This window comes from Rana temporaria, chromosome 12 (assembly GCF_905171775.1).
Source record: "Rana temporaria chromosome 12, aRanTem1.1, whole genome shotgun sequence".
NCBI lineage: Eukaryota > Metazoa > Chordata > Amphibia > Anura > Ranidae > Rana > Rana temporaria.
Window position 1 is genome coordinate 1,288,096 of NC_053500.1, and position 72,089 is coordinate 1,360,184.

The 72,089-nt window shown below is 50.5% G+C and overlaps 1 protein-coding gene and 1 non-coding gene across 2 annotated transcripts; one reads left to right on the plus strand and one right to left on the minus strand.

Annotated features, from left to right (window-relative positions):
* The first annotated feature begins 11,485 nt into the window (after positions 1–11,485).
* TRNAE-UUC lies at positions 11,486–11,557 on the plus strand. The gene has a single exon. It is a non-coding gene; the product is annotated as a tRNA-Glu (tRNA).
* Positions 11,558–24,700: 13,143 nt separating this feature from the next.
* Positions 24,701–57,915, minus strand: GNA13 (G protein subunit alpha 13). Its single transcript, XM_040331473.1, has 4 exons — positions 57,588–57,915; positions 40,549–40,775; positions 28,857–28,907; positions 24,701–26,028 (listed from the first exon to the last, which is right to left on the minus strand). The coding sequence occupies exons 1-4, from the start codon at positions 57,868–57,870 to the stop codon at positions 25,456–25,458; spliced, it is 1,134 nt and encodes a 377-aa protein (XP_040187407.1). The 5' UTR covers positions 57,871–57,915; the 3' UTR covers positions 24,701–25,455.
* Positions 57,916–72,089: the final 14,174 nt, after the last annotated feature.

Sequence of the window (72,089 nt, forward strand, 5' to 3'; positions counted from 1 at the left end):
ATCAGCCCTCCCTTTTTGACGCTTCTGAATCACCAACTATCAATGAAGTTGGTCAAACAAGACGATTGGCTGTTCCTAGAAGAAGACTCAACAAAAAGTCTGAGGAACCCTCCCAGGGACCAGGTACGGCTGTACCAACACAGGTCCCTACACTGGTGGCGGCTGCCACTCCAGTAACCGGAGGGTCTTCCCATCAGCCCTCCCTTTTCGACGCTTCTGAATCACCAACTATCAATGAAGTTGGTCAAACAAGACGATTGGCTGTTCCTAGAAGAAGACTCAACAAAATGTCTGAGGAACCCTCCCAAGGACCAGGCACAGATTTACCTACACAGGTCCCTACACTGGTGGCGGCGGACACTCCAGTAACCGGAGGGTCTTCCCATCAGCCCTCCATTGTTGATTTTGGAGCTTCTGAATCACCAACTACCAATGTAGTTGGTCAAACAAGACAATTGGCTGTTCCTAGAAGAAGACTCAACAAAATGTCTGAGGAACCCTCCCAGGGACCAGGTACGGCTGTACCAACACAGGTCCCTACACTGGTGGCGGCTGCCACTCCAGTAACCGAAGGGTCTTCCCATCAGCCCTCCCTTTTCGTTTTTGATGCTTCTAAATCACTAACTATCAATGTTGTTGGTCAAAGACCATTGGCTGTTCCTAGAAGAAGACTCAACAAAAAGTCTAAGAAACCATGCCAGGGACCAGGTACAGCTGTACCAACACAGGTCCCTACACTGGTGGCGGCTGCCACTCCAGTAACCGGAGGGTCTTCCCATCAGCCCTCCCTTTTCGACGCTTCTGAATCACCAACTATCAATGAAGTTGGTCAAACAAGACAATTGGCTGTTCCTAGAAGAAGACTCAACAAAAAGTCTGAGGAACCCTCCCAGGGACCAGGTACGGCTGTACCAACACAGGTCCCTACACTGGTGGCGGCTGCCACTCCAGTAACCGAAGGGTCTTCCCATCAGCCCTCCCTTTTCGTTTTTGATGCTTCTGAATCACCAACTATCAATGTTGTTGGTCAAAGACCATTGGCTGTTCCTAGAAGAAGACTCAACAAAATGTCTGAGGAACCCTCCCAGGGACCAGGTACGGCTGTACCAACACAGGTCCCTACACTGGTGGCGGCTGCCACTCCAGTAACCGGAGGGTCTTCCCATCAGCCCTCCCTTTTCGACGCTTCTGAATCACCAACTATCAATGAAGTTGGTCAAACAAGACGATTGGCTGTTCCTAGAAGAAGACTCAACAAAAAGTCTGAGGAACCCTCCCAGGGACCAGGTACGGCTGTACCAACACAGGTCCCTACACTGGTGGCGGCTGCCACTCCAGTAACCGGAGGGTCTTCCCATCAGCCCTCCCTTTTTGACGCTTCTGAATCACCAACTATCAATGAAGTTGGTCAAACAAGACGATTGGCTGTTCCTAGAAGAAGACTCAACAAAATGTCTGAGGAACCCTCCCAGGGACCAGGTACGGCTGTACCAACACAGGTCCCTACACTGGTGGCGGCTGCCACTCCAGTAACCGAAGGGTCTTCCCATCAGCCCTCCCTTTTCGTTTTTGATGCTTCCAAATCACCAACTATCAATGTTGTTGGTCAAAGACCATTGGCTGTTCCTAGAAGAAGACTCAACAAAAAGTCTGAGGAACCCTCCAAGGGACCAGGTACGGCTGTACCAACACAGGTCCCTACACTGGTGGCGGCTGCCACTCCAGTAACCGGAGGGTCTTCCCATCAGCCCTCCCTTTTCGACGCTTCTGAATCACCAACTATCAATGAAGTTGGTCAAACAAGACGATTGGCTGTTCCTAGAAGAAGACTCAACAAAATGTCTGAGGAACCCTCCCAAGGACCAGGCACAGATTTACCTACACAGGTCCCTACACTGGTGGCGGCGGACACTCCAGTAACCGGAGGGTCTTCCCATCAGCCCTCCATTGTTGATTTTGGAGCTTCTGAATCACCAACTACCAATGTAGTTGGTCAAACAAGACAATTGGCTGTTCCTAGAAGAAGACTCAACAAAATGTCTGAGGAACCCTCCCAGGGACCAGGTACGGCTGTACCAACACAGGTCCCTACACTGGTGGCGGCTGCCACTCCAGTAACCGAAGGGTCTTCCCATCAGCCCTCCCTTTTCGTTTTTGATGCTTCTAAATCACTAACTATCAATGTTGTTGGTCAAAGACCATTGGCTGTTCCTAGAAGAAGACTCAACAAAAAGTCTAAGAAACCATGCCAGGGACCAGGTACAGCTGTACCAACACAGGTCCCTACACTGGTGGCGGCTGCCACTCCAGTAACCGGAGGGTCTTCCCATCAGCCCTCCCTTTTCGACACTTCTGAATCACCAACTATCAATGAAGTTGGTCAAACAAGACAATTGGCTGTTCCTAGAAGAAGACTCAACAAAAAGTCTGAGGAACCCTCCCAGGGACCAGGTACGGCTGTACCAACACAGGTCCCTACACTGGTGGCGGCTGCCACTCCAGTAACCGAAGGGTCTTCCCATCAGCCCTCCCTTTTCGTTTTTGATGCTTCTGAATCACCAACTATCAATGTTGTTGGTCAAAGACCATTGGCTGTTCCTAGAAGAAGACTCAACAAAAAGTCTGAGGAACCCTCCCAGGGACCAGGTACGGCTGTACCAACACAGGTCCCTACACTGGTGGCGGCTGCCACTCCAGTAACCGGAGGGTCTTCCCATCAGCCCTCCCTTTTCGACGCTTCTGAATCACCAACTATCAATAAAGTTGGTCAAACAAGACGATTGGCTGTTCCTAGAAGAAGACTCAACAAAAAGTCTGAGGAACCCTCCCAGGGACCAGGTACGGCTGTACCAACACAGGTCCCTACACTGGTGGCGGCTGCCACTCCAGTAACCGGAGGGTCTTCCCATCAGCCCTCCCTTTTCGACGCTTCTGAATCACCAACTATCAATGAAGTTGGTCAAACAAGACGATTGGCTGTTCCTAGAAGAAGACTCAACAAAAAGTCTGAGGAACCCTCCCAGGGACCAGGTACGGCTGTACCAACACAGGTCCCTACACTGGTGGCGGCTGCCACTCCAGTAACCGGAGGGTCTTCCCATCAGCCCTCCCTTTTCGACGCTTCTGAATCACCAACTATCAATGAAGTTGGTCAAACAAGACGATTGGCTGTTCCTAGAAGAAGACTCAACAAAATGTCTGAGGAACCCTCCCAGGGACCAGGTACGGCTGTACCAACACAGGTCCCTACACTGGTGGCGGCTGCCACTCCAGTAACCGAAGGGTCTTCCCATCAGCCCTCCCTTTTCGTTTTTGATGCTTCCAAATCACCAACTATCAATGTTGTTGGTCAAAGACCATTGGCTGTTCCTAGAAGAAGACTCAACAAAAAGTCTGAGGAACCCTCCAAGGGACCAGGTACGGCTGTACCAACACAGGTCCCTACACTGGTGGCGGCTGCCACTCCAGTAACCGGAGGGTCTTCCCATCAGCCCTCCCTTTTCAACGCTTCTGAATCACCAACTATCAATGAAGTTGGTCAAACAAGACGATTGGCTGTTCCTAGAAGAAGACCCAACAAAATGTCTGAGGAACCCTCCCAAGGACCAGGCACGGATTTACCAACACAGGTCCCTACACTGGTGGCGGCAGACACTCCAGTAACCGGAGGGTCTTCCCATCAGCCCTCCATTGTTGATTTTGGAGCTTCTGAATCACCAACTACCAATGTAGTTGGTCAAACAAGACGATTGGCTGTTCCTAGAAGAAGACTCAACAAAATGTCTGAGAAACCCTCCCAGGGACCAGGTACGGCTGTACCAACACAGGTCCCTACACTGGTGGCGGCTGCCACTCCAGTAACCGAAGGGTCTTCCCATCAGCCCTCCCTTTTTGACGCTTCTGAATCACCAACTATCAATGAAGTTGGTCAAACAAGACGATTGGCTGTTCCTAGAAGAAGACTCAACAAAAAGTCTGAGGAACCCTCCCAGGGACCAGGTACGGCTGTACCAACACAGGTCCCTACACTGGTGGCGGCTGCTACTCCAGTAACCGGAGGGTCTTCCCATCAGCCCTCCCTTTTCAACGCTTCTGAATCACCAACTATCAATGAAGTTGGTCAAACAAGACGATTGGCTGTTCCTAGAAGAAGACTCAACAAAAAGTCTGAGGAACCCTCCCAGGGACCAGGTACGGCTGTACCAACACAGGTCCCTACACTGGTGGCGGCTGCCACTCCAGTAACCGGAGGGTCTTCCCATCAGCCCTCCCTTTTCGAGGCTTCTGAATCACCAACTATCAATGAAGTTGGTCAAACAAGACGATTGGCTGTTCCTAGAAGAAGACTCAACAAAATGTCTGAGGAACCCTCCCAAGGACCAGGCACAGATTTACCAACACACGTCCCTACACTGGTGGCGGCGGACACTCCAGTAACCGGAGCGTCTTCCCATCAGCCCTCCATTGTTGATTTTGGAGCTTCTGAATCACCAACTACCAATGTAGTTGGTCAAACAAGACAATTGGCTGTTCCTAGAAGAAGACTCAACAAAATGTCTGAGGAACCCTCCCAGGGACCAGGTACGGCTGTACCAACACAGGTCCCTACACTGGTGGCGACTGCCACTCCAGTAACCGAAGGGTCTTCCCATCAGCCCTCCCTTTTTGACGATTCTGAATCACCAACTATCAATAAAGTTGGTCAAACAAGACGATTGGCTGTTCCTAGAAGAAGACTCAACAAAAAGTCTGAGGAACCCTCCCAGGGACCAGGTACGGCTGTACCAACACAGGTCCCTACACTGGTGGCGGCTGCCACTCCAGTAACCGGAGGGTCTTCCCATCAGCCCTCCCTTTTCGTTTTTGATGCTTCTAAATCACCAACTATCAATGTTGTTGGTCAAACAAGACAATTGGCTGTTCCTAGAAGAAGACTCAACAAAATGTCTGAGGAACCCTCCCAGGGACCAGGTACGGCTGTACCAACACAGGTCCCTACACTGGTGGCGACTGCCACTCCAGTAACCGAAGGGTCTTCCCATCAGCCCTCCCTTTTTGACGATTCTGAATCACCAACTATCAATAAAGTTGGTCAAACAAGACGATTGGCTGTTCCTAGAAGAAGACTCAACAAAAAGTCTGAGGAACCCTCCCAGGGACCAGGTACGGCTGTACCAACACAGGTCCCTACACTGGTGGCGGCTGCCACTCCAGTAACCGGAGGGTCTTCCCATCAGCCCTCCCTTTTCGTTTTTGATGCTTCTAAATCACCAACTATCAATGTTGTTGGTCAAAGACCATTGGCTGTTCCTAGAAGAAGACTCAACAAAAAGTCTGAGGAACCCTCCAAGGGACCAGGTACGGCTGTACCAACACAGGTCCCTACACTGGTGGCGGCTGCCACTCCAGTAACCGGAGGGTCTTCCCATCAGCCCTCCCTTTTCAACGCTTCTGAATCACCAACTATCAATGAAGTTGGTCAAACAAGACGATTGGCTGTTCCTAGAAGAAGACCCAACAAAATGTCTGAGGAACCCTCCCAAGGACCAGGCACGGATTTACCAACACAGGTCCCTACACTGGTGGCGGCAGACACTCCAGTAACCGAAGGGTCTTCCCATCAGCCCTCCCTTTTCGACGCTTCTGAATCACCAACTATCAATGAAGTTGGTCAAACAAGACGATTGGCTGTTCCTAGAAGAAGACTCAACAAAATGTCTGAGGAACCCTCCCAGGGACCAGGTACGGCTGTACCAACACAGGTCCCTACACTGGTGGCGGCTGCCACTCCAGTAACCGAAGGGTCTTCCCATCAGCCCTCCCTTTTTGACGCTTCTGAATCACCAACTATCAATGAAGTTGTTCAAACAAGACGATTGGCTGTTCCTAGAAGAAGACTCAACAAAATGTCTGAGGAACCCTCCCAAGGACCAGGCACAGATTTACCAACACAGGTCTCTACACTGGTGGCGGCGGACACTCCAGTAACCGGAGGGTCTTCCCATCAGCCCTCCATTGTTGATTTTCAAGCTTCTAAATCACCAACTACCAATGTAGTTGGCCAAACAAGATGATTGGCTGTTCCTAGAAGAAGACTCAACAAAATGTCTGAGGAACCCTCCCAGGGACCAGGTACGGCTGTACCAACACAGGTCCCTACACTGGTGGTGGCTGCCACTCCAGTAACCGAAGGGTCTTCCCATCAGCCCTCCCTTTTTGACGCTTCTGAATCACCAACTATCAATAAAGTTGGTCAAACAAGACGATTGGCTGTTCCTAGAAGAAGACTCAACAAAAAGTCTGAGGAACCCTCCCAGGGACCAGGTACGGCTGTACCAACACAGGTCCCTACACTGGTGGCGGCTGCCACTCCAGAAACCGGAGGATCTTCCCATTAGCCCTCCATTTACGTTTTTGGAACTTCTGAATCACCAACTATAACTGTAGTTGGTCAAACAAGACGATTGGCTGTTCCTAGAAGAAGACTCAACAAAGAGTCTGAGGAACCTTCTCACGGACCAGGTACGGTTGTACCAACACAGGTCCCTACACTGGTGGCGGCTGCCACTCCAGTAACCGGAGGGTCTTCCCATCAGCCCTCCCTTTTCGTTTTTGGAGCTTCTGAATCACTAACTGAGGTCAAACCTGCAAAAAAAAGACGAATGGATGTTCCTAGAAGTAGATTCAACATAAAGTATAAAGAACTCTCCCGGGGACAAGGTACGGCTGTACCAACACAGGTCCCTACACTAGTGGTGGCTGCCACTCCAGTAACCGGTGGGTCTTCCCATCAGCCCTCCATTGTTGTTTTTGGAGTTTCTGAATCACCAACTATCAATGTAGTTTGTCAAACAAGAGGATTGGCTGTTCCTAGAAAAAGACTCAACATAAAGTCTGAGGAACCCTCACAGGGACCAAGTACGGCTGTACCAACACAGGTCCCTACACTAGTGGCGGCTGCCACTCCAGTAACCGAAGGGTCTTCCCATCAGCCCTCCCTTTTTGATGCTTCTGAATCACCAACTATAAATGTTGTTGGTCAAAGACCATTGGCTGTTCCTAGAAGAAGACTCAGCAAAAAGTCTGAGGAACCCTCCCAGGGACCAGGTACGGCTGTACCAACACAGGTCCCTACACTGGTGGCGGCTGCCACTCCAGTAACCGGAGGGTCTTCCCATCAGCCCTCCCTTTTCGATGCTTCTGAATCACCAACTATCAATGAAGTTGGTCAAACAAGACGATTGGCTGTTCCTAGAAGAAGACTCAACAAAAAGTCTGAGGAACCCTCCCAGGGACCAGGTACGGCTGTACCAACACAGGTCCCTACACTGGTGGCGGCTGCCACTCCAGTAACCGGAGGGTCTTCCCATCAGCCCTCCCTTTTCGTTTTTGATGCTTCTAAATCACCAACTATCAATGTTGTTGGTCAAACAAGACAATTGGCTGTTCCTAGAAGAAGACTCAACAAAATGTCTGAGGAACCCTCCCAGGGACCAGGTACGGCTGTACCAACACAGGTCCCTACACTGGTGGCGACTGCCACTCCAGTAACCGAAGGGTCTTCCCATCAGCCCTCCCTTTTTGACGATTCTGAATCACCAACTATCAATAAAGTTGGTCAAACAAGACGATTGGCTGTTCCTAGAAGAAGACTCAACAAAAAGTCTGAGGAACCCTCCCAGGGACCAGGTACGGCTGTACCAACACAGGTCCCTACACTGGTGGCGGCTGCCACTCCAGTAACCGGAGGGTCTTCCCATCAGCCCTCCCTTTTCGTTTTTGATGCTTCTAAATCACCAACTATCAATGTTGTTGGTCAAAGACCATTGGCTGTTCCTAGAAGAAGACTCAACAAAAAGTCTGAGGAACCCTCCCAGGGACCAGGTACGGCTGTACCAACACAGGTCCCTACACTGGTGGCGGCTGCCACTCCAGTAACCGGAGGGTCTTCCCATCAGCCCTCCCTTTTCAACGCTTCTGAATCACCAACTATCAATGAAGTTGGTCAAACAAGACGATTGGCTGTTCCTAGAAGAAGACTCAACAAAATGTCTGAGGAACCCTCCCAAGGACCAGGCACGGATTTACCAACACAGGTCCCTACACTGGTGGCGGCGGACACTCCAGTAACCGAAGGGTCTTCCCATCAGCCCTCCCTTTTCGACGCTTCTGAATCACCAACTATCAATGAAGTTGGTCAAACAAGACGATTGGCTGTTCCTAGAAGAAGACTCAACAAAATGTCTGAGGAACCCTCCCAGGGACCAGGTACGGCTGTACCAACACAGGTCCCTACACTGGTGGCGGCTGCCACTCCAGTAACCGAAGGGTCTTCCCATCAGCCCTCCCTTTTTGACGCTTCTGAATCACCAACTATCAATGAAGTTGTTCAAACAAGACGATTGGCTGTTCCTAGAAGAAGACTCAACAAAATGTCTGAGGAACCCTCCCAAGGACCAGGCACAGATTTACCAACACAGGTCTCTACACTGGTGGCGGCGGACACTCCAGTAACCGGAGGGTCTTCCCATCAGCCCTCCATTGTTGATTTTCAAGCTTCTAAATCACCAACTACCAATGTAGTTGGCCAAACAAGATGATTGGCTGTTCCTAGAAGAAGACTCAACAAAATGTCTGAGGAACCCTCCCAGGGACCAGGTACGGCTGTACCAACACAGGTCCCTACACTGGTGGTGGCTGCCACTCCAGTAACCGAAGGGTCTTCCCATCAGCCCTCCCTTTTTGACGCTTCTGAATCACCAACTATCAATAAAGTTGGTCAAACAAGACGATTGGCTGTTCCTAGAAGAAGACTCAACAAAAAGTCTGAGGAACCCTCCCAGGGACCAGGTACGGCTGTACCAACACAGGTCCCTACACTGGTGGCGGCTGCCACTCCAGAAACCGGAGGATCTTCCCATTAGCCCTCCATTTACGTTTTTGGAACTTCTGAATCACCAACTATAACTGTAGTTGGTCAAACAAGACGATTGGCTGTTCCTAGAAGAAGACTCAACAAAGAGTCTGAGGAACCTTCTCACGGACCAGGTACGGTTGTACCAACACAGGTCCCTACACTGGTGGCGGCTGCCACTCCAGTAACCGGAGGGTCTTCCCATCAGCCCTCCCTTTTCGTTTTTGGAGCTTCTGAATCACTAACTGAGGTCAAACCTGCAAAAAAAAAGACGAATGGATGTTCCTAGAAGTAGATTCAACATAAAGTATAAAGAACTCTCCCGGGGACAAGGTACGGCTGTACCAACACAGGTCCCTACACTAGTGGTGGCTGCCACTCCAGTAACCGGTGGGTCTTCCCATCAGCCCTCCATTGTTGTTTTTGGAGTTTCTGAATCACCAACTATCAATGTAGTTTGTCAAACAAGAGGATTGGCTGTTCCTAGAAAAAGACTCAACATAAAGTCTGAGGAACCCTCACAGGGACCAAGTACGGCTGTACCAACACAGGTCCCTACACTAGTGGCGGCTGCCACTCCAGTAACCAGAGGATCTTCCCATCAGCCCTCCATTTTCATTTTTGGAGCTTCTGAATCACTAACTGAGGCCAAACCTGCAAAAATAAGACGAATGGATGTTCCTAAAAGTACGAATGTACCAAAATAGGTTATTAAATGGAGAGCCTTCTAATCAGTCCCCCCCAGGGGCCCGATATGACTGTAACAACACAGGACCCTACACTGGTGGCGGTTGCCACTGCAGCAACCGAAGAGTCTTCCCAGGAACCAGATAAGGCCGTACCAAGACAGATCTCTGCATCAACGATTCATCTACTGCGCTCACCTAAAAGGTATTTCCAATTTTTCAGCCACAATTTTTACGCCTTCTTTATATTTGTTACGTGTTCCCATTCACATAGCAAAGCTTTAAGAAGAATATAAAATATGCTGCTCACCATTAAAGGAGGAACCCCATGGAAAAAATTCATGAATAAATAAAAATAAACATGGCCACCCAAAATCCAGACCCTTACTGAGCATGCATCCTGGCAGGCCAGGAAAGGGGGGGAGGGGGGTGAGCATGCACCGCCCTCTTCTCCGCACCCATACCAGGTCACATGCCCTCGACATGGGGGGTGCCTAGTCAGGGGGGAGGGGGGTCCCCCTTTGCAAGGACACTCCCCATGTTGGGGGCATGTGGTCTAGTATGGCTCAGTGGAGGGGGGTGCACGCTCATCCCCCCCTTTCCTAGTCTGCCAGGCTGCATGCTCGGTTGGGGTTCTGGTATCAGATTTGGGGGTGCCATGTATTTTTGTTGTTTTTCCCACGCGATTCCTTCCTTAAAGGTGAGCAGAAAACATTATAATCTTTATGAAGTTTTACTCTGTGATGAGAACATGTAAGAGATATAAAGTAGGTGTCGTCCCAATATGGCTGCAAACGTGGAAATACCTTTTAGGTGAGCGTCAAAGAATTAGCGCTGGTGCCCCATTCAAACGGTCACCCTTCAGACGCCCAACAAAACCAGCAGAGGCCGGCCAGCAGACCTGGGCGCGGTAGGTGGAGCTGGTAGCGGCTCCACAGACAATGATGATGGACCATCAGGACATCCACCATACTGGGAATAGACTCTCTAGCAACTATGAAGAGCCAGGCTTCCACATTCTAGTGAGTTGTCCTGTCCCCGTCTGTCTCACACTCATGGCGAGTTCTCTTACATAAGACAGAGCTTATCCATAGAGACACTATACAGAGCAGAGGACATGGATTTCTCCCACTCCACACAAAGGACACCAGGAAAACACCAACTTCCCTTTATAGGTGGAGTTCTGCTTTAAGATCGGGCAACACAGAGGCTTAGTGGTTAGCACTTCTGCCTTGCAGCACCACGGTCCTTGGTTCATAGCCTGACCAGGGCACTGTCTGCATGGAGTCTGCATGTTCTCCCTGTGCTTGTGTGGGTTTCCTCCTACAGCCCAAAGACATGCTGGTAGGTTAAATGGCTCCATTCAGTGGTCCCAAGATGGCTGCTTCTCCTCCTAAGAGCTTTGAGTGGAGATCACTGATTTACCCCGCTCAGCGGGGGCGGGCCTCAGAAAACAGAGGCCTCATATGGGCAACACAGAGGCTTAGTGGTTAGCACTTCTGCCTTGCAGCACCACGGTCCTTGGTTCATATCCTGACCAGGACACTGTCTGCATGGAGTCTGCATGTTCTCCCTGTGCTTGTGTGGGTTTCCTCCTACAGCCCAAAGACATGCTGGTAGGTTAAATGGCTCCATTCGGTGGCCCAAGATGACTGCTTCTCCTCCTAAGAGCTTTGAGTGGAGATCACTGATTTACCCCGCTCAGCGGGGGCGGGCCTCAGAAAACAGAGGCCTCATATGGGCAACACAGAGGCTTAGTGGTGAGCCTTGCAGCACTGGGGTCCATGGTTCAAATCCTGACCAGGACACTATCTGCATGGAGTTTGCGTGTTCTCCCTGTGCTTGCGTGGGTTTCCTCCGGGTACTCCGGTTTCCTCCCACACTACGGTTGGTGGTGCAGTGGTAAGCACAGCTGCTTTTCAAGCAGAAGACTCGGGTTCGATTCCCGGCCAACTAAATCTCACAAGATGGCTGCCTCACCTGGTAAGTGTCACCCCTCCCCCTTTCCCATTATATCTGTATATACAATGTTCTCTCTATAGTACTGTGCAAAAGATTTATTCAGGTGTGATCCCTCCCTATCTATGTCCTGATCGGAGATCACTATGAACCTACCATAGGAGTCATGTGATCCCTTCCTATCTATGTCCTGATCGGAGATCACTATGAACCTACCATAGGAATCATGTGATCCCTTCCTATCTATGTCCTGATCGGAGATCACTATGAACCTACCATAGGAGTCATGTGATCCCTTCCTATCTATGTCCTGATCGGAGATCACTATGAACCTACCATAGGAGTCATGTGATCCCTTCCTGTCTATGTCCTGATCGGAGATCACTATGAACCTACCATAGGAGTCATGTGATCCCTTCCTATCCATGTCCCGATCGGAGATCACTATGAACCTACCATAGGAGTCATGTGATCCCTTCCTATCTATGACCCGATCGGAGATCACTATGAACCTACCATATGAGTCATGTGATCCCTTTCTATCTATGTCCTGATCGGAGATCACTATGAACCTACCATAGGAGTCATGTGATCCCTTCCTATCTATGTCCTGATCGGAGATCACTATGAACCTACCATAGGAGTCATGTGATCCCTTCCTATCTATGTCCTGATCGGAGATCACTATGAACCTACCATAGGAGTCATGTGATCCCTTCCTGTCTATGTCCTGATCGGAGATCACTATGAACCTACCATAGGAGTCATGTGATCCCTTCCTGTCTATGTCCTGATCGGAGATCACTATGAACCTTCCATAGGAGTCATGTGATCCCTTCCTATCTATGTCCCGATCGGAGATCACTATGAACCTACCATAGGAGTCATGTGATCCCTTTCTATCTATGTCCTGATCGGAGATCACTATGAACCTACCATAGGAGTCATGTGATCCCTTCCTATCTATGTCCTGATCGGAGATCACTATGAACCTACCATAGGAGTCATGTGATCCCTTCCTATCTATGTCCTGATCGGAGATCACTATGAACCTATCATAGGAGTCATGTGATTATCATATTTATGGACGCACTAAAATGGCTAATTGGGCCCCAATTTGGACATTTTCACTTAGGGGTGTCCTGACTTTTGTTGCCAGTGGTTTAGACATTAATGGCTGTGTTTTGAGTTATTTGTAATACAAGCTGTACCCTCCCTCCCCCCCTGAACACTCACTACACAACATTGTAGATACAAAGTGTAATTTCTTCAGTGTTGTCACATGAAAAGATTTATAAAAATGTGAGTGGCGTACTTACTTTTGTGAGAGAGAGAGAGAGAGAGAGGGTCCAACCCACTACTAGCAAGGGGGAGCTAATAAAGGGGGTCCAACCCACTACTAGCAAGGGGGAGCTAATAAAGGGGGTCCAACCCGCTACTAGCAAGGAGGAGCTAATAAAGGGGGTCCAACCCGCTACTAGCAAGGAGGAGCTAATAAAGGGGGTCCAACCCGCTACTAGCAAGGAGGAGCTAATAAAGGGGGTCTAACCCACTACTAGCAAGGAGGACCTAATAAAGGGGGTCCAACCCACTACTAGCAAGGGGGACCTAATAAAGGGGGTCCTAATAAAGAGGGTCCAACCCGCTACTAGCAAGGAGGAGCTAATAAAGGGGGTCCAACCCACTACTAGCAAGGGGGACCTAATAAAGGGGATCCAACCCGCTACTAGTAAGGGGGAGCTAATATAAAGGGGGTCCAACCCGCTACTGGCAAGGGGGATCTAATAAAGGGGGTCCAACCCACTACTAGCAAGGGGGACCTAATAAAGGGGGTCCAACCCGCTACTAGCAAGGGGGGCCTAATAAAGGGGGCAATGTCCACCCAATGTTCCGCTTTATGAGCCGCCTTTTTACCACCCATTCTATGGCAGATCAGCCTTTCCATCAGTTCTTCGCACATCTATGAGAACGCGGTGAGGAAACAGACAACACACGGCAGACTTTAAACGGGTTTATTTAAGGTCAGTAACTTTTAGATTTTTACATGGCAAAATATTGAAAAGCAAAAAAAAAAAAAACAACAAAACAAAAACTATATGTACATAATGTACAGCCAAGTTACAAAAAGCTTTTTTTTTATTTTTTTTTCGTATTAGTTTTCTAACAATACAGAGTAAGCCAGAATGATTGTTTTCTACCAAGGTTCAATTCTTAGAAATAACTTATTGCTACTGATGGATCGAAAAATAAAATGTACAACACAAAAAAGGAGGAAAAAAAAAAAAAAAGGTGATATTTTCGGACTTGGTTGTAAAAAGGTACAAGGCTGGAAAGAGTCCGATATGATACAAAGTGAATACAAAACTGCTTGTTAGCTATAGCTATGGAGGGTGTTACAAAATATATATATATCTTCAGAAAAGACGGGCTATTATACAAAGAGTTTCAACAAATGTGTCGCTTCTTTTCTTATAAAAATAAAATCATTAAACCACAAAGCCCGGGTGTAATGCCTACTGGTGTGTCCCGGACGAGCCCGGGTGTGTCCCGGACGAACCCCCATGTGTCCCGGACGAGCCCCCATGTGTCCCGGACGAGCCCCCATCTCTGCCCGGCAGTAACGCCATTGTGGGCAACAACGAGCAACCACACCATCCTTTTATTTTATGCTGTGCTGGGAAAAAGGCACCTAGAAAAGGCCGAACGAAGCTCTGCCTTTATTAGTGAAGATACAGAAAAGGGGTCCTAGAAGGTGACCCCGGGTCGGACTTTAGAGGCATAGTAAACAAGAAGGAATGAAGAAAAACAATATTATTTATTAAGACAAAATTACATACATGGTATACAAAAAGAGCATAGAAAAATGAATTAAAAAACATATATATTATGAGCCCTTATGCATCAACACGTTTCGCTGTTAAGCTTCGTCAGGACAAATATTATTGTTTTTCCTCATTGTTTACTATGGCCCTGATTCACAACCGAGATACAACGGCGTATCCGAGTTGCGCCGTCGTATCTATGCGCCCGATTCTTAGAATCAGTTACGCATAGATATCCATTAGATCTGACAGGCGTAAGTCTCTTACGCCGTCAGATCTTAACTGCATTTTTTTTTTGACCGTTAGGTGGCGCTTCCGTTGAATTCCGCGTCGAGTATGCAAATTAGCTAGATACGCGAATTCCCGAATGTACGCGCGGCCGACGCAGTAAAGTTACGACGTTTATGTTAGCCTTTTCCCGGCGTAAAGTTGCCCCCGCTATATGAGGCGCAGCCAATGTTAAGTATGGCCGTCGTTCCCGCGTCCAAATTTGAAAAAATTACGTCGTTTGCGCAAGTCTTCCGTGAATGGGGCTGGACGTCATTTGCGTTCACGTCGAAACCAATGACGTCCTTGCGACGTACTTTGGAGCAATGCACCCTGGGAAATTCCACAGACGTTCCGAAAAAACGTCAATCACGTTGGGTCACAGTAGTTTTGCATAAAACACGCCCCCCTGATCCAAATTTGAATTAGGCGGGCTTACGCCGGCCGGTTTACGCTATGCCGCCGCAACTTACGGAGCAAGTGCTTTGAGAATACAGCACGTGCCCGTGTAAGTTGCGGAGGCGTAACGTAAATCAGATACGTTACGCCCGCACAATTTTACACGGCTCTACGTGAATCTGCCCCTATATCTCTAAAGTCCGACCCTGGGTCGCCTTCTGGGACCCCTTTTCTGTATCGTCACTAATTATTTACGGATGTGGCAATGTGAGTGCGTTTTCTCTTTTATCTCTGCCTTTATTGTTCTCTATATAAAAAAATTGGATAAAATCTGAAGCTCCTTTGACCTCAAACACAGTGGCAATGAGGAAAGGGACCTACAGAGAGAGTGGCTTTATGAAGAGGCACGTGTGCGTCTATGAAAAGAAGTGGAATCGCACTAGATGAACGTCACCGGAGCCCACGAGCAGAAGGCGGAATCATTTGTAGCAAGAGAACATCCTGCATCGCAAACACATTCTTCACCCAGAAGCGCACTTCTCACTTTGGGTGGAGACCTCCTTTACATTAAAAGGTTATGTGAACCTCTTCAGCACCGGTTCCAGGTCTTTAGGCTCCATTCACACTTGTCAAGTCGCATCCCATTCCATGGCACCCAAGTCGCAATAACGTTGTAAAAGGTGCCTGCGCTACTTTTGTAGATCCATGGAGAGTGAAGTCGGATCAAAGTCGCACTAGAAATCATGCGACTTTGGAGACGCAGTGATGCAAATGGAGCGTTAAAGGATCAGGTTCCTGAGAAGACTCCAGCAGTGAATGGATTAAGGCAGCGAGTGTGAAATTCAGCAGGTAAGGGTTGTCGTGTGACTACCAAAATCTTCAAACAACGTAACAGGATTCCTCTCCAATGTCTTCTGACGGAGACGAAACCTTCCGTCTATTCCTTACACCATGCTGTAGACCAGAGGTTCTCAAGTACCCCCCCTAACAGGTCATGTTTGCAGGTTTTCCTTGATCTTGCACAGGTGCGTTAAATCGGGGAGTCAATTAGGTAGATTCAGAAAGAGTTAGGCCGGCTTATCAGTAGATAAGCCGACCCAACTCAGAATCTACGCCGATTTATGTTTAAGCGTATGCTCAGAGATACGCTTAAACATATCTTGCGCCGTCCTATCTTAGATTGCAATATTTCGGATGGCGCTTCCATTGCGGTCGGCGTAGAATATGTAAATGAGTTGATACGCCGATTCACGAACGTACGCGAGCCCGCCGCAGTACTTTTACGCCGTTTACGTAAGAGATAGGCCGCGTAAAGTTAGAGCTAGGCCCTAGTGGAATAGTAATGTCAAGTATGGCCGCCGTTCCCGCGTCGAAATTCGAATTTTTTACGTTGTTTGCGTAAGTTGTCCGTGAATCGGGATTTAGGTTGTTTACATCCACGTCAAAATCAATAGGCCCGTGCGGCGTACTTAGCCGCAATGCACACTGGCAGAATTTAGGTGCCCGGTGCATGCGCAGTAATAAAAAAAAAAAAAAAAAAAAAAAAACGGAAAAACCGTGAGGTCAAGCGCCATTAACATAAAACACGCCCCCCTCAAACACATTTGAATTAGGCGCCCTTACGCCCGCCGATTTAGGCTACGCCGACGTAACTTAGCAGGCAAGTACATTGTGAATCATGTACTTGCCTCGCTAACTTACGGCGGCGTAGCTTAAATTCCTTAAGCTACGCCGCCGCAAAGTTGCGGCAATGTACGTGAATCTACCCATATGTCTTGGTATATTGGACAGCTTTTTAATCTAAAGCCTCGTACACACGATCGGATTTTGACAACAAAATGTGTGATGGCAAAGTTTTGTCGGATAATCCGACCGTTTGTACGCTCCATCGGACAATTGTTGTCGGAATTTGTGACAACCAATGTGGGATAGCATGCTTTAAACATTTTCCAACAACAAATGTATTTGGTCGGATTTTCTGATCGTCCATCGGGGAAAAAATCCAACGTACAAACACGCATTTTCCGAACCATTGCCAACCATAAGACGATTTTAGCAGAAGTTGCCCAAAGGATGGCGCTAAAGAGCTGAAAAACCACATATAGTTTTGTGGATGTTGGCCAACAATGTCTGTATGCAGAACAAGTTCACGGCCAACGCCCTTCGCACAAAATACAACGGATTTGTCCGATAGAAATCCGATCGTGTGTACGAGGCTTGAGAGAAATTCTCAAATCATGGCCTGTTGGGGGTACTTGAGGACGAGGTTGCTGTAGATCCCGACTCACCTCCGCCCCACCTCCATACAGTGTCTGAAAACACCTTTACCTTTCCGTGTGCAATGCCTGTATAACACTCACCAAATACAAGGTTATTTTTGGTGGGTTGGATTGGGCTGGTTCCTGGAAGCCATAAATGCCATCACTACATGAACACCTAGATCAGTGATGGGGAACCTCGGCACCCCAAGTGTTTTGGAACTACATTTCCCATGATGCCCAACTACACTGCAGAGTGCATGAGCATCATGGGAAATGTAGTCCCAAAACATGTGGGGTGCCGAGGTTCCCCATCACTGATCTAGATAGAGCAATAGGTTTCATGTCAGAGTGACGTGTTCATCACGTGTAACCTCAGCGGGAGGATTGGGAAGACAGCGAGCGCTCTTTACTCCATTGTCTGTTCCACAACCAGAATCTCGTTTTGCCTCGGCACAGAGGAGGTACAACATAAATCAGACGCACCTCTTGGCTTGAAGTGAATCTGTTAGAAGACCAGCCATATAACAGAAGCACTAAACTTACCTGTCCGGCCAGCCGCATCTTGAAATGCTGCATCAGGTAATCCTCACCTCCAGGTTGGTATGTGCGCCCGATCCTCATCACTATAAGAAGTGGCCAGGCGAACCGCTGCATAGAGCGCAGGGGAGGGTATTTAATCCACCTGCAGCAGCTGGAGAGCGGTGGCTTTACTGGACAGAGGTAGGTATAGTGCTTCTGGTATAGGGCTGGTCTTTTGTTTTGGGGGGGGGGCAACAACCTGACTGTAAATAAGGTTCTCTGCTCTGTCCAAGTGTTTCAAAGTATGTGCTGGGGTCCCCTGACCTCTTAGGATGAAGGTGGAGATGTGGATGAATGCCATGCATGATGCGATTTGCAGGGGGGCATTTACTAAACCTGGTGCACTTTGAATCTGCAGCAGCTGAGCATAGTAACTTCCGCTTGTTCTATGAAGCTTTGACAATAAAGCTGGAAGCTAAACAGTCATCATGCAGAGCTGCTCCAGATTCTGTGTGCACCACTTTTAGTAAATCTTGCCCCCCCCCCCCCAGATGCTAAACATGGACAGGTTGCTACAAGCACACATCCTATAGCAGAGGTCTCCAAACTAGGATCAGCCACATAGGGCACCATTCCTCCCACTGACTTCAACAATGGGGCACCAATACAAAAGGATAGGCACTGCTCCACCTCCTACTGACCACCAAACCCTGAGGCCATGTTTATAACTAACCCCCCCCCCCCCCGGCCTACAAGAATGAGGAACCCCCCCACACAGTGTCTTCAGTATGAAGAATTGGGGTCACCACATCCACCATAAACACTGCACAGGATAAACCACCTCATACTGCTGGTGCCTAACGGAGGCGATTTAATATACAGTGGAACCTCGGATTGCGAGTAACACGATTAACGAGCGTTTCGCAGCATGAGCACTGCATTTTGAAAAATCCTAACTGTTTGCGATTCAGGCCCAAGCGGTGTGCAGTACCGCGTTTGGCCTGAGGTGGGGCCAGAGCCGATCGGTGCCATTCAGAAATGCTTGGAAAGACTACGTTCCCGAGGTCAGCTAAGCCGTCCTCGAACTTTGCCGTCCATTTCCGAGGCTCTCCAGCGCCCCCCTGCCTCTGACCACATGCGGTATTGCATTCCATTGAAGTCAATACAGAACAAATTATTTTCATTTCCATTGACTTCAATGAGGAAACTCGCTTTGATATGAGAGTACTTTGGACTACAAGCATTCTCCAGGAACGGATTATCCTCATAAGCCGAGGTTCCACTGTAGAGTAGACCAACAATGTGTATACAAATAAAATCTGCACAGAACACTACTCTCCTCCCGCTCCTGAAATGTAGAAAGTGGCAGACGACGGGGTAAGGAGACGCTCAGATACGAAAAAGCCACAAGAATGTGGAAATGTTCAAACTACAGCAGAACACAACGAGGGGGGGGTGACCCGGATCAGAGCCTGCAGAGCTTCATAGAGCCAATCCAAATGGGTCACAAAGAGAAGACGTGAGGACAGGAAAAACTCAGATCACTCAGTGTCCTCTTCTGGACGGGGCGAGTGAAGAAAAGCGCCAAAAACTCCAGACGCCGTGGGCTGATTTACTAAAAAATCTGGAAACCAATCAGCTTCTTCAATGCAGCTTTGACAATAAAACCTGAAAGCCGATTGGTTTCCATGCAGTTGCACCAGATTTTGCACTCTTATGAGACAAGAAGAAGTGCAATCACCAGAAACCACAAAAACACCCACCAAACAGTCCGTGAACCACGTGGCACAACGGATACAAAACATAAACCCTATACAAAAAAAAAAAAAAGAACCTCTAATGTGCAACTAAACCGGATCCTACAGAAGATTCACATTTCATCCAACGACGTAAAAAACACACAAAGTGAGAAAAAAAGACGGGAAACTTGGCAAGAATGGCGTCTCACACAGCCAGTCATAGAAGAGACTGCGAATAGTCCCTGAAATCAGAAACGGTGGTCCGTGATCTGCCCTGAAGGGGGTAGAACAAATACAGTATATACACAAGGACAGGCTACCGCTGACCGGACCCATCAGATGAATACCGGCAGGTGGTGGATCGAATTGGCACTTTTATGCTGGTGATTTGGGGGGGGGGGGGCACTGGTTACTCAGAGCCAGGAACAGGCAGAGCCAATAGAATCCCAGCCCTGGGCTAAACGACCTTATCACAGGGGGGCCGCTACCCCAATGTTGTCGTCTATTGCCATCATTCTCCGGAGGCTTCCTCTGAGCCCTTAGCAAGGCCACTGAATAAAGATCAACCTTTTAAAAGAACCATTTAAAGTCATTGTAACCTATTACAACCACTTTAACCTACAGGCGAGTCTAGATTTAAGCTTACCTCCGGTAGCAGCAATGACGTCACTCCCACGGATGCCACCACCAACGCCATGATCGCTGTTAGAAGCAGCACGCTCAGTGCACCTGTGCCCGAGGTCTATGGCGCTTGTGCACTAAACGTGCCGCTTCTAAACACCGATCATGACGTTGGTGGCGGCATCCATGGGAATGACATCATCACTGCTCCGGCCAGTCACAGCGATACCCGGAAGTCACTCCGGGTACCATGGCGGCGACAGAGGAGGTGACCGAGGACCGCTGCGGGGGCTTCGATCTCAGGTAAGTAATTCATAATGAGTTACTAGGCTATGCACACTAGCTCATTATGCCTTTGTCTTGTTTATTCATTTATTTTTTTAGAGAGGGTTTACTTCCTCTTTAAACATGACTGGTGAAAAAAGGTACAGCCCAGCCAACCAACTCAAGGGGGATCAATATAAACTGATCCTGCGAGGGGTCCATGAAATAAGAACGCAATTGTATGAGCGGAGCGGTTATTCCACAAAGCAGGATCTTTCCTCTGCGGGAGAACTCGGCACCCAACCTCACTCCTTGGGCTGGTCCAATAGCATTCCCCCCCCCCCCCCATCAAGACCCCTGGGATTCCTCTCAGAACCGATCCGATTCCACTTCTTAATCTGGATTCCCCCCCACCAGACTCTGTGGCTCTGCCTGCTGGTCATTACAAGACTTGGCATGAGGAACTACAGCAGCCAGCAGGGGGCACACCCAGAAGTGCTGGGAGCTTTCTATATATAAAAAAAATATAGGGTCCCAATACCACTTTTAGGACCGAGTACAAGTACCGATACTTTTTCTCATGTACTCGCCGATACTGATCATTTATTTTTAATGCCATGTGACAGTTTGACTGATGGGCACTGATAGGTGGGACTGATAGATGGCACTCATAGGTGGCTGGCACTGATAGGCAGCATTTATGGGCACTGAAATGCAGCAATAAATGACATGAGAAAATGCTATGCTGCAGCGCCCATCTTGGTACACCCTGCACTCGGCAGACATCTTGTTACACCCAGCCCATGTAGTTCGGGCTGGGTGTAACAAGATGTCAGCTGCTGGCTTACGGTGGCCAAGTGCAGGGTGTGTCAAGATGACAGCAACCGCTCCGCCTGATCCGATTACCGACGCCAGACCCGCCCTCTGAATCCGTTCACCCACTGAGGTGGCCCGATCCGCCTGATGCCACCCACCCTCTCCGCCCAGAGTCCACGGACCAAGTATCGAGTCAGGCATCGGGAGTACAAGTACTCGCACAAATGCTTGGTATCGGTCCCGATACTAGTATTGGCATCGGGACAACCGATCACTTAGGGGGATACAGTCAGCCTCCAGTCTGCTAATCTAAATGCAAGGTCAGCTCCATCATTAGGATAAAGCAGCATCTGTATAAATAACGCCCTTTCATACAGGAGGACCACTGAGGCGGCCAACGACAGGTCCATGGTCACGGAAAAGGCCTGCTCTCCTCTATGGGACAGATATAAACAGACTGCCTGCCCATTTACATCCAATTCACCAGACGGACAGGGATAAGACTACCCCCCCATCCATCTGTTTTTAGCAGGTAGGATCGGATGTCGGCACGTGTGAACAGACACATGCCCCTTTACATCCGACCTCCACACAGAGGGCAATTGATGATCCGATCGGTCCTCCGGTGTGAAAGATCCCCGATAGTCCTCGCTTTGTATATCCTGTGATAATCATCTGTCTGGACCTCAGGGTGTGTCCCCCTGTGTAGGGCATAGTACAGGAGGCCGGTGTGAGGAACCACAATGCTCAGGTCAAGGTGCGTGGGTTGGGTGCACAGGCTCTCCATGATGATCTCCCCCTCCCCCCAGGCATGTAAACACACAACAAGCTTTATTGATACCAGGTCAGGAAGGCATTCAAATGTGTGTGAAATGTGTCAGAGCAATGGGCTGACCCCATAGGAGGTGAGTGAAGGAGGGTGGGATCCTATATAACAGCAGTATACAGGCTCTCTTCACTCAACGACCAGGTCGGTAAACAAAGAGCCACAGGCAATTAATATTTTACGCATTCTTAACTATTGTATATAAAATAAAAAGGTCTAAAAACACACAAATCTCCAGCTCAATAAAAGGTTGTTTTAATTTGCATAAGTGCAGAGCAAAGGACAATTCTGTACAATACAATGCTGTATAGTGGGGTTGTTGGGGTGAGGGGGAGCTGGTTGTAGGTCAGAGTGGTCATTAAACGAGGAGTATTGGAATAGGAAGCCATAGATGGGCCTTCCTATGATTGAGCCTATTGGGAGACGCAAGGTCTGACGTAGAAGAGAATGTTTGTCTGGCCTAATCTGACATCAATAAAGTTTGTTGTGGTTGAGTTCATGGATTTGTATGGTAGGCGGGTGGGATGAAGGAGAACCTTTGGCAGTAGAGAAGGTCGGCTCAGCCAGCAGGAGGAGAGGTAGGTAGTCCCTGTGTATTTTTCGGGAAGGACAGTGTGTGAGAAGGCACTAGTACTGGCCGGGTCTGACATAAGACACTCAGGATAATCTATTAAAGCGTCAGGAGACATGGAAAGCTGACCATGCCGAGCGTGTGGGCCGATGCTGAGATCAGAGAAGAAGACGGGCCAGAGATGTCCTCAGATATTACATGACACCACCCTCGGTACTCGCAGGTCCTTCCTCTGTTACTGAGCCAAGAACACAATGAGGAGGTTTAACAGCCGCAGACCTAAAGATTGGAGAAAGACGAGGAGAGAGGCGGCTCCATCCCTTGACCACTCCCCCTACAATTCATCATTCCCTGGTGACACGCCCCTAACATGGAAATTAAACCTGAACTCCGGCATGGTATACTACCAATATTCATCATCCTTCTCTGGAGGAACAACCAGACTTGGTGCAGAGTGTGGTTCTTCCTTCCATACTTGTGTCTTCACTGCCCCTTTAAGATCCCTTTCATACCAAGGGGTCTGATCATGTGCATCTCAGACAGACCAGATCAGACCCTCCCATCACCCCTATGGACTGGCGGGTGTAAAAAGGCCCACTTAAACCTACCTACCTCCAATCCAAAAAAAAGGAAGGTGATCTGTTCTCTGTCTAGGGTTGGGTGCTCAGCCTGTGGCCCTTCAGCTGTTGTGAAACTACAAGTCCAATGAGGCATTGCAAGGATTACAGTTACAAGCATGACTCCCAAAGATAGGAGGCATGATGGGACTTGTAGTTCCACAACAGCTGGAGAAAAAACAGTTAGACCTCCCCATAGGCCAGAGGCTCTCAACTCCTGTCCTCAGGGCCCAACAGGCCAGGTTTGCAAGATGACTGAAACACACCACAGGCGATCTCATTTGCTGCTCAGTGACCGCAGCATTCTAGTCTGCATCTCCCCGAAGAAAACCCTAAATCCTGGCCTGTTATTGGGTCCTGAGGACAGGAGTTCAGAACCACTGCTCTAGGGGGGGATCTAAAAACCCACCCTGCTCTATAGACCGGAGGGTGTAAATGGGCGTCAGTTCACACCCACGGCAAATGTTGGCTGTGCCATGCTCTCAAACTGTCTAACAAATGTGTTCCGTCAGATTATCCGATTGAAATAAAATCCAAAAGTACAAACACGCATGCTCAGAAGTAATGCTCACCATAGCACAACATTAGCAGAAGTTGCCAAAAGGGTGGCGCTAAAGAGCAGAAAAACATGTTTTGTGTATGTTGGCTGAAAAATTTCTGCCGTCTGTATGCAGAACAAGTTCACGGCCAACGCCCTTCGAACAGAATTCCGATCGTGTGTATGAGGCTTTTGGAGTAAGCCTTGGTTCACACCGGTGCGGCTTCAAAATCGTGGTACTTCAGCACGATTTCAAAGCCACACATCAGCGTGATTTGCACTGCCGATTTCATCGCAACGTCATTTAAAATAGAAGTCTATGCAAGTTGCAATGAAGAGGGGAGGGGGGGGGGAGAAAAAAAAAAAAAGTGCGGGACCCTTTCATAATGACGGCGATATGAACAGTTCCATTGCCGACATTTGGGTGCGACTCGTCGTGCGATTTGGCGTTTCCAAATGACAAGTTCTGGTGTGAATGTGGACTACATCTCCCATCATGCAATGGGTGTACTCAATGAGTGAGGGTGGGATTACGTGTGTGTGAAGTCATGGCGTCTCCTGACCCTGTGGTGGGCGGGACAGACCTGGAGACATCTGCTCTGCCAATCATATGCAGCCATGTTAGTGGGCGGGGTCAGACCAGGAAGTCCGGGTCCTCCAGGGGAGGTTACAATGGCGGGGGAATAACAGTCACATTGAAATAATTAACTCTGAATTCATTAATGAAAGGCTTCCTCAGTGGAAACACAAACCCCCCCCTTTGCACTGCCGACACCAAACGTCTGGCCGGAGTTGAGCTTTAATGCGGTGATGTCTGAATACAAAGTCCGGGTTGGTCCGGGTTCAGCACTATGAAGGAGGCTCCTACCAGCAGGCAACGGTGAGAAGTTAGAAAAGGCTTTAATTAAATAAAAAACATACTGCATCTGATAAATCATCATTGGCCTTCCCATCAGTGACATCAGCCTCCAGTTCCCATGAACGCCGCCCCAAAGTATTCTAGAGCCAATCAGAAAATAGCGTTCTAAGGAACTTGCAGCCAACATCACCACACTGTAATTTTTTTTTTAAAGGCCTAAAATTTTGAAGCCGTTGGTGGTGTTAGTATAAAACTAGAGAAGGCGCTCCCCTGGGAACCTCTACTATACCTTCAGTAATATAAAAACAAAGTGTAAAAAGTCGCTGCTCCTCCTACAAAAAAAATAAAAAAAAAAAAAAAAAAAAAAGGGGAAAAAAATAAATTGTGCTTCTTTCCTGCGTTGCTAGTTTTTAAAAAAAAACACAAAAAAGTAGAAGTCGCAGCAAGCGATCCTATGTCCTCACAGTGGGAATCCGCATCGGCAGCAAACGCGCTACTGCGGCAGAAGCGTCGGGATCCTCCGGGTAAGGCGAGGGCGGAGCCGCGTACAACACGAATCTGCCAGGCCGCCGCCCACCCCCGGTTGGGATGCTCCAGCAAAAAAAAAAAAAAAAAGAAGGCTTCAGTTGGCGAAGATTTATGGCAACTATCCAAAAATTGGAAGATCAGCAGAAGTCCAAGAGCTGACAATCGTCTCTCTTCCTCTTACAAAAAACCTCAAAAAAAAAAAAACATAAAATCTGATAAAAACATGATAAAAGAGTTCAAGTTCGGCGATCACTGCAGCATGAGCTGCTTGAGGTTGTCGTGGAGGATTGTATCTTTGACGTCGCGGAAGACCAGGCGGATGTTCTCGGTGTTGATGGCCGTGGTGAAGTGGTGGTAGAGCGGCTTCTGCTGCTGGTCTCGGCGCTTGTTGCGGAAACAATCCACCAGGTACTTCTGGACGTCGGAGAGGCAATGGGGTTCCCCCTCAAACTCGGGGAAGTAGTCCTTTATGCTGACGATTTTCACCTTCTCCTCCAGCAAGTCCGTCTTGTTGAGGAACAGGATGATGGAGACGTTGCTGAAGACGCGGTTGTTGACTATCGTCTCGAAGATGTTGAGGGACTCGGTCAGGCGGTTGGTCTGCCGATCCTCCATGAGAACCTGATCATACTCGCTGGAAGACACCAAGAACAGGATGGAGGTGACGCTGTCAAAACATTCAAACCAGCGTTTCCGCTCCGACCGCTGACCCCCAACGTCCACCATTTTAAAAGGCACGTTTTTGATTTCGAAGTCATACTCATGGATTCCTTTGGTGGGACGACGGGCCAGCAATATGTCCTGCTGGGAGGGGAGGTAGTCCTGCAGGGGGGAAAGAGACTCATCGTCACCAAATTCATCATCAGGAGATATTTACAGCAGAGACCTGCTCCCGTCCCACCTATGATGTACTACAAGGCCCAGCAATCTCTGCTCTTGTCAATGTACTACAATCCCCAGCAATCTCTACACTCCTCCCATCCCTGAAGAACTACAATCCCCAGCAATCTCTGCACTCCTCCCATCCCTGAAGAACTACAAGGCCCAGCAATCTCTATACTCCTCCCATCCCTGAAGAACTACAATCCCCAGCAATCTCTGCACTCCTCCCATCCCTGAAGAACTACAAGGCCCAGCAATCTCTGCTGCTCTGTCAACATACTACAATCCCCATCAATGTACTACAATCCCCAGCAATCTCTGCGCTTTTCAATGTTCTACAATTCCCAGCAATCTCTGCTCTTGTCAATGTACTACAATCCCCAGCAATCTCTGCTCCTGTCATCAACGTACTACAATCCCCATCAATGTACTACAATCCCCATCAATGAGTGCTTCCCTGTCGCCAATCGCCAGCATTTCCCGGGTCTGTAAAGTTCCGTTTGTAGAAATGCACATTTCTGTCCATTCCGGCATCATCCAGCAGAGGGCGCCCATATGACACTGCAGACGGGCGCCCACTGATTGTGATCACCCTTGTGCTGGTGATAAAGAGTTAACTCCTTCCTGACATGAGATCTGATCACATGGCATATATGGGAGGAGCCATTGCTGAATAAATCCTGGGCCGTCACCCAGACTCCTTTCCTCACCGAGGTGACGGGAGGGGGAGGGATTCCACATGTCATACAGCGCCCCCTCAGATCACATTTACCATCCACATGTCTGGGAGGAGTTTATTATTAGTGGACAGATCTGTGACCATAGGGGGTGATGTTAAAGGTGAACTCCGCACCATTGTGCATTGTGTATGGATGTATAAAGATCCACCAATGAGGGGGAAGAAACCTCATCCAATGTGGAGACGGCAGAGATCATCGGAATGTAATGAGGAGCATCATTCCAATAAAATGTGACGAGGTTTGGGGGCGTCCCATAGGTGCCTCCGTACAATCCGGGTCCCGATTACTGGGGGGGGGGGGGGGGGGCGTCCGAGCCCCGGAATCCACCAGAGCGGGCGAGCCACCATCAGCGCCCCACACCCCCCAGCAATCTGGACTGGGATTATACCGAAAGGCACCTAACAGTGCCTTGAAAAAGTATTCATACCCCCTTGAACATTTTCCACGCCACACATTTGTAAAAAATAAATAAAATTAAAACCCCATTTGTATCGTTTTCCTTCCACCTCACAATCATGAGACACTTTGTGTTGGACTCTCGCATAAAAAAATTTCAAGGGGTGTGAATACTTTTTCATTCTATTGCGATTTGCCTAAATCTACTTTTGTGATTGGCAAAGCACATTATTACACTTCGGTGATCAGCGCTGCGTCTCCCAACGTTCTTGTGCACAGAGTCCTTTCCTCCTCGTCAGGCGGCCGCACATACTCGGAACCCTTCCTTTATTGTGGAACTTCCCATCTTACTTTTATGGTTGGGTCGCTCGTCTACAACGGCCCCTTACACCCCTCCCCCCCCCCCGGCCCTCTAGCAGGAATCTCCACACTACGGCCCTCCAGCTGGACTACACGTCCCATGAGGCATTGCAACACACGACCTTCAGACATGACTGGGCATGATGGGAATTGTAGTTCCTGAACAACTGGAGGGCCGTAGTATGGAGACCCCTGGGAGGTTTTTACCATCCACCAACCCATTTCATAGACAGTAAAACCTTGGAATGAGAGTAACTTGGTTTGAGAGCGTTTTGCAAGACAAGCAAAATGTTGTAATAAGTTTTGCCTTGATATACAAGCGATGTCTTGATATAAGAGCAGCGTCATGTCACCACTGAGTATAAAAGAGAAGAGAGGTTCCTCCTCTAAGTGTAACAATATGGTTACATGTAATGAAGGGACAACATTTAGCAACTTATTGCTACACTTAGAGGAGGCGCCTCTCTTCTCTTTTATACTGTAAAAAAAATGCTTTGATATACAAGCGCTTTGGATTACAAGCATGATTCTGGAACGAATTATTCTCGCAATCCGAGGTTTTACTGTATATTCTCCATCTCTCCGCTTCCCAAGCACCAGGGAACAGCCAGAAACTGCACCGCCTCCTGTGGGCGTGTCTGCTAAACTCTGGGCGTTGTGGGTGGAGTCTGGTCACATGGTCAGATGACCCAGCCAGAGACTCGAATGGAAAGTGAGAGGCACTACACTGGGAGGGGCCCTGCAACTGGGACCTTCTAAAGAGAACCTGTCATCACAGAGCCATTGTCAACCCCCCCATGTTAGGTGTCTATATGAGAAGACCCCTCCTCCATCACAGGGGCGGAGTCACATCCAGCAAATGGCTCCACACTCACTAGACCAGGGGTCTCAATACTTATAACTGTCAGTCCTGCAATACCTCATGGTACTTGTAGTTTCAAAACAGCTGGAGGGCCGCTAGTTTGAGACCCCTGCACTAAATGAATCTATAGCAGTCCTCAAGGCATCGCAACAGGTCAGGTTTTCAGGCCAATTGCCACAAGCCGTTTCATCTGAGGGAAATTCTGAAAACATGACCTGTTGGGGGTGCCTTGGGTTCTGGAATTGAGAAACACTGACCTAGAGCAATTCATTGATACCGACAGCGTTCGTTTTCCGGGGGTTCCGTGTTCTCCTCCGTCTTCTACAACTAAACCCCCCTCCCCCACCATGAATTCCTGTCCTTCCTCACTGCGCTACTGACCATGTCAGAGCCATCGGCACAGCACTCACCATTTGTCCGAGCTTGTCCAAATTATCCAGGAAATATTTTACAGATTCCCCCTGCAAGAGACAGAAAAAAGAAAAAAAAAGATTGGTCATTGCAAATCAAAGAGCACCCGTCACAGCATATCCCATAAGATCACATCTCAGAAATTGCCCCCCATCCAGGACCCCCATCAGACATCAATCCCAGCATACCCGATCAGAAAACTGCCCCCCCGCCCAGGACCCCCAGACACCACTCCCATCATACCCGGCCTGAAGAATGCCCCCCATCAGACATACAGGACCATAGACACCACTCCCATCATATATGACACTCAGAAGACAACTCCAGCACAGTATCCAATGGTGTGGACATCGCGGGTGACAATCCCCCCCACCCCCAATAACTAAACACAGGAGGTGAGGGAAGGCTTCATACATTCTGTAGGTCATGTGAACACAACACGGGCCATAGTGATACAGAAGGACTGACCGTCTCCTGGACTCTTCATTCACCCACCTGCATATGATAGACATAACAATCCAGAACACACTATAACCCCCCCCCCCTCCCCCATAACTCATTACTACAAAGGGATCATCCCAGTCAGTGGGTTGCAGATCACATAGAGGGGCTATGTACTAATAGTATTCTGGAAGAAGGATCCCATCAATTACCAGAGGGAGCCAATAGAAAACATCGTCCTCTAATATTAGAGTGTAAGCTCCGATTCCCCCTGTAATAAATGGTCCGGTCTGTGTTGTAAAGCTCTGTGTATACCATAGGCGCCATATAAATCCTGAATAATAATATTATAAGTTCAATCAGCCAGGAACATTTCTCTGATATACACAGGAAATAGAGAACAGTGAGGAGGAAACATGGATTCTTCTCTATAAACACCCCGAATGTCTCCACAAGAGACCCTTCTAGTGACCCCCCCACATGTCAGGACATCCAAGGAGACCAGTCAGGTGATAGGATGGTGATCCCGCCTCCCCAACCCCGGAGACCAGTCAGGTGATAGGATGGTGATCCCGCCTCCCCAACCCCGGAGACCAGTCAGGTGATAGGATGGTGATCCCGCCTCCCCAACCCCGGAGACCAGTCAGGTGATAGGATGGTGATCCCGCCTCCCCTCATATCCAACCCCAGACAAGTCACCTCCTCTATGGAAGAATCATCTCACTGAATACAATGTGGTTACAGCGCCCCCATCTGTATTGTACGGAGTGTGCGAGAACCACAAAGACATCCAGAGGACTTCCATAGAGTCACACCCCAACCTTCTGCACCCCAGTAACATTGTTTACAACCTTCTGCACCCCAGTAACATTGTTTACAGAGTCACACCCCAACCTTCTGCACCCCACTACCAGTAACAATGTTTACAGAGTCACACCCCAATACCAGTAACATTGTTTACAGAGTCACACCCCAATCTTCTGCACCCCACTACCAGTAACACTGTTTACAGATGGGGGAGAGAGATACAAAGTGACATTAACCACCGGACAGGTTGTTTTACCCCCTTCATGACCAGGTCATTTTAGGGGTATTCAGTGGTCACGCAACACAAATAAGAACTTCCTATTGGTGGAATTTGATCACCTCTGCAGTTTATTAGATATATATATACACACACACACACACACACACACACACACACACACACACACACACACACACAAAGGCAGCTCCATGACATGATAGCGGATGCCAAACATGGAGTTCACGGGGCCCGTGGAAACGGTCACCGAGAGTGCAGCAGGCGCGTACGCCTCTGGCAGCACGCCACCGCACGGCTGCTTAAAGGGGGACATACAGGTACGTCTTTTGCCCACCGCTGCCATCGTATATTGGAGTGCAGCAGTTGGCAAGTGGGTAAAATGTAAGGACTTATTCTTGCTGGTAGTTGGGAAACCTTCATTTGATTTGCAAATATTAAAGCGGAGGTTCACCCTATTAGGTCACTTTGTTTGATATAACAGTCCCCCCGGTGTGCCTGACGATTTGGCGGTTCCAAAAAAATATAAAAATCTACATACCCCCTTTTCAGCATCTCGAGCAGGCACATCCGGGTTGTAGGGGTTCGGGAATGGGCGTGTCGGCTAGCTCCGCAAAGGATTTTGGGAGCTAACACGTGTGTCTCTGGACGGTGACGAGACACAGCAGCTAGAGAAGCAATCTCGCGATCTTTCGAACGTCACCTGACTGCACGCGGTCAGGTGACGGTCATGTGACCGGGGGCGGATACAATTCTCCCATAGTAAACATAAATTTATATGCTAGGCACAGCGGGGAGTGTCCTTTTCAGGACGCTGCCGGCCGTTGTCCTAGCAACTCAGCAGTGTTGACGGCGCGCCTCGCCGTCACACTGCGCATGCGCGGGATAGAGCGGTGAATGCTGGGACAGCATTCACCGCATCCCGGAAGATCCTGCAGGACGGCTTCAGAGTGCCAGTAGTAAAGATGGCAATGTCCATCAGAAAATTTTATAAAATATCTTTCTGGGCGATATCGTAGTGCTAGCGGCAGCGAGGATGAGACTGGTGAGTACTATTTTCTATGTACCACCAGCGTGACAAAAAGCTCTTTAAAAAAAACTGTTTTCCCGCGGAACTCCCGCTTTAAAGATTCTATTTAGAATAAGCTGTCAGGTGATTAAAACGGCGATATCAGAACCGATTCAATCATACAGTTTGTAGTGTACATAGAGGAATACTCCTGAACTTCTTTTTATCTCATGGTTACTGTGACATTGAGTGACTACATGTTATCTCAGCTTGGATTCATTCAATGAGTTTAGTAAAAAAAAAAAAAAAAATTAAAATATTGCAGAATTTACAGCCTCATGCTACATAACCAAGCTCCATTTCATGCATTGGCAATGTATCTTTAATAGGGATGCAACTAACGATTATTTTCATAATCGATTAGTTGGCCGATTATTATATAATCGATTAATTGCATTTTTACATTTTTTTGGGCCAATTTGTTGCTGGGCAGATTACAAAACACAAATTGCCGCAAAAATACATTCCACGCTTTTCTGCAGCTTCTCCATTGAAGTATTTTAAACAAAAAAAAAAAAAGTCCCCGCCCCTTTCCAAATACGCAGCAGCTGAAAAAAAAAATCCTGGATGTGACCGCGCCCCAGAGGAGAACATGGAAATTAACTGTAGTGTGTTTCTGCAAAAAGCACAAAAAACAAAAAAAAAGGTGTGACCCCCGGCCTGAGATATTTAGTAACATAATGGGGGGTTAAAAAAACAAAAATAAGTACAAAAAGAGCAAATAATCCCCTACTGCAAGGGGTTAATTTTTTTTACTGTGGGACAGTGAGTGATATTTACAGGAGAGATTTGCTCTTTTTGTACTATAAAAGGGCTAATTTTAGTTTTTTTTACCCCCATTATGTTACTGGCCGATTAATCGATTATGAAAATTGTAATCGATTAGTTGTCGATTAAGTTGTTTCGGCCCTAAACTTTAATAGAAAACTTTAGATTTTTATTGCAAAAAGCATAAAAAAAAAAAAAAAAAAAAAAAGAAGATTCTCCACTCTTATAAACAATGTTACTTCTATCAGAGGGGAGACGATACAAAGTAACATTGTATATAAACATTAGACAAGAGATGGAGAGAAAGTCATTTGGTTACATTGTCTTCACTCAATCAGCCCCCCCCCCCCCCGCACATGTAGAGGAGTTCTCTCCCGGAGCCGAGTCCTGTGAAGAGAAGAACGTCTAGAAAGTACATGAAGACGATCGATGTACGGACTCTGCACAGCCCCCCATACACTGAGCGATCCCCAATATTAAACACTTGTTTATTCGTTATGATTGGATAATATAATAAAGTATTATAATAATAATAAATAATAAAAATGCATTTTAGCTCCTCTCACTTTTTGTATAAAACTCCCAATCATTTTAGGAATACAAATCTCCTCGGAGCCGTCTCGTCAGATGTGACCCCCCCGGTGTACACCCCCATTCTACATGAAACGTTCCAATCGGGATCTCTGTATCCCCAGTAATAGAGGGACGGAGTGCGCTGCGACTTCTCCCCGGAGGTGTCTGTGTTCCAGATGTGAGGACACCGCCACGCCATCCATCCACCACTCCTCTCTAATTACAGAGAGGGACAGGAAAGACAGGCTGGGCCGGGCGCTGATTCACAGATGGGACGCTCCGCAACGTCACCGAGGAGAGACCGCACGGGAGCGACGGCACGGGAGCCCAGATCCCCAACAACTGTCCACGGGGAGAGGCGAGTGTAAACGCAACCTCTCCCCATGCTTCCTAGTGAACCTGTCACTGATCATCTGTTCTTTGTCATAGGAAACGACAATCAGTGATGTCACACTCACAGCCACGCCCCCTCACAGTAAGAACACTTCCTTAGGGCACACTTAACCCCAACAGCGCACCCTCCTGGTTAACCCCTTCACTGCCATTTTCACAGTAAAAAGAGCATTTTTATAGCACTTTTCGCTGTGAAAATGACAATGGTCCCAAAAATGTGTCAAAAGTGTCCGCCACCATAATGTCGCAGTCACAAAAAAAAAAAAAAAAAAAAAAAAAAAAAAAAAATCACTGATCGCCGCCATTACTAGAAATAAATATAAAAATGCCATAAATCTATCCCCTATTTTGTAGACGCTATAACTTTTACGCAAACCAATCAATAAACGCTTATTACGATTTTCACCAAAAATATGTAGGAGAATACGTATCGGCCTAAACTGAGGAAAAACAATATTTTTTATATATTTTTGGGGGATATTTATTATAGCAAAGAGTAAAAAAATATTGATTTTTTTTCAAAAAATTGTCGCTCTTTTTTTGTTTATAGGGCAAAAAATAAAAACTGCAGAAGTGATCAAATACCACCAAAAGAAAGCCATTTGTGGGAAAAAAAAAAAAAAGTCAATTTTGTTTGGGAGCCACGTCGCACGACCACGCAATTTTCCGTTAAAGCGACAGTGACGAATCGCAAAAAGGGGCCAGGTCCTTCACCTGCATAATGGTCCGGGCCTGAAGTGGTTAATATACATTAATAATTTAGTTTGTTCAGCATGAAATGGAGCTTGGTTATGTAGCATGAGGGGCCCAGGAATAGGAGGGAGCCCCAACAGTGGGGGGGGGGCCCAGGAATAAGAGGGAGCCCCAACAGCGGGAAGCCAGGAAAGGAATAGGAGGGAGCCCCAACAGCAGGGGGGGGCAGTAAAGAAATAGGAGGGAGCCCCAACAGCGGGGGGCCAGAGGACAATCAAATATCACCAAGAGAAGGGCTTGTCTGAAAACAATGATATAAATGACATTTGGATACAGTGTTGCATGACGGCCCAGTTACAGTAATGCAGTGGCATGCCCTGGTCATTGGGGGGGGGGGGGTAAAAGTGCATTCTGGTGAGGAAGATTCACATGGGAGGAGACCCCACAATCTGCATACAGCGGGGCCCTTTGCTCCCTACACAATACTAGGAATGGATCTGCGAGAGCCCATTGGCTGCTCAGACTTCACATACAGATTCTAGTTAAAGGGGGTCTCCTCTCTGCGGGTGGAGGAGGGGCAGTGCGCCGTCCTCCATCACCCGATAGGAAACTTTCCTCCAAACAGACAATAGCAGGAAGTATGGCGCACGCCGGCTGATCAATTCCCCCCCTGACAGTCCTGAGTGTAGAGAGGACAGGAAGTCAGCCGTGTGCAGGAGAACGTCTTCCCCACACACAGCACTGGAAGTTATTATTAGGAGTTTTCATACAAGAGACACTTTCTGCTCACCGACCTTTTATGGAGCGGGGAGGACGGAGAGGAGCCGCCGAGTCCCGACCGTTCTCACACTGGAGACGTGCCTGGAGGATTATGCAATCCCCCCCCCCCCCTTCGTTCTCCTCACTACATGACACAAATACGGAACCCGTCACCACATCCAAGAAAGTACTGATCAATATTCTACAATGTCTGAGGGATGGTGGGAACCCCTCATAATGGGCACAGCGGGTGTACAGACCCGGGAACTCAGCACAGGGATGGTGGGAACCCTCATAATGGGCACAGCGGGTGTACAGACCCGGGAACTCAGCACAGGGATGGTGGGAACCCCTCATAATGGGCACAGCGGGTGTACAGACCCGGGAACTCAGCACAGGGATGGTGGGAACCCCTCATAATGGGCACAGCGGGTGTACAGACCCGGGAACTCAGCACAGGGATGGTGGGAACCCCTCATAATGGGGCACAGCGGGGTGTACAGACCCGGGAACTCAGCACAGGGATGGTGGGAACCCCTCATAATGGGCACAGCGGGTGTACAGACCCGGGAACTCAGCACAGGGATGGTGGGAACTCCTCATAATGGGCACAGCGGGGGGTACAGACCCGGGAACTCAGCACAGGGATGGTGGGAACCCCTCAATGGGGCACAGCGGGGGTACAGACCCGGGAACTCGGCACAGGGATGGTGGGAACCCCTCATAATGGGCACAGCGGGTGTACAGACCCGGGAACTCAGCACAGGGATGGTGGGAACCCCTCATAATGGGCACAGCGGGTGTACAGACCCGGGAACTCAGCACAGGGATGGTGGGAACCCCTCATAATGGGCACAGCGGGGGGTACAGACCCGGGAACTCAGCACAGGGATGGTGGGAACTCCTCATAATGGGCACAGCGGGTGTACAGACCCGGGAACTCAGCACAGGGATGGTGGGAACCCCTCATAATGGGCACAGCGGGTGTACAGACCCGGGAACTCAGCACAGGGATGGTGGGAACCCCTCATAATGGGCACAGCGGGTGTACAGACCCGGGAACTCAGCACAGGGATGTTGGGAACCCCTCATAATGGGCACAGCGGGTGTACAGACCCGGGAACTCAGCACAGGGATGGTGGGAACCCCTCATAATGGGCACAGCGGGTGTACAGACCCGGGAACTCAGCACAGGGATGGTGGGAACCCCTCATAATGGGCACAGCGGGGGGTACAGACCCGGGAACTCAGCACAGGGATGGTGGGAACCCCTCATAATGGGCACAGCGGGTGTACAGACCCGGGAACTCAGCACAGGGATGGTGGGAACTCCTCATAATGGGCACAGCGGGGGGTACAGACCCGGGAACTCAGCACAGGGATGGTGGGAACCCCTCAATGGGGCACAGCGGGGGTACAGACCCGGGAACTCGGCACAGGGATGGTGGGAACCCCTCATAATGGGCACAGCGGGTGTACAGACCCGGGAACTCGGCACAGGGATGGTGGGAACCCCTCATAATGGGCACAGCGGGTGTACAGACCCGGGATTGCGGACGGTGGAATTCTGTCTGCACACATTCACAGGGTCGGTATATACAGGAAGTGACAACATGCCGGGTCCCTGAAGCTCGTACACATGGGGCCCCGGACTGAGAGGTCAGGTGATTGTTTGTCAAACACAAATATCAGCATCTTATCACAGGGCACAAGGTTGGGGGGGGGTTTACAAACACAGCTAAGCTTCTTAGTGCAATGTACATAGAAAACCTTCAATCCCTCCACCCAATAAATAATAAATGCCCTTCTGAGACGCAATGACATCACAGCTGTGTATTTCCCTGATCGCTATATGAAAGGAGCACCCCAACCCCCACCACTCCTTAGACAAGCTCCTCCTTCCTGACCACCATTGGGTGCTGAAGCCTTCAGCTGTATTCTGCCTGTCAGTGTAACAGTGTAACCAAGTCACTGAGGAGGAGGCGGGGCTAGAGGGAGGAGCATGCACAGCTAAAGGGAGACCAAGGATGCGTTTTATTATACAACACTCATGGACAGGAGTACGATTGACCACGCCCACACAGAGACAGCTGTGAGTCAGGCCAATCACTTTCCAGATCAGGATGTGAGGGACCAGGCCCCTCCCAGAGTCTGTCCATACAAATCAGGGACAGGCTCCTCCCAGCATCTCCTGTCCATACAAATCAGGGACCAGGCCCCCTCCCAGTGTCTCCTGTCCATACAAATCAGGGACCAGGCCCCTCCCAGCGTCTCCCGTCCATACAAATCAGGGACCAGGCCCCTCCCAGCGTCTCCTGTCCATACAAATCAGGGACCAGGCCCCTCCCAGCGTCCATACAAATCAGGGACCAGGCCCCTCCCAGCATCTCCTGTCCATACAAATCAGGGACCAGGCCCCCTCCCAGCGTCTCCTGTCCATACAAATCAGGGACCAGGCCCCTCCCAGCGTCTCCTGTCCATACAAATCAGGGACCAGGCCCCTTCCAGCGTCTCCTGTCCATCCAAATCAGGGACCAGGCCCCTCCCAGCGTCTCCTGTCCATACAAATCAGGGACCAGGCCCCTCCCAGCGTCTCCTGTCCATACAAATCAGGGACCAGGCCCCTCCCAGCGTCTCCTGTCCATACAAATCAGGGACCAGGCCCCTCCCAGCGTCTCCTGTCCATACAAATCAGGGACCAGGCCCCTTCCAGCGTCTCCTGTCCATCCAAATCAGGGACCAGGCCCCTTCCAGCGTCTCCTGTCCATCCAAATCAGGGACCAGGCCCCTCCCAGCGTCTCCTGTCCATACAAATCAGGGACCAGGCCCCTCCCAGCGTCCATACAAATCAGGGACCAGGCCCCCTCCCAGCGTCTGTCCACACAAATCAGGGACCAGGCCCCTCCCAGCGTTTCCTGTCCATACAAATCAGGGACCAGGCCCCTCCCAATGTTCATAGTGCAGGCAGATTATAACAGAGCTGTGTACCGGATGTGACCTGGTAGCAGCACAAGGAGCCAGTCAGCTGAACAGCATGCAAATGTGCTGATAGGAGGAGAGAGCAGAGTGACATAACCATCAGCCTGCTGCAACTCCTTTCAGTGTCCAATGACAGGCGGTCAAGACCTGCGTTAGTGAAGTAGTTCAGAGATAAATAAGGTGTATTGGTAGATGGGGCTGCACTGTGACAGCTGTATACATCTCAGGTCTGGATGGACAAAGCCTTCAGTGAGGTCTCATCCGTGGAATTGATGTCGGGGGTTGGCAGTAATGAAGACTGTCCCTGGAAGGGTGCTATGGCTGCAGGTGCCAGGATATGGAAGACATAAGGGGGGGGGGGGGGGGGGGGGGGACGGGACAGCTGTCATGACAGGCTCCCTTTATTGTGGAGGATGGGTATGTGGGAGGACAGGTGTACACTCCGCTCTCTGTATATGAACAGTGTGCCTATTGTCTGAGATCAGACATGTGACAGGACAGGACACACTGGACTGGAGATCAGGAGAGCGACGGCAACAACAACCATCAAATGATGGGATATCTGACTTCACACCCCCCAGAGAGATCCCAATACTAATCCCAGCGTATTGGTGACGTCACTCACACATTATATTATTCAGAATATATATATTTTCACACCTATAAAATTGTATATGGAGAAACTTCCTCCCCTCCCCACCATATTAACTCTTACAGGAGAATTTCCGTTCCTAGGGGGAGATTTCCTCTCACTTCCTGTTTTCTCCCTCCGTTTGTAACTCTGGGACCTTCTGTACCCAACATGTTGCACTTTAACCGCTTGCTGCCCGCACACCGTTAAATGAATGCTGGGCGGGCGGCTCTTGTTCTGGGTGGACGTCATACGACGGCCGCCCAGAACAATGGTGTGCCCCCGATCAGGGGCTCTTTAACCATGCGATTAATCCCAGCCGATCACAAGTAAACACAGATGTCGTAATCGGCTCTCCTCGCCTCACACTGACGGAGAGCGACGTGACATTCTGCCTCGTGACATGTCAGATCTTCTGTTCTCAGTGATCTCTGTCATGTCACAGGAAGCCCACCACAGTTAGAATCACTCCCTAGGACACACATTTAACCCCTTGATCACCCCCTAGTAATATCCCATTCCAGTGTCATTTATACAGTAATCAGTGGCTATCTTTAGCTTTGATCTGTGTATAAATGTCATAGAACCGGCTCCATAGAAAAGGCTGCCAGTTCACGTGTCATGCGGTTCAAAACGCATCCAATTTACACACAATACGAAAATCTGAATTAAGCGGAGGAGGTCCACCCGTTTTTTTTTTTTTTTTTTTACAAATACGGCAGCTGCTGATTTTTCGGTGAGGGAATCAGGAAGTGAAGCCTTGCGGCTTCACTGCCCGGTTCCCTACTGCGCATGCGCGAGGATCGCGGCGCGCCGTCACTGGTCCTGGCTCTCTCCTGGGAACAGTGTTTCCCAGAAGACAGCCGGGGGGGGGGGGTGACATCACAAGGCTGGACTCCTGCGGGAGTCAGAACCTGGAAGTGGTGCAAATACCTGTTTCAGACATGTATCTGCACCCCCTCCCCCCCTGAAAGGTGCCAAATGTGACACCGGGGGCGGGGGGGGGGGGGGGGAATCAAAAAAAGCAGAGGTTCATTTTGTGTGAACCTCCGCTTTAAGAATTTCGAACGAACAATCAGCCGATTTTCATATCGTAAGTACGGTGCTTTCAACGGCTGATTTTGTTTTTTCGTCTGAAAAAAGCTGGATGTGCAGCCCATAAAATCTGATTTTCGTTTCATTAGTACAAAAAAATAAAAATCATAAGAGCAAGACTACGCATGCTCAAACTAAAGACGAAATACAAAACTATTCAACGCATTACATCACTTCTGACTTTGTATTCCGTTGTACGAGAATTGTATGGCGAGTAACCTTCACTTTCCACAAGAGACCAGCATGCCACAAAAAAAAGACGAACCGTCGTCCAAAAATCTGATCGTGTGTATGAGGCTTAAATCAGCGCCGTTCACACATCACCAGAAAAAAGCAACACCTGACTCCAAACACAGCTAAATATACATGAGACTTCTTGTAAAGAATCCTTGCGCTGTTCCTTTCCAGGAACTCTTATGGAAGAACTTCTCGTTGTGGTCAATGCTGATCAGGAAGACTCACCATTGCTCACATTATGTCGTTTTACAGCCTACAGGGATCCCGCAAGCTGCATGCAGAAGGGGGGGGGACCGGAGAGGGATCCCGCAAGCTGCATGCAGAAGGGGGGGGGGGGACCGGAGAGGGATCCCGCAAGCTGCATGCAGAAGGGGGGGGGGACCGGAGAGGGATCCCGCAAGCTGCATGCAGAAGGGGGGGGGGACCGGAGAGGGATCCCGCAAGCTGCATGCAGAAGGGGGGGGGGACCGGAGAGGGATCCCGCAAGCTGCATGCAGAAGGGGGACCGGAGAGGGATCCCGCAAGCTGCATGCAGAAGGGGGGACCGGAGAGGGATCCCGCAAGCTGCATGCAGAAGGGGGGACCGGAGAGGGATCCCGCAAGCTGCATGCAGAAGGGGGGACCGGAGAGGGATCCCGCAAGCTGCATGCAGAAGGGGGGACCGGAGAGGGATCCCGCAAGCTGCATGCAGAAGGGGGGAGCGGAGAGGGATCCCGCAAGCTGCATGCAGAAGGGGGACCGGAGAGGGATCCCGCAAGCTGCATGCAGAAGGGGGGACCGGAGAGGGATCCCGCAAGCTGCATGCAGAAGGGGGAGGGGCACTGTTAGCTCACTTATTGATGAACAAACCTTCGAAACATTTGGGGTTGAACCCCCTGAGATGAAGTTGCATTTTTGCAGTGCAAGTGTCACATTGATAGATACGGCCGGACCGTCACATTCACACAACAGGGGCTACATGTGATCACACCAACCAATACACCACAATGCTGCGTTAAGAAGCGCTCTTACCAGCTGGAATTCTCGGCGTCGGTCATATGCATGCTGAATGCCGCTATCCGCCCATAATGCCTTTATACACGACAAGTGTGTGAGGAAAATGTGCGTCTCCACCATTCCCTGAACTACCATGGCCGAGCGCGTGTCAAACGCCATCATCACTTCTCCATGTTTCTGATTGGACGGGTTCCCCCAGGGGATGTGCAGCTTCTCACGGGCGTCCACCAGCACTCGGATACCTGAAAAGACAGAGGGGGAGGGGGTGGGGGTCAGTAATTCATCTACACCAAATGACAGGTTTACTTATGTCCCCTAAAAACATTCCCTCAAAATATTAGTTGCAGCACAGCGATGGGGACAGGAACACCCCCACCCAACAATTTACATACAGAGCACAGCGATATGGGGGGCAGGAACACCCCCATCCAACAACTTACAGAGCACAGCGATGGGGACAGGAACACCCCCATCCAACAACTTACAGAGCACAGCGATGGGGACAGGGACACCCCCATCCAACAACTTACAGAGCACAGCGATGGGGACAGGAACACCCCCATCCAACAACTTACAGAGCACAGCGATGGGGACAGGGACACCCCCATCCAACAACTTACAGAGCACAGCGATGGGGACAGGAACACCCCCATCCAACAACTTACAGAGCACAGCGATGGGGACAGGAACACCCCCATCCAACAATTTACATACAGAGCACAGCGATATGGGGGGCAGGAACACCCCCATCCAACAACTTACAGAGCACAGCGATGGGGACAGGAACACCCCCATCCAACAACTTACAGAGCACAGCGATGGGGACAGGAACACCCCCACCCAATTTACATACAGAGCACAGCGATGGAGACAGGAACACCCCCATCCAACAACTTACAGAGCACAGCGATGGGGACAGGAACACCCCCATCCAACAACATACAGAGCACAGCGATGGGGGGACAGGGACACTCCCAACATACAGAGCACAGCGATGGGGGGACAGGGACACCCCCACCCAACAACTTACATACAGAGCACAGCGATGGGGGGACAGGGACACTCCCAACATACAGAGCACAGCGATGGGGGGACAGGGACACTCCCAACATACAGAGCACAGCGATGGGGGGACAGGGACACTCCCAACATACAGAGCACAGCGATGGGGGGACAGGGACACTCCCAACATACAGAGCACAGCGATGGGGGGACAGGGACACCCCCACCCAACAACTTACATACAGAGCACAGCGATGGGGGGACAGGGACACTCCCAACATACAGAGCACAGCGATGGGGGGACAGGGACACTCCCAACATACAGAGCACAGCGATGGGGGGACAGGGACACTCCCAACATACAGAGCACAGCGATGGGGGGACAGGGACACTCCCAACATACAGAGCACAGCGATGGGGGGACAGGGACACCCCCACCCAACAACTTACATACAGAGCACAGCGATGGGGGGACAGGGACACTCCCAACATACAGAGCACAGCGATGGGGGGACAGGGACACTCCCAACATACAGAGCACAGCGATGGGGGGACAGGGACACCCCCATCCAACAACTTACATACAGAGCACAGCGATGGGGGACAGGGACACCCCCATCCAACAACTTACATACAGAGCACAGCGATGGGGGGACAGGGACACCCCCATCCAACAACTTACATACAGAGCACAGCGATGGGGGGACAGGGACACCCCCATCCAACAACTTACATACAGAGCACAGCGATGGGGGGACAGGGACACCCCCACCCAACAACTTACATACAGAGCACAGCGATGGGGGGACAGGGACACCCCCACCCAACAACTTACATACAGAGCACAGCGATGGGGGGACAGGGACACCCCCATCCAACAACTTACATACAGAGCACAGCGATGGGGGGACAGGGACACCCCCATCCAACAACTTACATACAGAGCACAGCGATGGGGGGACAGGGACACCCCCATCCAACAACTTACATACAGAGCACAGCGATGGGGGGACAGGGACACCCCCATCCAACAACTTACATACAGAGCACAGCGATGGGGGGACAGGGACACCCCCATCCAACAACTTACATACAGAGCACAGCGATGGGGGGACAGGGACACCCCCATCCAACAACTTACATACAGAGCACAGCGATGGGGGGACAGGGACACCCCCACCCAACAACTTACATACAGAGCACAGCGATGGGGGGACAGGGACACCCCCACCCAACAACTTACATACAGAGCACAGCGATGGGGGGACAGGGACACCCCCATCCAACAACTTACATACAGAGCACAGCGATGGGGGGACAGGGACACCCCCATCCAACAACTTACATACAGAGCACAGCGATGGGGGGACAGGGACACCCCCATCCAACTTACATACAGAGCACAGCGATGGGGGGACAGGGACACCCCCATCCAACAACTTACATACAGAGCACAGCGATGGGGGGACAGGGACACCCCCATCCAACAACTTACATACAGAGCACAGCGATGGGGGACAGGGACACCCCCACCCAACAACTTACATACAGAGCACAGGTATACCCAGAACACAGCACAGTGGGTGGGGCACAGCTCATCTCACCAATAAAAAAATAAATAACACCCAGCAGCTGGGAACACGTCTATTCTGCTGGAGAACCTTCCAGGAGATCTCACATTCTGTGTGTGACCAGATCAGGTTCCTGCAGGGGCCACTTTACCAGCTTCAATGCCGGGGTCTCTCCCCCTCCATGCCCAGGCCAATTTTCAGTGCTGTCGCACTTTCAATGACAATTGCACGGTCATGCAACACTGTACCCGTATGACATGCCTATCATTTGTTTGAGACAGCTGTCTTTTGGTGGGATTTAATCCCCATTGGGAGGTTAAAATCTGCTAAAAACTGATTTTTTATTATTCTAGTTATAAAATGTTGTAAACAAGTAATTTTTCTCCTTCACTGATTGGCATCACCGGTGGGGCTGCACTGATTATCAGTCCAGATGTCCCCGCTCAGAAAAGCCACTTATCGCCTCTCGTCACGCAGAGTCATGCCGATAACTGGCATTTCCCCTGATCAGCTGTGATTGGACAAAGCCGATCACAGGGTATAGAGCCTACGCCAGGGGTGCCCAACTAGGGTTGCAACTAACGATTTTTTTCATAATCGATTAGTTGGCCAATTATTGTTTCCATTAATCGGATAATGGCCTTAAATGTTTACCTTTTTTTGTGCCAATTTGTTGTTGGGCAGATTACAAAACACAAATTGCCGCAAAAACACATGACACGCTTTTCTGCAGCTTCTCCATTGAAGTATATTGAACCAAAAAAAACAAAATAGCACCGTTTTGCGTTAAAAAGTCCTTGCCCTTTCCAAATACGCAGCAGCTGTCCCATAGGAAGACATGGAAATTACTGTAGTGTGTTTCTGCAAAAAGCACCAAAACACACAGAGGTGTGACCCAGGCCTGAGATGTTTAGTAACATAATAGGGGTTAAAAAAACAAAAATAAGTACAAAAAGAGCAAATAATCGCTAATGTAAGGGGCTTGTTTTTTTACTGTGGGACAGTGAAAGTAATATTTACAGGAGCGATTTCCTTTTTTGTACTATAAAGGGATAATTTTTGTTTTTTAACCCCATTCTGTTACTGGCCGATTAATCGATTATGAAAATTGTAATCGATTTCATAATCGATTAGTTGTTTCGGCCCTATGCCCAACCCATGGCCCGCGGAGCCCTTTGATGTGGCCCACGACCTCCTGCTCTGGGATAGAATACTATTAAAGCGGGATTCCACCCGCGATTTATTTTTTTAAGTCAGCAGCTACAAACACTGCACCTGACTTTTAAGGACACTCACCTGTCCTAGGCGCCTGCGATGTCGGCCCGATCCCTCGATCGTGGCAGGTCCCGGAGCTGCCCGTTTCCTACTGCGCATGTGCGAGCCACGCAGCGCTTTGTGAATGGGAGGCTGATTTCTGGGATACACACAGGTCCCAGAAGACAAACGCAAAAAGGACAAGGTAGAAGACCTGCCGCGGACCAGGAAGAGGCAGATTAAGTAGATCCACATAGCAACCACAATTTCTGGTAGGATTTTTTTTTTTTTTTTTTTTTAGGGTGGACCTCGACTTTAAAGGTCAGTTTATTACTAAAATCACAATGTATATTTGGTCATATCTGTTCTGCAGTGGTTACTGGGCTGCTTTCAGACTGATCCGCAGGTGCAGAGCAGCACACCTGAGGGTTACCTGCACCGAGCCACAGACTTCTATGACCTGTGAGTTTGGTGAGCGTTCTGAAAGTGCACCACACCTGCAGAATATAATAAAGTCACTTGCAGGGAAAAAAAAAAGTTTGGGTAAACCACAGAGCATCAGTGTGGAAGCGGCCATTGGCCCCTTTCACACGGTCAGTCCGACCCAATTAAACCCTCTATGACGGGGGTCGGCAACATGCAAGCTCCATGGTGTGGGGGGGGGGGGGGGGTCAGCTACATGGCGGGGAGATGAGCAGAGAGCAGAGACGCGACGCACTGTCTTCCCTCCACCAGGAACTATTTTTGTGATCTGACTTCAGACAGGAAACATTCTCCGCTTGTAATCGGTATTTGATTGCCGCTCTCTTGTAAACATTCAGACCTGATTAAAATAAAGCGGGGGTGGCTGCACCATTAACCCTCTACATGCTCAACTGTTAAAGCACGCAGAGAATGTCTGATGAGAACACAGATAGCAACCCAACTGAGGAGAGCCAGCAGAGGACAGGGCGCAGGAGGAGGAGCCTTGATGGCTGCAGTACAGGGTGCTATGCCGAGCACAGGACGGGGCGGACCACCAGGGCACAGGACAGGGCAGACCACCAGGGTGGGGGGAATCAGGCAGAGGACCCCAGCATGCACAGGGAGGGATCGGTGTCCCGGGGACTGTAGATCTCAGGGACGGCTGCAGTGACCTCACAGACACAAGTTATGATAATGACTTGGGGCATGGTGAGACACGCAGCCTCCCTCCCCCACACAGAAGCTTTATAAATTCTGAATGAGACCCGAGAAGAACTGGCAGAACCAAGAGACAGTCCCAGGATAACAAACGTCGGCTCAAATACCAAATCCAACCAAGTCAGCGCAGAGCGCGCTCAGGAGATCAGTTATTGGCCGAGTCTGACAATCCACATACAAGTCTATTCCTCAACACATTCTCCTATATAGTCATTTATGGGGGAAATATGGCTGGAGGAGACCGACCCCAAACCGAGAGGACACACACGGCAACCGACGAGGGAGGGGGGAACACACACACACACACACACAGCGCAACCGAAAGGGGGGGAACCCCCCCACACACACACCCCGCAACCGAGGGGGGGAACCCCCCCACACACACACCCCGCAACCGAGGGGGGGGGGGGGAACCCTCCCACACACCCACCGCGCAACCGAGGGGGGGGGGGGAACCCTCCCACACACCCACCGCGCAACCGAGGGGGGGAAACTCCCGCCCACCCGAGGGGGAGGAACCCCCACCCACCGCGCAACCGAGGGGGAGGAACCCCCACCCACCGCGCAACTGAGGGGGAGGAACCCCCCCCCACACACACACACACACACACACACACACACACACACACACACACTGCGCAACCGAGGGGGGAAACACACACACACACACACACTGCGCAACCGAGGGGGGAAACACACACACACACACACACACACACACTGTATAACCCCATGCACTGGATGCAAATGGAGGGAGACCAATCGTGCACACTGGATGTAGACTTAGAAGACAAACATTTTATGTAAATGGGGGGGGGGAACCAATCTTACACACTGGATGTAGATTTAGAAGACAAACATTTTATGTAAATGAGGGGGGGGAACCAATCGTGCACACTGGATGTAGACATAGAAGACAAACATTTTATGTAAATGGGGGGGGGGGGACCAATCGTGCACACTGGATGTAGACATAGAAGACAAACATTTTATGTAAATAGTGGGGGGGGGGGGGGGGGATGGTGGAGAGGCGGGACAAAGCTGCCTGTGTCATGTTGGTCTCACGTGCCGTCAGTGTGCTCCGGATTTTATTTCCTCTTCTGGGTGATTGATAGCGGAGAGGAAGGAGAAGGATTTCTATCAGTGATAACTCTGGGGAGATCTTCCATCTCCTCAGCTACAACACTGCGCTCTCCCCATTACACCTCAGCCAATGACAGAACAGGACTGACTGTCCCCGGCCCCACAGACACCAACCTGAGATCCAATCAGAAGACAAGACAGGTCCTCTTGGAGCCAACTCCCCACAGGACATAAAGCTCAGGAGTTCCCCTGTATGTGAAGGATTGCGGTTCCAGCCCGACATCCAATCACAGGGACTCCTGACGTCACATGGTGACTCAACTCGATTCACAACAAACACCAAACAGCCAGAACTGAAAGCGACACAGAGAGAGCGAGAGAGGAGAGACCACATCCTGTGTGCTGAGCGCAGCAATGACGCAAACCGCACAAACAGCCCGCGTCCTCATCTCCGCTTCCTGTGAGACCCAGTCCTTGTACATGTCAGAGACAACTCACCAAGACCATAGCGGGGGCCGTCATCACACCACGGGGGGGGGGGGGGCAGGAGGGACAATTCAATTACACAGGGGGTACCTCAAAAAGGACAATCACCACACCAGGGGCGAGCTCAGAGAGGAGGGCACAATCACCACACCAGGGGCGAGCTCAGAGGGGAGGGCACAATCACCACACCAGGGGCGAGCTCAGAGGGGAGGGCACAATCACCACACCAGGGGCGAGCTCGGAGGGGAGGGCGCAATCACCACACCAGGGGCGAGCTCAGAGGGGAGGGAACAATCACCACACCAGGGGCGAGCTCAGAGGGGAGGGAACAATCACCACACCAGGGGCGAGCTCGGAGGGGAGGGCACAATCACCACACCAGGGGCGAGCTCAGAGGGAAGGGCCCAATCACCACACCAGGGGCGAGCTCGGAGGGGAGGGCACAATCACCACACCAGGGGCGAGTTCGGAGGGGAGGGCACAATCACCACACCAGGGGCGAGCTCGGAGGGGAGGGCACAATCACCACACCAGGGGCGAGCTCAGAGGGGAGGGAACAATCACCACACCAGGGGCGAGCTCGGAGGGGAGGGCACAATCACCACACCAGGGGCGAGCTCGGAGGGGAGGGCACAATCACCACACCAGGGGCGAGCTCAGAGGGGAGGGAACAATCACCACACCAGGGGCAAGCTCTGAGGGGAGGGCGCAATCACCAGACCAGTGGCGATCTCGGAGGGGAGGGCGCAATCACCACACCAGGGGCGAGCTCAGGAGGGACAATTATACCAGGGGGGGAGAATCATGACACCAGGGAGGCACTCAGGAGGAACAATCAGCACACCAGGTGTAACCTAGGGAGGAGCTCAGAGGGGGCATAATCACCACACCAGAGGCAAGCTCAGGAGGGGGGCAAGCATCACCACACCAGGGGCAAGCTCAGGGGGGACAATCACCACACAGGATTTTTAGGGGGGTGCTCAGGGATGACAGCGGTGCAGGCCTAGCGCAATACCAGCACACAATCCTTCAGGTTTACAGGAGACTGGTGACATTCTGGGGGCACGGAGGGTGACATTCCGGGGGGGCACGGAGGGCGACATTCTGGGGGGCACGGAGGGCGACATTCTGGGGGGCACGGAGGGCGACATTCTGGGGGGGCACGGAGGGCGACATTCTGGGGGGGCACGGAGGGCGACATTCTGGGGGGGCACGGAGGGTGACATTCTGGGGGGCACGGAGGGTATTGGGATTCCCGTGTTTGAAAGTCGCTTTCTTTGTCACGGGGTTCCTATAAACCACCTGGATTGAAGTGAGGTGCCGCCCCCCCCCCCAAATACTACCACCATCCGTGTATCAGGAAGTGGGGGAGACTGATGAAGCCGTCCAACCAAAACCCCAGAAGTCCTTTGTGTGTTTCTGTGGTCATCCAGGACAATCATTTCTAAGACGTCTCTTTCTAGAACACAAGTATAGCGTGTAGGAGGTTCCCCTCCCCCCACCTTACCAGGACAGACAAAGGTACATCATAAAGTGACCAATCAGGAGGGTTGATTATTGTCCCGGCCGGCTCACAATCTTCTGCACATTGATCTCGGCACCGGCGGGCTGTACTTCTCCTGCAGATTATAGGAGTGACGCTCCTTCTGCATACCTGTGACCTGCTTTCAGAAGCTAAAGCCCGCTGTCAGCTGACGTCACAGGGCTAGGGAGAGATCTTGACAATGAAGTCGGGATCCACCCACAAATATGGGACCAGCGCATTGACACAGACAGCAGGATTTGTCCCCACCCCCTGGATTTGACAGCAGCACAAATTTCCCCGGGGTGTTCGAGGAAAAAAACGAATGTAAAAGCCGCCAGATACACTGCACATGGAGACTTACCTGTCCTGGTGTCCCTCACGTCGGCACCGCAGCTCACGTTTCCCATCATCTGTCGGGTGCCGCCGTCATTGCGGGTAAAGGAACCCAGCAGTGTAGCCTTCCGGCTTCACACAGGGAACCCTACTGCGCATTCGCAAGGCCCCCTTCTATTAGCCCGGCGGCCAGGGGAGGAGGGGGAAGGGAGCCCCACGGTGACGTCATGGCCGGACTCCCAGAAGTGGGAAAGGAAACCTGTCCACATCAACCAACATGGAGAGGAGTTTAGAGAAAAGGAGGGGGGGGGGGATCAAACACCAGATACCCCACCCCCTAGGAGCAGCTATAAGGCCTTATGCCCATCCTCCGCTGATCCAAAACTATGCAGACCAGACCTCGGCATGACAGCCAATCATTCAGCATTTTCAGAGCTCAGCAATGGCTGTCTTCATATTCCCCCTCATGGCAGCTTTATCAGTCACAGGCTGCAAGGTGGACAGCACTACCGAGCTGTGACTGTGCAGCCTGTATAATCTGATCTCTCCACCTACTGCCTGGACATACCATAGGAACCAGGGTGGATACAAGACAGCCCCCCCGTTACTTACCTGAGCCCTTGAAAGCCCCGCATCCAGAACGCACTTGCTTCTCGGCTCAGTCTTCTAGGCTCTTCATTGGACAGATTGATAGCAGCGCAGCCATTGGCTCACCCTGCTGTCAATCAACTCCAATGACACGAAGGCCAGGGGGCGGGGACGAGTCCTGTAGTCCGGGGCATTGGACGCCAGGTTCAGGACTTGGGAGCGCGCATGCAAGGTGACCCCCTTGGGAGAGAGCTTCCCAGAGGGGGTTACCATAAGGGGGGGGGAGACAGTCGTCGAGGGACCCCAGAAGAGGGGGGATCGGAGCCACTAGTATGACATGTTTGTTATAAAAAGCTTTATTGAAACTTTACAACCCTTTAAAGCCAATTTTCCCATTTAAAAATTTTTTTTTTTTTTTTTTTTTTATCAAAATTTATTTGGAGCAAATATATAAAGGTAGTTTGATTTAAAGATAGATTAATAATTTAGTTTATCCAGCATGAAATGGAGCATGAGGCTGTATATTCTGCAATATTTACATTTTTGGTAAACTCATTCAATGAATCCAAGCTGAGATAACATGCACTGCATTGATGCATTCACACAATGTTACAGTAACCACGAGATAAAAGAAAGCTCAGAAATATTCCTCTATGTACACTACAAACTATATGACTAGGAGCCGGTTCACACGGGGGCGACCTGTCAAGCGACTCAGCCGCATGACAAGTCGCGGTCCGCTGTACTCAATGGAACCGTTCTAATAGGAGCGACGCAAGGTGCTCCGACTCAGAAAAAAGGTTCCTGTACGACTTTGGGGGCGACTTGCATTGACTTCAATACCGAAGTCATTTTGCAAGTCGCCCCCGAAGTCGTGTCACCTGTGTGTGAACTGGGACCGTTATGCTTATTCCAACTAGGAAACTGTCATTTTGTTTGCAGATAAAGATTCTAAACACCTCCAGCAAGAATAAGTCCTTGCATATAAAGAGCACCTGTCATTTCAGATCCATCATGGCAGCGCCTGTTAGTGGGCGTCCAATCACCTGCTGCCACGCCCCTCGCCTTGTGGCATTGCGGCATCACCACCATTAAAGGGAGCGGGACAGAGGAGGAGGAGGGGCCAACAGCTGGGATGGAGGAGGGGCCAACAGCTGGGACGGAGGAGGAGGGGCCAACAGCTGGGACAGAGGAGGAGGAGGGGCCAACAGCTGGGACAGAGGAGGAGGAGGGGCCAACAGCTGGGACAGAGGAGGAGGAGGGGCCAACAGCTGGGACAGGGCAGGAGGAGGGGCCAACAGCTGGGACAGGGCAGGAGGAGGGGCCAACAGCTGGGACAGAGGAGGAGGAGGGGCCAACAGCTGGGACAGAGGAGTGTTGCTCTTTAACCACTGCACCCAGTCTATAGCAGAATGACGGCCAGGCGGTGGTTAACTTATCCTGATTGGGCGTCATGACATCCAGCAGGATAACAGCCGCCGTGTCCGCAGGCGCGCACATCGCGGCAATTGGTGGTGCGGCATGTCAGTCTGACACACCGCTACACCAATCTCAGTAAAGAGCCTCTGACAGGTGCTCTTTACCATGTGATCAGCCGTGTCCAATCACGATGTAAACAGGAAGAGCCGTTGATCAGCTTTTCCTCACTCACGTCTGACAGACCTGAGGAGAGCCGATCGGCAGCTCTCCCGGCAGGGGAGGGGTCTGTGCTGATTGTTTATCAGAGCAGCCCCCCCTGCTGATGCCCACACTGGACCGCCAGGGAAGTCCCTAACATGTGGAAGGTCAGGAACGTCCCCCATGGCCCCCAGGAATGCCCAATATATGGCAGTGCCCACAAATGGGCATTGAGTGGAACCATTATAGAACAGTGATGCCCAGCAATGCCACCCAGTGCCCATCATTGGAGAAAATGTATTTACAAAATTTTAAGCAGAAACAAAGAAAAAAACGTTTTTTCTAAATTTTCAGTCTTATTTGGGAACAAAATTATAAAAAAAAAAAAAAAAAAAGTATACAGCGTTGTATGACCGCGCAATTGTCATTTAAACTGCGACAGCGCTGAAAGCTGAAAATTGTCCTGGGCAGGAAGGGGGTATAAATGCCCCCCGGTATTAAAGTGGTTAAAAAAAAAAAAAAAATTGGATTTAAATCAAATCCACCCGATAGAAACATGTAAAAAAAGCCAAAGTGGTTGTAAATCCAGGTCATTACATCTCAGACATGAACAAAGCACATCCCTCTATAGTGTGCACTTGTCTCAGCCCAGAGCACCGAGTGTCATTCCTGCCTCCTTCCTCTGCTATCAGCACGACTCACTTCTGACAAGTTTTCCTGACACCAAGAGAAAAGGTGACAGAGGAGGGAGCTCCAGCACACAGCCTGTAATTGACAGCCTCAGCTCTGTTCTTGTGCGGTCCCTTCCCTCCAATCAGCTCTCACTTAGCTCTGCAGAGTAATTTCAGCTCTCCGCCCCCTGCTTTCTAAAAGCTCAGACAAGCTGTGTAAATTCAGCACTTTGAATGGCTGTAGAGATAACAGCAGATAAACAGGTATAACTTATGTAGGAGGATTGGTCTCATCACCTGAGGCCGGTCACTGCACTGGGGATATGGAAGGTTTACACGTTCTGTGTGCAGCTCTCACACTCCCCCTTATAACATACCTGAGCCCCCTCTCCATCCAGCGATGTGCACAAGAGCAGGGGCCCTCCCAATCTCTCCCTTATTGGCTCCCACTGCCGTCACCCACAGCCAGTTAGGAAGGAGCAGGGCTGAGCCAGGCTATGTGGGTCTTATAGACACACAGAGGTGGCTTAGGACCAAGCACATGCATGAACCCATAGCAACTTGCTATGAGGCACTCGGCAGGGTGGGGAGGAGCCAGGAGAGGCGGACCCCAGTAGAGGAGTTTGGGACTTGCCCTGTGCAAAACCATTACAGAGCAGGTAAGTACCACGTTTGTTTTTCTAAAAATATAAAATGTTATCCTTTATAATCACCCGACGTCATTATGAAAACGAGTCCCAAGTGTCATTTACAGACAACACCCCCTAAAATACATGGCACCACTGCCCCGCCAGCCCCTCAACCCGCAGCCCAGCCCCACACCCGCAGCACTGCCAGCCCCTCACCCGCAGCACACCCCCACACCATCCCCTCGCACCCCCCCTCCTGCCCGTTCCACAGCCCCTCATCCACACCACCACCGCCTCCTTGCCTGTACCACAGCCCCTCAACCGCACCATCACCCCTCAACCGCACCACCACGCCCTCACCACAGCCCATGCCAGCCCCTCGCCCCCCCCCTCCCGCACCACAGCCCCTCGACCGCACCACCACGCCCTCACCACAGCCCCCGCACCACTGCCCATGCCAGCCCCTCGCCCCCCCCCCCTCCCGCACCACAGCCCCTCGACCGCACCACCACCCCCTCACCACAGCCCCCGCAACCCCCTCGCCTGCACCATCCCCTCGCCCCCCCCATCCTGCCCGTACCACAGCCCCTCGCCTGTACCACAGCCCCGAGACCGCACCACCACAGCTCCCACCACTGCCCTGTCACTTAAGTGGCAACGATATTTGCATGGGAAGAGAGGAGCGCCCGGTGCCCATTATCGCACCCATCAGAAAGAGAAGCACCATTCATTAGCAGTGAAGAATGTACAACATCCAGCCAATGAGGAGGAACTTCACTCCTCTCCCAATCAGCAATGACTATTCCCAACCCCTCTGCTGCCATCATTAAAGCGGGAGTTCACCCGAAAAACAATGTTTAACATTAGATTGAGGCTCATTTTAGTAAGCAGAATCGGGTGTTCTTTTCTAAATCAATGCAGTACTTACCTTTTTAGAGAGATGTTCTCCCGCCGCTTCCGGGTATGGTCTTCGGGACTGGGCGTTCCTATTTAAAATGACAGCCTTCCGACGGTCGCATACATCGCGTCACCAGTTGCCGAAAGAAGCCGAACGTAGGTGCGGCTCTATACGGCTCCTGCGCACCGACGTTCGGCTACTTTCGGGAACTGGTGACGCGCTGTATGCGACCGTCGGAAGACTGTCAAATAGGAACGCCCAGTCCCGCAGCCCACACCCGGAAGCGGCGGGAGAACATCTGTCTCTAAAAAGGTAAGTACGGCATTGATTCAAAAAAAAAAACACCCGATTGTGCTTCCTGTAATTAGGCCCAATCTAATGTTAAAAATTGATATTTTGGGTGAACCTCCACTTTAATAGAGGAAGCTACAAATACGGCAGCTTCTGACTTTTAATATTCGGACACTTACCTGTCCAGGGCGCCCGCGATGTCCTCACCCGAAGCCGATCTCTCCCTCGGCTCAGGGTGGAGGCGCTGGCATCTTCAGTCAGGAAGTGATGTGCCTTCACAGCTTGGTTCCCTACTGGGCATGAGCGAGTCGCACTGCGCATTCACACTGGTCCCTGCTGTGTTGTGAGAGCTGTGCGTCTCCCAGAAGACAGCGTGCGGGGGGGGGGCAAAGGAGAGGCCAGACATGGTGTAGATTGCCGCGGAATCTGTGGCAATCCATCGCCGGAAATGGGAGAAAATACCTGAATTAGACGGGGGGGGGGGGGGGTTACCAGAAAAGCGGAAGTTCACTTTTTGTGTGGAACTCCGCCCTAAAAAAAAAAAATTGTTTTTATACTTACCAGAAATGGCTGTTAATAGGCAAATCTTCCTTCTCCTTAGCGCGCTGTCTTCTGGCGGGAATGGGGCGCGCTGTCTTCTGGCGGGAATGGGGCGCGCTGTCTTCTGGCGGGAATGGGGCGCGCTGTCTTCTGGCGGGAATGGGGCGCGCTGTCTTCTGGCGGGAATGGGGCGCGCTGTCTTCTGGCGGGAATGGGGCGCGCTGTCTTCTGGCGGGAATGGGGCGCGCTGTCTTCTGGCGGGAATGGGGCGCGCTGTCTTCTGGGACTTGTGTCTCCCAGAAATTACCTGCCCATTCACAAAGCGCTGTGTGACTCGCGCAGTAGGAAAACGGGCAGTGAAGCCGCGTTTCCCTTAGCGAGGATGGCGGCACCGGGACCTGCCATGATCGACCTCGGGGGGCCGACATCGCAGGCACCTAGGACAGGAAAGTGTCCTTTTAAAAGTCAGCAGCTATACAGCGTTTGTAGCTGCTGACTTTTAATTTTTTGTTTTTAAAGCTGGACCTCTGCTTTAAGCACTCATGCCTGAGCTAAGGACAGATGGATTTCAGGAGTCATCTGCCCTTACTCAAGATTGCTCAGACACAATTCTCCCGAAACGCGTTGGCTGGATTTGTACATTCTTTACTCTCAATAAATGATTTTTGTTCTTCCATTGATCATTGGACTGGACACCGGCGCTCCTCTCTTTCCATGCCAATACCTCATGTAAATATGGAACAGCAGAGAATTACACTGTGCACAGAGACCACCAAGAGCCGCCACCCCCCCCAGCAGGCTCCACCCACTAAAGAACACTACAAGTTGGGGCAGAGACAAGACCAGTCCCCCTGTACAGAGAGAAACAGTGGGAGGGGCCCAGCAAACTCCACCCACTACAGGCGACCTGCAGAAAATGAGCTATGGGGGGTGGAGACAAGACCGGGCCCCCTGTACAGGGAGGGAAGCAGTGGGAGGGGCCCAGCAAGCTCCACCCACTACAGGCAACCAGCAGAAAATGAGCTTAGGGGGTGGAGACAAGACCGGGCCCCCTGTACAGGGAGGGAAGCAGTGGGAGGGGCCCAGCAAGCTCCACCCACTACAGGCAACCAGCAGAAAATGAGCTTAGGGGGTGGAGACAAGACCGGGCCCCCTGTACAGGGAGGGAAGCAGTGGGAGGGGCCCAGCAAACTCCACCCACTACCTGCAGAAAATGAGCTTAGGGGGTGGAGCCAAGACCACTCCCCCTGTACAGGGAGGGAAGCAGTGGAAGGGGCCCAGCAAGCTCCACCCACTACAGGCGACCTGCAGAAAATGAGCTTAGGGGGTGGAGCCAAGACCGCTCCCCCTGTACAGGAAGGGAAGAAATACACAAATCACAGCGAGATTTATATCAGATATAAGAGGAGATACCTCCATTCATGTATACAGAGATAGACCCCTCAGTGTTACCTGCTGTATACAGTGCCCCCCCCCCCCCAATACCAGGGCCCAAACTTTTGGGGGGCTCAATATACAGACTCTCTTAATGCTGTAGATGGGGGGGGGGTGCTGGTATAGACCACTATAGGGGTGCGATCCCCGGGGCCTCAAAGTCTCACCTTGAATGTCTTTGCTGTGTAGACCATGAACTCCTCCTTGGCCCTCAGACTTACTGGTTTGGGGGTACATGAGGTGTGGCCCCCAGTGTGGAGAAGGGGGGTGGCATTTATAGACTTTAGGGGTGTGGCCCCAGGGGGGGTCCAAAGTCTCACCTTTACTGTAGATGGTGGCCTTGAACTCCTCCTTGGCACCCACTGTTGTTGGGATATATAGGGGTGTGGTCCCCAGGAGCCTCAGTATTGGGGGCGTGGTCTGTATAGACACATAGGGGCATGGCCCCCAGTAGTAGGGGTTTGCCTATATAGACAAATAGGGGTGTGGCTCCCAGTATTGGGGGTTGGCCTATAGACACATAGGGGAGTGGCCTACAGTATTGGGGGGTTGGTCTATATAGACACATAGGGGCATGGCCCCCAGTATTAGGGGTAGTCTATATAGACATAAGGGGGTGGCCCCTATGTTAAGGGGAAGTCTAAATAGACATATAGGGGTGTGGCCTCCAGTATTGGGGGGGTGGTCTATAGACACATAGGGGCGTGGCCCCCAGTATTGAGGGGTTGGTCTATATAGACATAGGGGTGTGGCCCCCTGTATTGGGGGCTGGTCTATATATAGACACAGGGGCATGGCCCCCAATATTGGGGTGTAGTCTATATAGACACATAGGGGTGTGGACCCCTGTATTGGAGCTGGTCTATATAGACATATAGGGGGTGGCCCCTGTATTGGGGCTGGTCTATATAGACATATAGGGAGCAGGCCCTAGAAGACCCTATGTTGGGCGCTCTATAGAGACACATAGGGGTGGGGTCCCCTAGTGTTATGGGTGTATGGCCACCAGGGGCCCCTGTGTTGTGGGGGTCTGTATAGACACATATAGGGGGTGGCCCCTATGTTAGAAGGTGGTCTATATAGACATATAGGGGTGTGGCCCCTGTATTGGGGCTGGTCTATATAGACATATAGGGGGCAGGCCCTAGAAGACCCTATGTTGGTGGCTCTATAGAGACACATAGGGGTGGGGTCCCCTAGTGTTATGGGTGTATGGCCACCAGGGGCCCCTGTGTTGGGGGGTCTGTATAGACACATATAGGGGTGTGGCCCACAGTATTGAGGGGTTGGTCTATATAGACATAGGGGTGTGGCCCCCTGTATTGGGGTGTAGTCTATATAGACATATAGGGGGTGGCCCCTATGTTAGGAGGTGGTCTATATAGACATATAGGGGGCAGGCCCTAGAAGACCCTATGTTGGGGGCTCTATAGAGACACATAGGGGTGGGGCCCCCTAGTGTTATGGGTGTATGGCCACCAGGGGCCCCTGTGTTGGGGGTCTGTATAGACACATATAGGGGGTGGCCCCTATGTTAGGAGGTGGTCTATATAGACATATAGGGGGCAGGCCCTAGAAGACCCTATGTTGGGCACTCTATAGAGACACATAGGGGTGGGGTCCCCTAGTGTTATGGGTGTATGGCCACCAGGGGCCCCTATGTTGGGGGGTCTGTATAGACACATAGGGTGGCCCCTATGTTAGGTGGTCTATATAGACATATAGTGGTGGGCCCCCTAGTGTTATGGGGGTATTGCCCCAAGGGGCCCTGTATAGACACATACAAGGGTGGGCCCCTAGTGTTGTGGGCTCCTTTGTGGGGGCCCTGTATTGACACATATAGGGGTGTGGCCCCTGTGTCTCACCTTTGATGACGTCGCTGTAGATAGTGGCCCTGAACTCCTCAGTGTTATGGGTGGGGTGTGGCCCCCAGGGGCCCCTGTGTCTCACCTTTGATGACGTTGCTGTAGATGGTGGCCCTGAACTCCTCCTTGGCCCTCAGGTCGAAGTCCTGCCCATGGATGATCCTCATCTGTTTGAGGAAGGTGCTCTTGCCGCTCTCTCCGGCCCCGAGGAGGAGGATCTTCACCAGCCGCTTCACATAGGTCTTCTCCCGGGAAATGGTCCGGTCTATATCCTTGGACTTCCTCTGCTGCTCGGCCTCCCGGGTGTTCAGCACGCAGTTCGGGAAACAGACGGACAGCACGGAGCGGGACGGCAGGAAGTCCGCCATCTTCCTCTCTACCGAGCCCAGGGAGGAGGCTGTCTGACTGCGTGCGCGACCCCGAACACAGAAGAGCGCGCAGCCCCGCCCGGCACGTTCCCGTATGCTGAGTGGGAAACTGTCCCCGTCCGGCGCCATGTTGTCGGAGACAAAACACCAGCCGCGGCAATAGAGCCGACCACCTCAATATGGCCGCTGGATGGAGACACTGAGCGCGGCGCGACGTACCTAGGAAGTTCTGACGTCACCGGGCTATAAAACCGAACTGGGGGAGGCCGAGCGGCCTGAAGGGAATGGCGGCCTGTGATTCAGGGGCCACAGACGCTTTAATTATACAAACCCCTCATAGAAGTGATTATCAGGAGCCACAGTCTATTTTATAATACAAACCCCACATAGAAGTGATTCAGGGGCCACAGGCTCTTTAATAATACAAACCCCTCATAGAAGTGATAATCAGGGGCCACAGTCTCTTTTATAATACAAACCCCACATAGAAGTGATTCAGGGGCCACAGGCTCTTTTATAATGCAAACCCCTCACAGAAGTGATACTCAGGGGCCACGGGCCCTTTTATAACACAGACCCCCCTCATAGAAGTGATACTCGGGGGCCACAAGCCCCTTTCTAACACAAACCCCCTCATAGAAGTGATACTCAGGGGCCACAGGCTATTTTATAACAAAACCCCATTACAGAAGTGATACTCAGGGGCCATGGGCCCTTTTATAAAACAAACCCCCTCATAGAAGTGATACTCAGGGGCCACGGGCCCTTTTATAACACAAACCCCCTCATAGAAGTGATACTCAGGGGCCACGGGCCCTTTTATAAAACAAACCCCCTCATAGAAGTGATACCCATGGGCCACGGGCCCTTTTATAAAACAAACCCCCTCATAGAAGTGATACTCAGGGGCCACGGGCCCTTTTACAACAATAACCCCCTCATAGAAGTGATACTCAGGGGCCATGGGCCCCTTTCTAACACAAACTTCCCTCAAGGAGATGATACTCAAGGGCCACAGACCCTTTTATAACACAAACCCCCTCACAGACGTGATAATCAGGGGCCACAGGCTCTTTTATAACACAAATCCCCTCATAGAAGTAATACTCAGGGGCCACGGGCCCTTTTCTAACAAAAACTTCCCTCAAGGAGATGATACTCAAGTGCCACAGACCCTTTTATAACACAAACCCCCTCACAGAAGTTATACTCAGGGGCCCTGAGGCGATTCAGTTTGCATATGTAGCGCTATATAGGTTTTTCACTCACTCAGGGGTCACATGTCCTTTTATAACATAACCCCCCTCAAGGAAGTGATACTCAGGGGCCACATGCCCTTTTCTAACACAAACCCCCTCATAGAAGTGATACTCAGGGGCCACAGGCCCTTTTATTACACAAGCCCACGATACAGAAGTTATTTATTTAGTAGCCACAGGCCCTTTTATAACACAAACCCCCTCACAGACGTGATAATCAGGGGCCACAGGCTCTGTTCTAACACAAACCCCCTCATAGAAGTGATATTCAGGGGCCAAAGGCGCTTTTATAACGCAAACCCACCTCATAGAAATTATACTGAGGGGCCACTGGCCCCTTTATACCATAAACCCCCCTATGGAAGTAATAATCAGGGGCCACAGGCCCTTTATAACACAAACCCCCTCACAGAAATGATATTCAGGGGCCACAGGCCCTTTTATAACACAAACTCCCTCATAGAAGTGATGCTCAAGGGCCACAGTCTCTTTTCTAACACAAACCCCCTCATAGAAGTGATATTCAGGGGCCACAGGTCCTTTTATAATACAAGCCTCCCTCATAGAAGTGATACTCAGGGGCCAAAAACCCTTTTATAACGCAAACCCACCTCATAGAAATGATACTGAGGGGCCACCGGCCGTTTATAAAAGGGGGGTAAAAGGGTGCTTAGTGCTTAGTCATATGACTAAGCACTAGTTTCAGTGCGAAACGCGTCAGCAGTCAGGTTTTATTTTATCTTGCTGTGACTTGTAGTGCTGTCCTTCTTTTAATAAAAGGGTACAATTTGTTCAGACTGCGGCTGTCCAGAGACAATCTTTGTTCCTGCTTCACAAACCCCCTCATAGAATTGATTCTCTGGGGCCACAGGCCATTTTCTAACACAAACCCCCTCATAGAAGTGATACTCAGGAGCCACAGGCCCTTTTATAATACAAACCCCCTCACAGAATTGATTCTCTGGGGCCACAGACCCTTTTTTAACACAAACCCCCTCACAGAATTGATTCTCTGGGGCCACAGACCCTTTTTTAACACAAACCCCCTACAGCAGTGATTCTCTGGGGCCACAGGCCCTTTTCTAACACAAACACCCTCATATAAGTCATACTGTATACTCAGGGGCCACAGGCTTTTTATAACGTAAACCCCCTCAAAGAAGTAATACTCAGAGGTGATAATCGGGGTCCACGGGCTCTTTTCTAACACAAACCCCCTCACATAAGTAATACTCAGAGGCCAGAAACTCTTTTCTAGCACAAACCCCCTCACAGATGTAATACTCAGGGGCCACATGCTCTTTTCTAATACATACAAAATCAATTTGACAGAAGTAACAGGGGCCACAGTCTTTTTGTACTACAAAGGCCCTCAAAAAAGTGATAGAGGCCACAGGCTCTTCTATAGTACAAGGCCGCTCATAGAAGATATATATAGACTTAGACCCCTCATCGAATAAGTTACAGATGGGCCCCTTAAAGAAGTGACACACAGACAGAGCCCTTTATTCAACACATACAGTATATAGAATGGGGTCTCTGACTACATTACATCACAGGGACACCTCATAGACCTGACACACACAGGGACCCCTCACCTGACACACACAGGTACCCCTGATAGACCTGACACACACAGGGACCCCTCATAGACCTGACACACACAGGGTACCCCTAATAGACCTGACACACACAGGGACCCCTTATAGACCTGACACACACAGGGGACCCTCATAGATCTGACACATACAGGGACCCCTAATAGACCTGACACACACACAGGGGACCTTCATAGACCTGACACACGCACAAGGACCCCTCATAGACCTGACTCACACAGGGACCCCTCATAGACCTGACACACACACACAGGGACCCCTCATAGACCTGACTCACACACACAGGGACCCTCATAGACCTGAAACACACACAAAAACCCCTCATAGACCTGACACACACACACACACACACACACACACAGGGACCCTCATAGACCTGACACACACACACACAGGGGACCCTCATAGACCTGACTCACACACACAGGGGACCCTCATAGACCTGACACACACAAGGACCCCTCATGGACCTGACTCACATACACAGCAACCCTCAAAGACCTGACACACACACACAGGGACCCTCATAGACCTGAAACACACAAGGGGACACCTCATAGACCTGACACACACACACACAGGGACCCCTCCTAGACCTGACACACATACACACACAGGGACCCTCATAGACCTGACACACGCACACATGGAACCCTCATAGACCTGACACACACAGGGACCCCCTCATAGACCTGACACACACACAGGGACCCCTCATAAACCTGACACACACACACAGGGGACCCTCATAGTCCTGACTCACATACACACATAGGGACCCCTCATAGACCTGAAACACACACAGGGACCCCTCATAGACCTGACACACACACAGGAGACCCTCATAGTCCTGACACACACAGGGACCTCTCATAGACCTGACACACACACACACAGGGGACCCTCATAGACCTGACACACACAGGGACCCCTCATAGACCTGACACACACAGGGACCCCTCATAGACCTGACACACACAGGGACCCCTCATAGACCTGACACACACAGGGACCCCTCATAGACCTGACACACACAGGGACCCCTCATAGACCTGACACACACAGGGACCCCTCATAGACCTGACACACACAGGGACCCCTCATAGACCTGACACACACAGGGACCACTCATGGTACAGACGTCACATCTGGTGTGCAGCGTGGAGCAGCAGGAAGGTGAGCGGGGTCCGGACTGGAGAGGAGCAGCTAGCAGACGGCACACTTGGTGTGCAGCATCAGAACGCTATATCAGAAGGTGAGTGGGGACCAGAAAGATAGGACTAAGCGGCAAAGGATCAGCAGAGCTGGGGGACCAGACCAGGAGAAACTAGCACATGTCACACACGGTGTGCAGCATGGAAGCAATATTGCGGGAGGTGAGTAGAGACTGGAGACAGAGGAGGATCAGAAAACCAGAGGATCAGCAGAGCTAGGGTTACTACTGAGTGGGGGATCAGCAGAGCTGGGGGTTTACGACTGAGTGGGGGATAAGGGGAGCTGGGGGCTACTATTGAGCAGGGGATTAGGGTATCTGGGGGTTACTACTGAGTGGGGGATCAGCAGAGCTGGGAGTTACTACTGAGTTGGGGATCAGCAGAGCTGGGGGTTACTACTGAGTTGGGGATCAGCAGAGGCACTACACTGTGCTGTCCCCTAATGCTGTAATGAGTGGGCGGGGCCACTATGGGCAGAGGCACTACACTGTGCTGTGCCCTAATGCTGTAATGAGTGGGCGGAGTTTGAAAATTCTGAATTTCGGAAATTCAAAAATGCTAATTTTCAGATTTTCGATTTCTGAATTTTCGAATTACCGATTTTCAAATTTTGGAATTTCGGATTTTTCGGATTTTAGAATTTTGGAATTTGGAATTTCCTAATCTCCAATTTTCTAATCTCTGATAGGTAGATTCAGGTACAATGGATTAACTATAGGGCGGCGTAGCCTAGCCTGTTTAGGCTACACCGCCGTAAATTATCTAGGCTAGTAGTGATTCTCAATCTACTTACCTGCTAATATACGGCGGTGTAGCCTAAAGCGGGCGGGCGTAATTGGTTGGAGGGGGCGTGTTGTATGGTAATGAGGCTTGACCTCACGTTTTTTGACGTTTTTTGCTACTGCGCATGCGCCGGGCGACTACATTTTCCAGTGCGCATTACGGCTAAGTACGCCGTACAGGCCTATTGATTTAGACGTGGACGTAAACGACGTAACTCCCGATTCGCGGACGACTTACGCAAACGACGTAAAAAATTCAAACCTCGCGGCGGGAACGGCGGCCATACTTTAACATTGTTATTCCACTTCATAGGTGGAATAACTTTAGGCCGCCTAAGGCCTTACGGAAACGACGTAATTCGACTGCGGCGGCCGGGCGTACGTTCGTGAATCGGCGTACAAGCTCATTTACATAATCTACGCCGGCCGCAATGGAAGCGCCACCTAGCGGCCATCAGAAACATTGCAATCTAAGATACGACGGCGCAAGCCGTCGTATCTTAGATAGGTTTAAGTGTATCTCTGTTTGAGAATACACTTAAACATAGGCCGGTGCAGATTCTGTAGATAAGCCGGCCTAACTCTTTCTGAATCTACCTATGAGTTTCTAATCTCCGATTTTTTTCAGATGTTGGAATTTCGAATTCTCGAAATTTTGAATGTCCTAATTTTGAAATTTCGAATTTCCAAATTTCCAAAATTTAAATACTCCGAAATTCCATTTTCTGAAACTTTGAATTTCAGACATTTCGAATTTCCGAATTGCAAAATTCAGAATTTTTGAAAATTCGCAAATCCGAAAATTTTAAAATTCGAAAATTCGGAATTTGAAACTTCGGAAATTTCTGAATTAACTAAATTGTCAAAATTTGTTAAAAAACGAATTCGGAAATAAACAAATGAATGTCTATCTCCTAATGCTGTAATGAGTGGGCGGAGCCACTGTGGGCAGAGGTACTACACTGTGCTGCTGTCCCCTAATGCTGTAATGAGTGGGCGGAGCCACTATGAGCTCATAGAGTGGGCGGACCTGGAACCTAGGAACACACAATCTGCATTTCTCAGAGAGAGAGAGCAGAGCTGTGGGAGTGGGCTGAGCAGACTCCACCCACTACAGAAGACTAGAGGAGGGGGGCGGAGACTAGACCAGAAGAGAGCGGTCTTTATTAGGCTTGGTTCACATCTCTTGCGTTTTTCTTACTGTCCATGTTACATAAATTCCTATGGGACACGTTCACATCTGTGTGTTTTTTGGAAAGGGGTCGGGGGCTTTTTCCTCCCGCATCAGATTGCGTTTTTTGCGTGTAATAGAGTTCAATGGACGCGCACCAAAAACGCAAGCATTGCATTTTTGATGAGTTTTGTGTATTTTTTTTTGTGTTTGTTTTCTAATAGGAAAGGCCTCTTAACAAGCTGTGAATAGCCGGTTGTTAGGAAGCTGGCGGCGGCCACATGCATAGCAACCGATGACTCATCATCAGCTGTCAGCGGGATTCCCTCCACTGACAGCTGAATGTAAACAAATCAATGAGAAGCTTAAAAAAAAAACTTTGGGTCTGGTATGGATTTTAAGGGGAACCCCACGCCAACATTTTTAAAGAAAATGGTGTGCCCCCCAAAAAATCCATATCAGACCCCCCCCTCCTAAACCATACCAGACCACAACATGCCCTCAGCAATGGGTAGGGGGGTGTTTGGAGTGCCCCCCCTCCTGAACCCTATCAGGCCATGTGCCATCAGCAATGGGTGGGGGGGTGTTTGGAGTGCCCCCCCCTGAACCATACCAGGCCACATGCCCTCAGCAATGGGTGAGGGGGGGTGTTTGGAGTGCCCCCCCTGAACCATACCAGGCCACATGCCCTCAGCAATGGGTAGGGGGGGTGTTTAGAGTGCCCCCCTCCTGAACCATACCAGGCCACATGCCCTCAGCAATGGGTAGGGGGGTGCTTGGAGTGTCCCCCCCCCCCAAACCATACCAGGCCACATGCCCTCAGCAATATATTGATGAGAGCAAGGCCCTCTTCCCCACAACCCTGGCCCGGTGGTTGTGGGGGGTCTGCGGGCAGGGGGGGCTTATTGGAATCTAATAGACCCCCTAACTAAGCATATTAACAAGGGTCCCTCCCCCCACCTATGTGAATAAGTATGGGATACATAGTACTCCTACTCATTCACCCCCCCCCCCCAAAAAAAAGTGTAGTGTAAAAAAAAACTGAGGCAGTTTTTGACAATTCCTTTATTTATTTATTTATTTATTAAAGGAATACAAATACAATTATTAAAAAAAACAAAAATGTAAAAAAAAAAGTCTGTCCCCCCAGGTGTAGATCCCTCGTCACTCATGATGCCCGCCGCCACCGCCGAGAGGAAGCAAAGGAAGAAAAAACGCAAAACGCGCTAAAAATCCACAACAACCGCATACATGTGAACCCGAAAAAAGCTCCTCCTGGGATCCTATTGGGGGGGGCGTGTAGACATTGGTCCCCCCCCCCTCGGGTCTCTGATGAATACAATGTCCCGGTGTTCTGTCGAGAAGTGTCCCCCATTGAATAGTGCCCACGCATGCGCAGGGCGGAGCCGCACTCCAGCTAAGTTGCCGATCAGCTGGAGTGATGTGCCAGGGCGCATGCGCAGATCATACGAGGAATCTCTCACCCATTTCACGGGCACAATTGAAACCTATACAAACAGTGGGGGGGGGGGGACGGGGGACCGTAGATTGTACCTCGCTGTTGCGGGGCGGCTTTACAGTGTTCTGAGGGTCCGGGTTCCCCGCTGTTTGTATAGGTTTAAATTGTAGGTGTTAAATACCTCCTACGATGTGTGCATGCGCCCTGGCACGTCACCAGGGCCGCCATCAGGGGGTACGGGCATTACACCTGTAAGGGGCCCGGCTGGAGTGCGGCTCTGTCCTGCGCATGCGCGGTCACTATTCAATGTGCGCATGCACCATGGTTACGTCAGCCCAGCTGATCGGCAGTTGTGCTATGAGGTACGGCGCATGCGCTGTTCGTCCCGGGCACTATTTGATGTTGGTTGGGGGGCGCTTCTCGACAGAACACCAGATGGTCTCATTGAATACACAGAGAGAGGTGGAGAGTGATGTGAGGATGATGCCCCCCCCCCCCCCCGCACAGCTTCACTTCCTCTTTCTGGACGCACACAGCAGCAGGTTTGGCGACATCACCGACACCAAAATACTTTCACTTCTGTGAAATCTCTGCAGAGTGTCGCTCCACCCAGGCCCAGCGCTCAGCCCTTCACCCACATCTCCTCCGCCAACAATACACCCAGTCCTCGCCACCCCGGGGACCATTCCTGGGGGGGCCGGGACAAGGAGGGGGCAGAAGGGACAGCTGCCCTGGGCACTGTGGTATCATGTGAGGTGGGGGGGCACAACAAGGAGAATGGGGAGAGGGAATTTGTGCTAGGAGGGAACATTTTCTTTTGGGGGAGGGGATTTGTGTTAGGAGGAGGAAATTGGGGGGGGGGCTCAAGGGGGTAAGAATGGTTATAGAAGGGGACATTTGAGGGGTGTACTACGATTGGTGTATTGGGGGGATTTGCGTTGGGAGGGGGACATGGTTTGTGCTAGAAAAGGTGATACGGTAGAGGGGGGAAGGGATTTGTGCTAGGAGGGGACTTAATTGGGGGGGGGGGATTTGTGCTATTATGGATGATTGGGGGGGGGAATATTTGTGCTAGGAGGGGAAATTTGGGGGGGGGGGTGCCATTATGGATGATCGGGGGAGTATTTGTGCTAGGAGGAGAACTTTGGGGGGGGGGGGGCCATTATAGATGATTGGGGAGTATTTATGCTAGGAGGAGAACTTTGGGGGGGTGACATTATGGATGATCAGGGGGTATTTGTGCTAGGAGGGGAAATTTGGGGGGGGGGTGCCATTATGGATGATCGGGGGAGTATTTGTGCTAGGAGGAGAACTTTGGGGGGGTGACATTATAGATGATCAGGGGGTATTTGTGCTAGGAGGGAACTTTGGGGGGGGGGGTGTGGCATTATGGATGATTGAGGGGTATTTGTGCTAGGAGGGAACTTTGGGGGGGGGGGTGCCATTATGGATGATTGGGGGGTATTTGTGCTAGGAGGGAACTTTGGGGGGGGGTGCCATTATGGATGATTGGGGGGTATTTGTGCTAGGAGGGAACTTTGGGGGGGGGGGGTGTGCCATTATGGATGATTGGGGGGTATTTGTGCTAGGAGGGAACTTTGGGGGGGGGTGCCATTATAGATGATTGGGGAGTATTTGTGCTAGGAGGGAACTTTGGGGGGGGGGGTGCCATTATGGATGATCAGGGGGTATTTGTGCTAGGAGGGAACTTGGGGGGGGGGGGGTGCCATTATGGATGATTGGGGGGTATTTGTGCTAGGAGGGAACTTTGGGGGGGGGGGGGTGTGCCATTATGGATGATCAGGGGGTATTTGTGCTAGGAGGGAACTTGGGGGGGGGGGGGTGCCATTATGGATGATTGGGGGGTATTTGTGCTAGGAGGGAACTTTGGGGGGGGGGGGGGGTGCCATTATGGATGATCGGGGGGTATTTGTGCTAGGAGGGAACTTTGGGGGGGGGGGGGGGTGCCATTATGGATGATCGGGGGAGTATTTGTGCTAGGAGGGAACTTTGGGGGGGGGGGGTGCCATTATGGATGATTGGGGGGTATTTGTGCTAGGAGGGAACTTTGGGGGGGGGTGTGGCATTATGGATGATTGGGGGGTATTTGTGCTAGGAGGGAACTTTGGGGGGGGGGTGTGCCATTATGGATGATCAGGGGGTATTTGTGCTAGGAGGGAACTTTGGGGGGGGGGGGTGTGCCATTATGGATGGATGATTGGGGGGTATTTGTGCTAGGAGGGGACTTTTTTTTGGGGGGGGGGGGTTGTGCTATTATGGAAATGTGCTGGTAAATCGTTGTCACCAGAACAGGAAGTGAGGAGTGATCTCTATATCACAGCCTGTGACACCAGTGAAAGCCTTCCAGAGGCTCTAGCCCTCCCCCTATGTAAATAAAGAAAAGCATTTGTATTTCTCTCTGCTCTTGTTGCAGATTTCCCCTCACTTCCTGTCTGGTAAAATGTTGTCACCGGGACAGGAAGTGAGGAGCGATCTCTATCATGAAGTCGCAGATAGCAGTAAAAGCCTGCCAGGGGCTCTAACACTTTCTCACCATAACAGAGGTCAGGATAGGAAGCCCCTGGAATGTCCTGGGAATCCTCAGCCGGGCGGGGATGGGGCCCCTGGAATGCCAACATCCCTGTGCTGAGTTCCCGGGTCTGTACACCCGCTGTGCCCCATTATGAGGGGTTCCCACCATCCCTGTGCTGAGTTCCCGGGTCTGTACCCCCGCTGTGCCCCATTATGAGGGGTTCCCACCATCCCTGTGCTGAGTTCCCGGGTCTGTACACCCGCTGTGCCCATTATGAGGGGTTCCCATCATCCCTGTGCTGAGTTCCCGGGTCTGTACCCCCCGCTGTGCCCATTATGAGAGGTTCCCACCATCCCTGTGCTGAGTTCCCGGGTCTATACCCCCCGCTGTGCCCATTATGAGGGGTTCCCACCATCCCTGTGCTGAGTTCCCGGGTCTGTACACCCGCTGTGCCCATTATGAGGAGTTCCCACCATCCATGTGCTGAGTTCCCGGGTCTGTACACCCGCTGTGCCCATTATGAGGAGTTCCCACCATCCCTGTGCTGAGTTCCCGGGTCTGTACACCCCGCTGTGCCCATTATGAGGGGTTCCCACCATCCCTGTGCTGAGTTCCTTGGTCTGTACACCCGCTGTGCCCCATTATGAGGGTTCCCACCATCCCTGCGCTGAGTTCCCGGGTCTGTACACCCGCTGTGCCCCATTATGAGGGGTTCCCACCATCCCTGTGCTCTTCTCTCTCTCTCTCTTCTCTTCTCTCTCTTCTCTCTCTCTTCTCTCTCTTCTCTCTCTCTCTCTTTGTCTCCCTCTCTCTCTTCTCTTCTCTTTCTTCCTCTCTCTCTTCTCTCTCTTCCTCTCTCTTCCTCTCTCTCTCCCTCTCTCTCTCTCTTTCTCTCTCTCTTCTCTCTCTCTCTCTCTCTCTTTCTCTCTCTCTCTGTCTCTCTCTCTCTCTCTCTCTCTCTCTCTCTCTCTCTCTCTCTCTCCCTCTCTCTCTCTCTTTCTCTCTCTCTTCTCTCTCTCTCTCTCTCTTTCTCTCTCTCTCTGTCTCTGTCTCTCTCTCTCTCTCTCTTCTCTCTCTCTCTCTCTCAATTCAATTCAATTCAATTCAATTCAAATAAGCTTTATTGGCAGGACCAAATACATGTTAGCATTGCCAAAGCAACGAAAAGGGGAAGGGGGTAATATAAAGGGGAGGGGGGGGTAATATAAAGGGGAATGGACATAAGTCTGTGAAAGTCCTCAGTCTCTCATGTACCTCTCAGTCGGTGACACGCTGTCACATATTGGGCGGCTATCTTCACCATTGGCTCCTCTTCTCCCAGTAGAATTTGGAGTTTCCTCTTCTCTTCTGCTAGAATTGAAGTCCGGGATGAGAGCGGAGAGTCTCTGGAAGTGAGTGTCCCTCACTGATGAGTACTTAGGGCAATGTAACAGGAAGTGTTCCTCATCCTCCGGGACCCCCTGGTCACATTGCTGGCACAGTCTCCTCTCCCTGGGCTTGTAGGTCTGTCTGTGCCGCCCTAATTCCATTTCCAGGCTGTGGGCGCTCAGTCTGTACAGGCTCATTGTCTGTCTTTCTTTGGGGTCTTGTAGCACCTCCAGGTACGGGGCCAGTTTGTATTCTCTCTGCAGTGACTGGTAAATTGTTAGTTTTTTGGAGTTTTTTATTTCGTGTCTCCATTCTCCAACATGTTTTTCTTTGGAGTTATAAGTTATGATTTTTATTTGAGATTTTGTCAGGCCGAATTGTTGAGAGTTTTGGGGAGACAAGGTGTTGATAAGTTGTTGCAGGCCACACGGCTTGGACTGGTTCTTGCTGTCCAGTAAGGCTTGATGGTGGTAGGAGTTGGGACTGCTGTTTTGTAGGTGGTCCCAGTATGATAGCGCCCTCTTCTGTACTGCGAGGAGTAAGGGAAATCTGCCCAACTCAGACCGACAAGCACTGTTGGAGGTGCTCCGATGGACTTGGAGGAGGTGCTTGCAAAATTCCAGATGGAATATTTCTGTTGGGCTGGGGTCCCATTTGGATTGGTCTGGGTAGGTGACAGGACCCCAAACTTCACTGGCATAAAGAAGAATTGGGGCGATGACGCTATCAAATATTCTGAGCCAGACTCTCACGGGTGGTTTTAGGTGGTACAGCCGTCTCCTGATGGCATAGTAGGCTCTGCATGCCTTGTCTTTTAGTGCCTCTATGGCTGGCTTGAAGCTTCCTGATTGGGTAATGTCTAGGCCGAGGTATGTGTAGCTGTTAGTTTCATCCACAGTGCGGTTGTTTATTGTGAAGGAAGGGCTCTTTGTTTGTTTTGTATTTTTCTTTTGGAACACCATGGTTTTTGTTTTGCCCGAGTTGATTGGTAGTGCCCATGTGGCGCTGTATTTCTCCAGAACTTCCAGGCTGTCTTGAAGGCCTTTCTCTGTTGGTGACAGAAGTAGGAGGTCATCTGCATACAATAGGAACTTCACCTCGGTGTCATGTAGAGTCAGTCCTGGTGCTGGGGAGGATTCTAGAGCGGCCGCCAGTTCATTGATGTAGATGTTAAAGAGGGTTGGACTTAGGCTGCAGCCCTGTCTGACTCCTCTGGCCTGTCGGAAGTGTTCAGTTCTTTTCCCATTCACCTTTACGCTGCAGCTGTTCTCAGTGTATGAACTCTTGATGACGTCGTATGTTTTCCCTCCTATTCCGCTCTCCAATAGTTTGAGGAACAGGCCTGGGTGCCACACTGAATCAAATGCCTTCTTAAAGTCCACAAAGCAGGCGAATATCTTCCCATGTTTTGTATGGTGGACATGGTTCTTGATGAGGCTGTGCAGGGTGTAGATGTGGTCTGTAGTGCGATGGTTTGGCATGAACCCCGCCTGACTTCTGCTGAGGACATTGTGTTGTGTCAGGAAGTTGAGGATCCGTTTGTTGAGGATACTGTTGAATAGTTTCCCTAGTGTGCTGCTGACACATATCCCCCTGTAGTTGGATGGATCATACTGGTCTCCACTTTTATGGATGGGTGTTATGAGGCCTTGGTTCCATACTGTAGGGTAGTAACCAGCACTCAGGACCAGATTGAACAGTTTACACATTGCAGCGTGTACCTCTGGGGAGCCGTGTTTAATCATCTCTGGCAGGATTCCATCCATCCCACTGGATTTTTTGGTTTGCAGGTTTTGGATTTTCTCCCCAATTTCTTGTGGTGTAATCGGTACATCTAGGGGGTTCTGGAAGTCCTTAATTTTTTCCTCCATGTCATTTAGTCTTTTGATGATGTCTTTTTGTTCTACAGTTAGAGCCTCCTCTGGAATATTTTTGTAGAGGTCCTTAAAGTAGTTGAGCCAGATGTCGCCATTTTGGATGTGGAGGTTGTTTTTCCTGGGTGCTGAGCCAATATTCTTCCATGTTTCCCAGAAATAATTTTCCTGAAGTGCCTCTTCCAGCTGTTGCAGGTTTTTGGAGATGAGGTCTTGCTTTTTCTTTTTGAGGGTTTGTTTGTACTTTTTCTGTAGGGTGCTATAGGCTATCCTTAGGTCAGCGTTGTCAGGGTCTCTGTGTTTGTTATTGGAGACGGTCCGTAAGGTGTTCCTTAATGCTTTGCATTCTTTGTCGAACCATTTATTGGTTGTTTGTTGGATGGTTTCCTGTAGTTGGTTTTTCTCAACTGGGCTGTTTCTGCAATGGTGTGTAGTATTTTATGGAAGTACTTTGCTGCCTGGTTCACACCTGGTGGGCTTATCTCATAGGTGGTGTTTTGGAAGTTTTCAAGCTGTTTTTTAATGTCGGGTCTGTCGTTACCTCTCTGTATTTTGTGGTAGACTGTTTGGACCATTTAAATGATGGTGGCAGGTTGCGGAGAGACGCCCGGTGGAGTTTTGGTGATGGTTTGCTAGAAGATTTGATGTATAGCAGTAGTTGGTTGTGGTCTGATAGGTGTGTTTGTGGGGTGACTGTAAAACCATTGATGAGTGTGGGGTTCATATCTGTGATGGCATAGTCTACCACACTGCTGCCTACATGGGAGCTAAATGTGTACCTTCCTAGAGAGTCTCCCTTGGTACGGCCGTTGAGGATGTAAAGGCCCAGACTGCGACACACATTCAGCAATTTTCTTCTGTTTTTGTTGGTTGTACTGTCATAGCTGTTTCTTTGATTCTGTATGGACTCTGGTCGTAATTTGCATGGCCCAGTATGTAT

Excerpts from the sequence above, each read along its gene's own strand:
- GNA13 (XM_040331473.1), bottom strand. The coding sequence starts at position 57,870 with ATGGCGGACTTCCTGCCGTCCCGCTCCGTGCTGTCCGTCTGTTTCCCG. Across the intron at positions 28,908-40,548 it reads GACGCCGAGAATTCCAGCTG|GGGGAATCTGTAAAATATTT; the intron begins GTAAGAGCGCTT and ends TGTCTCTTGCAG. Across the intron at positions 26,029-28,856 it reads TGGACAAGCTCGGACAAATG|GACTACCTCCCCTCCCAGCA; the intron begins GTGAGTGCTGTG and ends TCCCCCCTGCAG.